Source organism: Cajanus cajan, chromosome 3 (genome assembly GCF_000230855.2).
Source record: "Cajanus cajan strain Asha chromosome 3, NIPB_CcT2T_4, whole genome shotgun sequence".
In the NCBI taxonomy this organism is placed as follows: domain Eukaryota; kingdom Viridiplantae; phylum Streptophyta; class Magnoliopsida; order Fabales; family Fabaceae; genus Cajanus; species Cajanus cajan.
Genome location: NC_138519.1, coordinates 68,193,649 through 68,265,737, shown reverse-complemented (window position 1 = coordinate 68,265,737; position 72,089 = coordinate 68,193,649). Strand labels below are relative to the sequence as shown.

The 72,089-nt window shown below is 33.5% G+C and overlaps 4 protein-coding genes across 9 annotated transcripts; all 4 read right to left on the bottom strand.

The window, feature by feature from the left end:
- Positions 1-21,475: 21,475 nt before the first annotated feature.
- IQD13 (IQ-domain 13) lies at positions 21,476-27,483 on the bottom strand. 4 transcript variants are annotated; one of them, XM_020350987.3, is made up of 7 exons: positions 27,235-27,482; positions 26,498-26,544; positions 26,094-26,182; positions 25,077-25,508; positions 24,111-24,338; positions 22,921-23,049; positions 21,476-22,384 (listed from the first exon to the last, which is right to left on the bottom strand). In XM_020350987.3, the coding sequence occupies exons 3-7, from the start codon at positions 26,157-26,159 to the stop codon at positions 21,647-21,649; spliced, it is 1,593 nt and encodes a 530-aa protein (XP_020206576.1). In that variant the 5' UTR covers positions 26,160-26,182; positions 26,498-26,544; positions 27,235-27,482; the 3' UTR covers positions 21,476-21,646. The 4 variants fall into 4 exon arrangements, with proteins under 4 accessions (XP_020206576.1, XP_020206578.1, XP_020206577.1 ...); XM_020350989.3 differs by having other exon boundaries at positions 25,077-25,505; positions 27,235-27,480; XM_020350988.3 differs by lacking the exon at positions 26,498-26,544 and having other exon boundaries at positions 27,235-27,483.
- A 17,744-nt stretch (positions 27,484-45,227) lies between these two features.
- On the bottom strand, positions 45,228-49,397 carry LOC145956430 (uncharacterized). Its single transcript, XM_083072028.1, has one exon. The coding sequence runs from the start codon at positions 49,395-49,397 to the stop codon at positions 45,228-45,230; it is 4,170 nt and encodes a 1,389-aa protein (XP_082928154.1).
- An 8,389-nt stretch (positions 49,398-57,786) lies between these two features.
- Positions 57,787-59,759, bottom strand: LOC109813092 (Serine/Threonine-kinase). 2 transcript variants are annotated; one of them, XM_029274322.2, is made up of 3 exons: positions 59,541-59,759; positions 59,217-59,451; positions 57,787-58,529 (listed from the first exon to the last, which is right to left on the bottom strand). In XM_029274322.2, exons 2-3 carry the CDS (start codon positions 59,441-59,443, stop codon positions 57,980-57,982), a joined length of 777 nt encoding a protein of 258 aa, XP_029130155.1. In that variant the 5' UTR covers positions 59,444-59,451; positions 59,541-59,759; the 3' UTR covers positions 57,787-57,979. The 2 variants fall into 2 exon arrangements, with proteins under 2 accessions (XP_029130155.1, XP_020232804.1); XM_020377215.3 differs by having other exon boundaries at positions 57,787-58,523; positions 59,217-59,759.
- Positions 59,760-64,141: 4,382 nt separating this feature from the next.
- LOC109813084 (elongation factor) lies at positions 64,142-68,852 on the bottom strand. 2 transcript variants are annotated; one of them, XR_003805443.2, is made up of 7 exons: positions 68,713-68,852; positions 67,190-67,632; positions 66,196-66,506; positions 66,029-66,082; positions 65,273-65,745; positions 64,344-64,826; positions 64,142-64,254 (listed from the first exon to the last, which is right to left on the bottom strand). XR_003805443.2 is itself a non-coding variant. In XM_020377204.3 (6 exons), exons 2-6 carry the CDS (start codon positions 67,480-67,482, stop codon positions 64,530-64,532), a joined length of 1,428 nt encoding a protein of 475 aa, XP_020232793.1. In that variant the 5' UTR covers positions 67,483-67,632; positions 68,713-68,852; the 3' UTR covers positions 64,142-64,529. The 2 variants fall into 2 exon arrangements, 1 of the variants encoding a protein (XP_020232793.1); XM_020377204.3 differs by having other exon boundaries at positions 64,142-64,826.
- Between the last annotated feature and the right edge of the window lie 3,237 nt (positions 68,853-72,089).

Here is a 72,089-nt window from a genome sequence, read left to right as displayed (position 1 = left end):
AACTCCACATGTGATTTGGTAATGCATGTCAAGATTGTGGTATGCCTATACCTACTTGTAGCACTCCTAACTATGGAATCAAAATTTCCTAGTATAAGTGATGAAACCCGAGAAACTAGATGAGGGATTGGTATCCCATTTTGCTATGATCGAGCCGATGCTTCGAGTGTGAAAACGTTGAGTTGACCCAGTAGGATGGAAATCACTTAGATTACTCATATTGTTAGGAGATTTTCGTAGATGAATGAATGACGATGCATTAGTTGAGGTGTTTGCATATGATGTATTTTATGGTGTGTTCATGTGCATTGTTGGATGTCTTGTGTGACATGACTTGGATGAGATACATGTTTGCTTGGAGTGTTGTAGCTTTCATGTATGGTTATGATGCAATGTTGTATATTGTAGGATTATTTTCTATATGCACATGTTTTCAAACTTTATCTTACCCTTTTTATTTCCATGGTGGTTTGGATTAGGATAACTGTATGAGAGCATATTAGGGTAGGCTGGAGGAGCTATTGCGAGCAGATGACGTGATCTTTTGTTGATAGCGATGTTGTTGCATGTGACTAGTGTAGATGTACTCGACTAACACTAAAACATATGATTATTTGGGATTTATATATATGTGTGTCATATTCCTTCCCTTAATCATGTATGTTCTAGCAATATGATTTTTTGCTATTAGGAGTAGTGATTCCATTAAGTGTAGCCGTCATAGCGAGTCATTACAATTGCATTAATATCAAAACATTTACTTTATAAAATGTTGGTTCCATTGCACTTTTAGTTCCTCTATAATATCAAATCTGTAATTTTGATTATTTTACTTTTAAATCTAGAATTTTTAGTCCCTCAAATTTATAAACTCCACAATTTTGGTCTCATCGTTGAATATTCATCCATTAATTGTTAAAATTGTAAGTTAGCAATGATTTGATATTAAGTGGATAACACAACAATTAATATTTAATAATGAAGCTAAATTTATTTTTATCTCAAAAAAGTGATAAAAATAAGTTGCAAATAAGATGAAAATGAGAACAAAAGTGTAATTTAACTTAAATGTTATTAAATATCAACTATTGTGTCATCTATATAATGTAACGATTAATAAATAAACATTTAAAAAGATGACCAAAATTGTAATTTTTATAAATTTGAGTGACTAAAATTATGAATTTAAAAATAAAAAGACCAAATAACATATTTAATATTATAGAGACTAAAAATATAATTTAAATTAAAATATTAAAAGAATTAATAACTTTACAGTTATATTAAACATGGAACTGTACCAAAAAAAAAAAATACCATTCTAACAATAAAGACATGGAAAAAATAGAGTCGAGGAACATGGAAACTAAAAAGCCTGTAGCTCTAGTGTTGTAAGTGTCATTTTCCATCACTTTATCAAAAGTACTAACTAGCGTCTTTAATGCACCGATTAAGAAATCAAGAATTAAAATATTGAAAAATGTATATCTACATTCTTTTGTATAATTTTATTTTAATTTTGAATGAAAAAATTTACAAAATATTCTTAAACCGATTTTCTTAGTTAACAAGACCCTAATTAATGTTCTTAGTTAAGAAGACCCTGATTTCATAGGTGTGAGACAAGGAGGATGGTTCTCAATCTAAAAACGAGTAGATATGTGATGGTTGGGAGAAATAGGCTCACAAACAGTCAACCCTAGCATTGATTAATTATTTGCTTTCGTTAATTTCAATGTTCTTCAAACTTCAAAATCATCACTCCTCCTATGAATGTAGAAGCACTTAGGAACTCTCCATTTAGCAATATATGCATATATGCATTGTGAAATATATGGACATCACATGTGCGGTGTAAAATTACTCTTTTCTTATTAATTACTCTTACGGTAATGATTAAAGAACCAGTAGATATAAATTCTTTTATTAAAACTTACCATAATTAATTATGTATTTATAATATAGGTTTAATTTAAATTATTCATAATATTTTTTACATGCTTGTTTAATCATAAACCGTAGTGGATAGTATATTATTAATTTTTATAATAACCATTTCAAAGTTATATGCATTAATTAATTCTTTATTAGAACTGTATAATTTTTATAAAATGGAGGAGAGAAAATAAATTTTTAAAATATCTTTCCTCTCTTTTGAATCAAATAAAAGAAAATTACATCCTCTCTATCGTATTCCATTAAAATTCTACCACTCCTTTCAACGAAACCGATCCTAAGTGTTATACATTTTAAATAGAAAGATTTTTAATTTCAAAATAAGGATGTGTCAATTGTTTATTGGCTTGGTTTATACAACATAAACTCGTTATAAAACATAATTGACGTGGTCGGCATTAAATTTGATGGAAGAAAAAGGTGTTATAAAATAGTAAGTTACGCGTGAAAAACATTATGCTGAATTAATACTTGACAGCAATTTCTTGTTTGTCTAATTACGTAAAATTAATAAACATGAGCTGCCCAGTCTCCTCAAAGTAGACTTCTATTCTATCACATGTCGTTTTAATTGGACGGTTACCGAATTTCTTCTACATTAAGTTTTAGAGTGAACATAGAGACACAAATACCAAGAAAATATAAACAACAACAAAAATCAAATGATATATATATATATAAGAGGGATCCGTTTACTACAGGAGTAAGTCTACCTAAATTTATTCCGTTCAATAATTCATGTTCTATATTAAATTTTAAAGATTTAACCGTTGAATTTAAAGTTATTAATATATAGATCAAGTCTGTAAATTTTTTTAAAATTTGAAAATTATTTGATACTTCATTTTATTAATTCAAATTGACGGATAACCATAAAATTATTTTATACATTGATTTGAATTAATGAAATGAAGAATCAAATAGTTTTCAATTTTTTTAAAAAAATTACAGATTTGATCTATGCATTAAGAACTTTAAATTTAACAGTTGAGTCATTGAAATTTGATGTAGAACAAGAGTTATTAAACGAAGTAAGTCTAGGTAGACTTCTAGAGTAAACGGATCCCTCCTCACACACACACACACACACACATATCTATATATGAGGAAGGATTCGTTTACTCCAAGAGTAAGTCTCGTCAATTTGAATTAATGAAATGAAGTATCAAATAATTTTCAAATTTTCTAAAAATTTGCAGATTTGATCTATGCATTAAGAATTTTAAATTCAATGATTGGATCGTTGAACAATTTGAATTAATGAAATGAAGTATTAAATAATTTTAAAATTTTCTAAAAATTTACATATTTGATCTATGCATTAAGAACTTTAAATTCAATTTTTGGATCGTTGAAACTTGATGTAGAACATGAGTTAAACAAAATAAGTCTAGATAAACTTATTTTTGAAGTAAACAGATCCCTCCTCACACACACACATATATAAATTTATATTTAAAGTAGGGGTGAGTGTAACGATGTGTGATTTTAAGTTTTATTAATTAATTTTGTGATATATGTTGTTTAATTATTTAATTGTTGTATTTATTGTTGTTTTAGAGTTTAATAGTCAAGGAATCATTGAGAATTAAGTTGTTGTTGACTAAATTTAGATAGAGAAATGTATATAAGGTTTTCTTAAGATGTGAATTTCAAAAGTTCATATATTAAGAAAACTTTGCAAGAGGGACACTGAAGCCAAAAAAGTTTTTTCTCCTTCTGATTCCACAATTCCTCCTAGACCATTCTTGTAGTTGAGTTAAGTTAAAAGATTGGTGATTCAAGACTCAGAGGTTGAGAATATCAAGTGGAGAAATTCGTACATTGACCCTAGAGACATTAAGTTTCCTCCTTTTTTCCTTGATTTCTAAGCGGTTCAAGGTAAGAGAAGTTTGTTAATTGAATATAGTTGAATGCGATTGTTGAATATTGTATGAATTCCTCATTTTGTTGTTGAAATTGATTAGGATTCATGAAATGAAGATGTTGGCTTTAAGTGTTGTTTGTGAATATTTTTCTTTGAAGAAGAAATTGATGATCCTTGTTTTCTAGTGGTTGCATGTTGATATATTTGTTGGAAATGATTTGTATATGTGTTATGATAGTTAAAAATTGGATTGCATGCCAATTTCTCTGAGTTGATTGTAAGTTTTGAGCCAAAAATGAGATTTTACCAAGTGCAAAAATCTTCATTGTGCTGGACATAACTCAAGTCAAGGGTTTTCTACCTTGACAATGTTGGGCACGAGACTGGTAATGTCAGACGTGGATCATTGAGGAATTCTCTAACTTGGTCACGCCAGGCATGGAATGAGAGGTATCAGGTTTGATTGCTAAAGGAGCTCTCTGACTTGATGATGTTGGGGCTAAGTTGAGAGGCACTAGGCATGACCAAGTCAATGGCTTTCTACCTAGATGAAGCTAAGCATAGGTTTGTCTACGTTGGGCATGATTAACACAAGGGCTCTCTGTCCTCATCCATGTTGAGCACAAGTGGTTTGATTCTAGGTGTGGGCGAGCTAAAGGCTTTTTGCCTTCATAATGTTGGGCGCTAGATTGATAGCATTGGACTTAGGTCATTGAGAAGTTCTCTAACTTGATCACGTCGAGGGCTCAAGTTAAAGGTTTTTTGCCTTGACAATGTTGGGCACAAGATTGGTAATGTCGAACGTGAGTCATTGACGAGTTCTTTAACTTGGTCATGTTGGGTATGGAATGGGAGGCATTAGGTTTGATTGCTCGAGGTGCTCTTTGACTTGATGATGTCGGGCCCAGGTTGAGAGGCACTAGGCATGATCAAGTCAGTGGTTTTTTTTCTTTGATGAAGGCAAACATAGGTTTATTTACACCAGACATTTTGTAGACTTGATCTATGCATTAAAAACTTTTAATTTAACAATCAGATCATTGAAATTTAATATAGAATGTGAGTTATTGTGTGGAGTAAGTCTAATTAGTCCTACTTTTGGAGTAAGTGAATCCCTCCTCTCTATATGTGTGTGTGTGTGGAACATATCCAATGAGAACATGTCTTAATATGAGAGATTAGAGGAGTGAATCATATCCTTTAGATAAAAGATAAAAAAAAATAATGGTTAAGATTAAAACTCAATTATACACACTTTCTTACAAGATTATTACTATTATCCCTTCCATAACTACTAGTATCACCACCTCAACTACCACCGCCACCATTGTTGTAACCATTGTCGTCATGGCAACGATGACAGTAGCAACAAAGACAACAGTAATGAAATTAGTGACATCACTGATAACACCCCCACTATAACCACCACAATTGTTGTTACTACCACTATCAATGTTGCCGCACCATTATTGTTGTTGTCGCATGCGATAACGACAATAATTGTGACAACAATGACAATGGTGATGGTAGTGGTGACATTGTCACCACCACCATCGTCACACCACTAGTGACAATGGTAGTAATGATGGTAACAACAATAGTGGTGGTAATGGTCGTGATAGTTGCGATGATGGGTGGTGGTGATTAGGGATGTCAATGGGGTGGGACGAGTATAGGTAGTAGCCCCCCGTTTCTCACCTAGCTAAAAAAATATTTGTCTCGTACCCATCCTCATATCTGCGCAAGTATTTGTTAATTGGGTACTCACATATTTTTAAAATATTTAGGAGTATTCATGGATATCTGTTGATATTTATTTTTAAAAATAAATAAATTTTAAAAATTATTTTAATAATAACTTTTATTTATTCTAATAATTTCTTTAAAAATAATAGTTTAAAAGTCAAAACTTATATTGTTCAAATATTATACATAATTTTATTAATCAATATCCTACAATTTAAAAACTAGATTTAATTCTTATAGTAATTTATTCTCATAAATTTTTAAAAAAATTAATAGGTAATTATTTAATTGAATTTTTACGAATACAATGATACTCGTTCTCGCCCCATTAACATGCGTGTATAAAAAATACTTGTACTTGTTACTCATAGATATCCATTTTCTATAGCAGATTTTATCCACAAATATTTGCACGTATGGATTTTGTTGACATCCTTAGTGCTGATGGTCTTAGTTGTGGAAGGTGTAATTGTTGATCAAACTCAAGATGAAGATATGATCTTAGTTGTGGAAGATATGAGCCTCTTAAAAGAAAAAATGCAAGTTGTATCTTGTTTGTGTGTTTAGAGCTTTGTTCCTTGTGTGTTTTGTGCTTGGTAAGTAACTTAGTCTTAAATCTCTATAAGATGATGATTGATTATGAAAATAAGTTTCAAAATTGATTTGTAAATAGAAATTCTATGAAAAATTAAGATATTAAGTTTTCACTTAAAATAATCAATCATCTTAAGTAATAATCAATTATTTGTACAATTTTTTTAGTAATTTAAGGAATAGTTGTTGTAATAATCAATTATTCAACAAAATAATTTATTATTTCAGAAATTAGTTTTTGAAATAATCAATTATTTCTCAAAATAATCAATCAAACTATTCTTGGTTGATTTCTAGATCTGCTAAGAATAAAATAATCGACTATCTATGTAAATAATCAATTATTTTTCTTAGAAAACTTATACATACATGCATAAATACATATATATATATATATATATATGTATATCTATATATATATATGTATATCATTTTTCACACTTAGAATAGAGAGACTAAAGTATTTGTGATATCTTTTTCGAAAATACTTTTTGAGAAACATTTTTTTTTTGTAAGAAGAGGTTTTGTAACCTTTGTAGTAACTTCAATAAAAATTTCAAGAATTAAATTGATCATCATATTCATGGAGTGAATTTAGACTTGCATTGAATTTGAACTTAGTATTCTATATACAATTAGAGATTAATATACTTCTTTGGAAAGATTTAGAAAAGTTTTTCAAAACCAAGAAATCTGTGCAAGACATTTTTAACCAACCAATTTATTCCCCCCCCCCAATTCTTGGTTAGGCCATCTTTGCTAATAGTAATGACCCACTAAATCACTACCTATTAAGGTTCAGTTACTTGCAATTGAAAAATAAATACAATTACCTAGATTTAACATGCAAATAGTTCTTGGATATATAAGTAATAATATATGTATAGGAGTAAAATCAACTAAAATCATAAAATGTTCTTCAATGAAATTACATCACACACACACACACACATAAAGTAATCCAAAAACTAAAATGTAAACCTGAGTTGTCGATTAATTAACACTACAACGACTAATTAGCTATATTAAGATAACTCAAAAAACTATCTACAATGCCATCTAGCATGGCTCACAAAACAATTCTACCTCTAGCCCTACTCCCAAATAAATATGATCATCGTAATCCAACCACAAGGAAACATCCAAGGGTGAGCTAGCAATTCAAAAGATAATCAATATATCAATTATACAAGTAAAAAAGCAACTATACTACACCACTAGTTCTCAACATACAACATTATTGTCTAGCATGCATAATTAATCAGTATAGCTTAACCTGAATCCTATATTGTGGTCACTTTATAGTCAATGTGACTTGATTTGGCCCCCATACCGTATCAACTAAGGTCCTAGAAGAGACTCAACTATCCATTTTAAGAGTCAACTTCTCAAGAAGAGTTTTTCAACAATTAGGCTTGTAAAGTACCACAACAATATCCTCACAATGGGATATCCAACATTTTAAAATAATCTCTCCTAAGTCAATGAACACTACAAAACTCAATGCCTTGAGCAATCTTAACAACATCGCCCTAACATTTCAACAATTTAATCATTAATATACATTATGTCAAATCAATGTAAAAAAGAACAAACACCATCTATCAACATATAATATGTAATGAATTCAACTAACATATGCATATTTAACTCTTATTCAAGACAACCAACATGTTTTGATAAGGAAACCCATGTTCGACGTAAATGAGACAAAGAGCCCCTAAGACAATAATGTATGACATGGCCAAACCCATGCTTGACCTTATTTAAGGTAGATAACCTTTACCTGACTCACACTTGGTGTCATTGAACTGCCGCCAAGTGTCGTCTAGGCAGAGAGTTTTTGTCTGTATCACACTTGGCACCTTTCCACCAAGGCCCAACATCAACAAGAAATGGATTTCTAACTTCCCTTATCTCAATTCACCAAGAAAAAGGAAGAAAGAAGAAAAAAAATCAAGCACTAAGATACCTTTGGGAAGCTCCTTACAACACTCTAACACTAATTCAAAACATTCAAAGCTAGAATCTCCACTTTAACAACACAAACTCACTTATGAAGGAAATTTGAATACTCAAGGAATTTATAGGAGAAGAAATGACTCTTAAGTTCCATAACGTTTCTCTATAGACTATCTCTCTAAGTTTCCTTAAGAATGAACTTATGAAGCTCAATTCTTAAAGGAAACCTTATATACCTTTCCTTATAGGTCAAACTTGGCCTCTGCTTAGAGTAACTCCTAACTGACTTAAGGGTTTGCAACACTATTTTAAGATGTTTGGTATGCTCTTCCCTAGTTTTAAAATATACAAGGATGTTATCTATCAAAACCACTACAAACCTACCAAGGTATAGGTGAAAAATCCTATTCATGTAATCCATGAATACTCCAAGCGCATTAGTCACACCAAAAGGCATAACTAAATACTTATAGTTCCCATAGCGAGTCCTAAAAGTAGTCTTTGGAATATCCTCAAACTTCACTTGAATATGGTCGTAACCTAATCTCAAAGCTATCTTGCTAAACACACAAGCCCTTACTAGTTGGTCCATAAGGTCATATATCCTAGACAAAAGATATATATTCTTAATGGTAACCTTGTTAAGCTAGCGATAGTCTACACACAATCTCATGCTCCCATCCTTTTTCTTCACTAGCAACATAGGTGCTCCCCAAGGTGACACACTCGGCCTAATGAAATGCTTCTCTTAAAGCTCTTGTATTTGATTCTTAAGTTCAACTAATTCCTTAAGGGACATCTTATAGGGTGCTACAAATCTGTTTAAAAGAATGTGATTGGAAGATTACCACTCTATTCCAAAAATGATATCTAGTTAAGTAAGAGGAAAACAGGTAAGGCCAACCTAAAATTTCTTTTCAAAAATAACAATAAGACACTTAAGACATATTAGAAGTAGTTATGAGACCATTAGTGGGACTCTCCACAACTAGATCAAAGTTCAATCAAGACACAAACAATTTCAATTTTTGAACACAAGCAAGAGAAATAAAAGAATGGGTTGCACCAGAATCAAATAGTACAACAAAAGGATTCTTAGTATAAAATAAATACCTTGTATTAGATTCTTAGATTGAGTAGCTTCAACATCACTAAGAGAAAATACTATTCCAATAGTCTTCGGATGCCTAGATTGAGAACTAGCTCCCGCTCTAATTAAGTGTGACCTTGGCGATTGCAAACACTGAATACTAATATGGCCCTTGCCATTATAGTTAAAACACATGATCTCCTTGTTAAGACAGTTATAGTGTTCATACCCACATTGCCCACACTTCTTGCATATATCAATAGGTGTAGAAACAAAGCCTCTTACACTAACAATACTATTCATGAAAAAGCCTCTACTAGTAGACTTGCTTCCACTATCTCTAGCACGATTCCCTTGAAACTTGGCAAAAGCAAGGTAAGGCTTACTCCTACTCTGGCCACCAAATCTCCCATCATAGATAAAACCATCTCCCTTATAGAAAGTAGCATGTGCACGATTATCATAATCATAGATCCTACACTTGTTAATGAGCATTGGATAATGATAGATCTCCTGATAGTTGATCACCATCTTAACCTCAGGAAGAAGGCCATTCACGAATTTAATGCACTTAACCCTTTCACCATCCTCACCATGGTAGTGAGAGCAATAATGGACAAGCTCACCAAACTTGGCAGTATATTCAACAACAGTATCGTCTCCTAGCTTCAACTTAAGGACTTCCACCTCTTTTTGACTCTTCACATCGTTAGGAAAATACTTCTCAAGGAAAATACTCTTGAAGTTATCCAAATTAATTAGCGTTGCTTCATCCATCATCTCTTGTAGAGCTCCTTCCCACCAGAACTAAGCGTTAGACATCAACATGAAGGTAACAACATTCACCTTTTGGGTAGCAGGACACTCCACCAGCTAGGAGCAACTCCAACACTATTAATCTCTATAGCTCTTTCTAACACTTGAAGAGCATCAACAATAGCGTGATCATTCCTACTATTCATAACTCTGATACATAAAAACAAATAAATTAACTAACACATTAAACATAACAAATATTGATGGAAACCTCAAGGAGGAACTTGATTGTTGTAGCTTTTCCTTCAAGTTTTTTCCTAGATATTTTCCTTCTTGACACTCCTCAAGCTTCTTCAAGGTCTCCAATGATGGAGGAAACCTCTGGACTCACCTTAAAGGGTGAAGAACTCTCTTCAAGTGGTGTCACTTCAAGGTAGAAGATAAATCACTTCAAATCTCACCGCACTCTTAAGAAGAGGATAAGAGAATTGGAAGCAAATTAAAGAGAGAATTTAGACTTTTGAGAGAGAAAATTATAGAGAAATCTCAGATAAAAATTTAAATATATCATCAAAAGTTCCTACAAAATGGACAAAATTACAATATAAAAAGTTTAGTTAGCTTATGATGCAAGCTAGACTAACCATGGTTAGTTATCTTATACTTAAGCTAACTAACTCTAGTTAAATGTTTATAAGTCTAGTTAGTTGTCTAGAAGCTTATGGTGCAAATTAGGCTAATCTTACTTTAAGAATAACCTAGGTTAGCTTAAGTTAACTTCAACTACCTAATCTAATCGTTACAACTACTAGAGTAATGACTACTTTTAACAAGTTTGTTGAGATGTCACTATCAAAGCCATGTGACTTAATTTGTAGCTTGGATGGCAAGCTTGGCATGGTTTGGAGTCCAAACCTATGGGTCATAAAAAAATTTTGGGTCCTCCAAGCCTAAATAAGTCTAACAAAACTTTAATAATTACACCTCCCCTAATCTATTAATTACATCTTCAAGTAATACAACAACAAAATTACCTACACTACTTAACCCAAAATACAAGGCCAAAAATATCCTAATACAATCACTACTAAATGAATTTACAAGTAAAAAATAATTGTATAACAACAATAACAGTCCTTTAAGGTAGGATAGGCCTTTTCAAGTAAGGCACCCTATAAAATAAGGGTAAGTGCCCTACAATTCCTCAAACCAACTTTATCATCATTCACCCTTCTTGATCTTATCTTTTCCAAAAGAATCCATAGGAATTAGGTTTCCATCAAATACACAATCAGAGAACACAGGAAAACATAGATGGACACACAACACACACATCTGGTTGAATCAACTTAGCTTTGATACCACTAAATGTGACACCTTTTACCTTACATGCCATAACACATAATATATAAAATAACTTAATAACCTTAAATATAATAAATAAACTCAAAATTCATACAGGTAAAAAGAATCATATTTTAACATAAACTCAACTTAGCAAAAATAACAAATTACAACGAAAATAAAAATTAAACTACTCAAATTAAATAACATGAATCGAGTCCTAACTAATTCCCTAGTGTCATGTGTCCTATCAAAGCAAAACCCAACATTGAGGTCTAGGCCTCATCACCAACATTCTCAGTACCATGTTGATGATCACCTATAACAACCACACAAAAAAATAACACAAAAGAAAAGGGAGTGAGAAACATCTCACTCTAACTCGCGATGCAAGAATGCAAATCGGCTAGCCACACACAAACAACACACATAATAAGATCTAACATATATAGTTACACATCATCATGTTTAATTCATTCATAGCATAATAAGCAACAATATACAAGATCATAATGAATATGCAATGGACTCGGACTATATGTTATCATGCATGTGGTGCTAGTAAATCATTACACTTATGCATTGTCGCTAGCAACACACTAGAGTAGTTTAGGAGTACATGTTGGGTCAAATCCTCTACGCACTCTTACTAGAAGGACATACTATCAAGGACTGGTCAGGATAGCTAAGTCACCCAAGATACATCCCATGCTCACGAGGGTAGGACTAAGACTTTCAAACTGAGCTATCCCCAAGGTTAGTTCCCAAGCTTTTATACATGGGACCTTCCTTGGCAGCGTATTCCATATCTTACCCTTTCAAAAAAAAATTATGCATATAATGTATGTCAATCAAACTCAATACATTACATTCACATGACCTCATAGTTTCACATTTAACATTTTCCTCATATCGCATTACTCCTCATACATAGTCATATGTTCATATATCAATATCAATTCATGTCACATTAATATCAAGAGTTACAACATAGGATAGACAGTAAAACAATATAAGAATTACAGGTAGGACAGTGCCCACGGGCAAACTCCCCCACTCGATGTGAGTCCTCTAGAGGACCCCACCGATCTCTATCTAAATTGTGCCCGACGTGATCGAGTCCATGCCAAACAAGAATACCATCGAGAGCTCTCTAAAGTGTTCATGTTGGCAAGAGTCAGCTTATGCTCGATGGAAGCATCATAGGGAACCCTTAGAGCTTTCGCACTCGGTGAGGGTTATCCACACCCGACATGAGAGACTCCAAGAGAAAACTTTGCTCTTCGCCTCGATGATGCCCGATGTGTCCCAAGTAGCATTTGACGACGTATCAGAAAACACAAAATTTTGAGTCACACTCCAAATCACCAAAATACAATTTAATCAATAAAAGAGTTATATATCATACAATTGACATTCTATAGCACGCAAGTTGCACATACAACCAATAACTTTTTTCAAAGTCACATCAAGTTCCCCTCGGGGTTTCCCATGGGAACCCATAAGGACCACCAATCATAATTATTAGCCAAAACATAAAATTAAGCATACATTCAAATAATTCATATTATCAATTATGAGTGAGAAGAACAAGGAGCAGAATACAAACATTAAGGGAAACCCCTCATACATAGGCACGCGACATACATAGGATTAAGGTCAATCCCATTACCCAGCATATAAATTCACACTCAGAGCAAGATTTCTCACTCTCCCTCCCCCATTACCTAGATAAGCTCAAGAGGACAGATTCATGGCTCCAAGATGATTTCCTTTCTATTCTTATTCTCCGACTTCTAAAGCACATACGTGAAAATAGAGACATAAGAGGGTTTGATAAAAAATATATTACATAATTAAAACAAATATTTAATAGTCCTTGTTAAGAAAATAAAAATACCAAAATTATCAATAAAATACTTATATTATTTTTTATGAAAATGGAATGTTATAGAATTAATGAAACAAAATATCAAATAATTTTTAATTTTTTTTTAAGAATTTGTATATTTGATATATGCATTAAAAACTTTTAATTTAACGGTTAATTAAATTGTTAAAATTTTATGTAGAATAGAAATTATTTAATAAAATAAGTCTACCAAAATTTACTATTGAAGTATATATATAAAGAGAAAGAGAGTCTATAGATTATTTATTATTATGCTCAAAGTATAAATAAATAAGTCATTTTCATTTTCCTCTATTACATTTATCAGAGAATAATTTGTATTTTTCTACATTTTTTAATTTATTATTATTATTATTATTATTAAATTTATATATGTCCTGCTTTTTTCTGCCTACCTGTTTAAATTTCAAATTTCAAATTTTAAATTGATTATATTTAATAGGAAGCTCCGTATATACGGTCTTAATGTAATATTGAGTAATTATTTATATATATTATTACGTTGAGTAATTATTTTTATATATTAAAATACATAGAAACAAAATGATGCCTCAATTAATTAGCTTGTAATAATATAAAATAATCTTGCCATGGATCTGTTCTACTTTTTTCCTGTTATGTATAATTTTTAAACTTCAAATTTTATATGTATTATATTTAATGGAGAGACTCGTAAATACGGTCTGGACGTCTGGCAATGTAATATTGTGTAATTATTTCAAATTTCACATGTTTTGTCATGTGATATTAATTTGGACAATTTCAATTTTAATCATGTATTTAATAAACCATCCCCACCTAAAACTTGAAAAGTAATTAGTACTTGTACCATTTTGCCGTGGAGGAAAAGCTAGGGTTCATAATAGGTAGAGTCTTATAGTATTTATTCCTATACTTACATTTAAAAATAATATCTGTACAAGTAGTAATTTTAATCTTCATCTTTATATCCATTGAATACTTGTATACATATCATACTTATACCCACTAAATTTTACCGATCTACACTTATGTTGTACTCATTTCTATATAAATGAGTATTTATTCATCTCACATGAAAATATTTTTGCAGATACCCATAAATTCCACGTTGATTTAATAATCATCCTAATAATAGCATTGCATGTTTGCAATTAATTGTTTTTGGATAGGTTATAGAATGTGTACAACTTTTTCATTTATGAAAATCCTTTTATGATAGGGTCTGAACTTGAAAATATAATTAGAAGGAAGTCAAGCATTAAGAAACTATCTTTTTCTTGGTCTCATGGTCTCTTGGTTCAAAGGATGAAAAAAGAAACTCATACTTAAGAGTGGGGCAGTTGCCCGCGCTAATTTTCTTATCATTTGTAAATTTGTAAATATAATATATTTATAATTGTAATTATAAATTATAAATAATTTGAAATATTATAAAACATAATTTATATAATAAATATTGTTCCAATAATTTATGTTTATTATTTATTTTTATTTTCTTAATTAGACATTCTTAATATTATTTCTCCTTTTCTAAATATATTTTACATATTATTTTTGTAATTAAAAAAATTACCTCAATTATATCAAATTATATATATTTTTTTATCTTTATGTGAATAAATAAAAATTTATTTATTCAACCTTTCAGTCTACTATATTTTATCTATATTTATTAATTTTTAAAAATAATTTTTAAAAATTATCAATAATTAAAAATAATTTTATCATAAAATTAAATCATTGATTATAAATTCAAATTTAGTTTATATATTTAAATATAATTATTTATTAAAAAATTTAGTTATAGTATAATTTAAACATGAAAATATTTGTTAATCTTAATTATATAAAATAATTTTTTTATCATATATAATGTATAACTAAAATACTATTTTATAAGTTAAAAAATCATAATAGCCTCGCTAAACGGGGCGGGTGATGCGGGTTACTACCTGCCCCGTCCTACTCCTCTAATTTCCCTACTTGTGCATAATATAAGATCCACATGTAATTGTGATTACTCCCATAGGATTGTTGGTTTTAAGGTGTGCAAGGGTAACTAACATTAATGTTATGAGTAAATCAAATAAATAAATAAAATCTATATTTAAGGGAGCATTTGGGAGAAGGCAAATTTTTTTATTTCCGAGAATCATGATCTCTAAGAATCATAAATTTCAAGAATTATGTTTTATAAAATGACTAATTTTGTTTAGTTGGTCATAAATATATTTTTGAGAAATTTATAAATATTATCTAAAAATCAAATATTTTTACTGTATTAACTAGACAAATTAAGATAATATAATATTTTTATCGTAGTAAAATATTTATTTTAACTCAAGAATGTTATATTCCCTCACCTACCTCATGGGAACAATTTGGTGAGAAACTTGTATAAAAAACATTCCCGAGAAACCGTGTTTATTAAGAATGTTAGTTTTTAGATGATAAACTAACTAAATGTGAAAAACTAACATTCCCAAACTTCATATTCCCAAGAAAATAAAAATATTTTACGTATCAAATGCCCCCTTATGATATAAATAACAAATAATTAAACATACTTGCTATAATAATGACTAAAAAATATAATTAAACACACCCGCTATAATAATGACTAATTAAACATACAACAATTCATATGACACTATGAAACTAACTTATATATCATTGTACAATAGACAAAATGATCAATAATATGACATCATAATGAAACTCGTAGAGACTAAAAAGTGAAGATTAGCAATTTGAATATGAAATTCCAAAAATGGAGTTTGGGTGATTAAAATGACATATCATAATGAAACTCACAGAGACTAAGAAGTGAAGATTTGCAATTTGAATATTCCAAAATTGGGGCTTGGGTGATTGCTCCTCCAACCTATGCTTAAGGCCACCATTAACATTAATTAAGACCCTCCACTTTCTTTGTAGTAAGTTGAGTGTTGATTTAGATATTGTTGATGACAAGCTCACGAAGGATGCTAACCTTCCCTATGAGGATGATATAGAGGAGTCGTCCGATGAGTGGGAAGATGTGTTCATGGCCTCAAGAGTTGATAAGGCTTTTATTGTGAGAGTCGTTGGGGTTTCAACTTTTGATGAGAAAAACATTGATGTTGTGGGCAAGACTTCTAGAGATGTTGATGGTTGAGATGATAAGAGAGGCATCTTGTGTATTTTGTTTTGTATTTGAAAGATGTTTTTCTTGTGTGATCATAATATTGATATGTTTGTTTTGGATTTTGTTAGTTGTCTTCCGTATGCGTGTCTTTGTTATGGGTGTGAAAGCTTGTGTGCTTAGAAATCACACGTGGACTCAGACACGAGAGCTCATTTGCTTAGAAATCATGTGTGAACTCAAACACGAGAGCTTGTTTACTCAAAAATTATGCATGAACTCATAAGTTTGTGTTATAGAGATGAGAGCTTGTTCGCTCAAGAATCACACATGAAGTTGGATGTTTGTGTTACGAGCATGAGAGATCATTCACTTAAAAATCACACATGAAGTTAGATGTTCATGTTATGGGCGTGATCGCTTATTCGCTCAAAAATCATGTGTTGGAAATTATATCACCTATAGGAGGGTTCGACGAGTTCAACTAGTATCATGGTGTCTGTGCCAAATGTCAAGCGGAAAAGGATCCTTGTTATGCTTATTTTGGAGGCGTTGTATGTTGAGCTCGATATAGTGATATCGTCGGTGAAGTGATGACTGCGATGTTTGTTGATGAGCTACCCCTAGGGAACTCGAGGAGGGGAATGGTTATCCTTGTCAGGTTGGAAGTTCTACGCGACACAAGTGTCTTGAGTCAATTTGGAGGTCGTGCACTCCCCTATTGTTGGGACGCTAGTTCCTGATCGAATGTCATTGTTCTCCTAGCATAGAGCCCTAGAGTTTCTGTTCATAATGTTCACGCTTGGCTTCGTGACGAGCTCAATTGGTCTCGCATTGTTGATTGAGGACTGTCGAGACTTTTTCATTATGTCTTGGCATGGCTTCCATCCCTTGTGATAATTTGGCATTGGATGGTGTAATAAGTGGGCTCGTGGTGGCAATAGTTGCCACGAGTTCCATGAATGGAGTTGTGGTGATGGAAGTTAGAGGTTGTTGCCTTGGGATTGAGCCAGGGTTGTCGATTGTTATGGAGGTTCTAGCTATGTTTCTGTTTATTTTGTTTTAGATGGAAACCATGTGTAGTTGGAGTATAGTTTCACCTCGACTCCACGGTGGGTACCAAATGTTTTTACAAAAATCCTATAAGTTCTCCAACAACCAAATGACGTCCTTGTTGCTTCAATATCCATGACAGTGGAGACACCTGCAAAAGCACTCTGACACTAAAGTTAGAGAAGAGTTCGGGTAGAATGATACCTAGTGTCCCATACATAGGTGATTGATCTTATTTCTAGGTTTAGATATGAAGTTGTATGATAACTTGGAGATATATTTTGGTGATTGCATGAAAATATTTTTATTAATTAACAAAGATATTGTTCCTAATAAGAGAAGATATTCCATTAGGTAAATATAATGTGCTTGATTACAATATTCAAAATGTTATTAATGTCAAGATATCTCATTAGCTGTTAAGAGTTAAAGCGCCTAAGGTTTCACTTTATTAAAGGCCTAGTGTGGACAAGTAAGTAAAGGCTAGCTATTAGATTGTATAATTTTATTTAATTAAACTATATTTTTATATTAAAAAAAAGGAAACATATAAAAAAAATTAAAAAAAAAACAAATTTAATAGAAACAAATAATTATAATTAATTAATTTTTGAAAAAAAATACTTATATTAATTTATTCATGTATTACATGTATGGTAAATATTGCACTTTACACTTTAATTATTGTATTAGAAGTGTACAAGGAATTTGGTAGAAGAAAAAAAAAGCATGCTCCATAATCCATATATCATTAACCACCTAAGTTAACAAGAACAAAATAAATAAATAAATAAGTTACCAAAAACAATATCATTAATTAGTTTGGATTAACGCGAGTGACGAGTTTACAAATGCAGAAAATCCAAGTGGTTATTTAATATTTATTATACTTTTGAGAGAGATTGTCCCTATTCAACCGGATATTTTATGAAGAAAAAAAATAATATAGCATTAAGTCATACATCTTATAAAGCAATTATAAAATATTTATGTTACTAGATGTATTAAAGCAAAACACTAAGCTATTAGTATTAGCCAGTTTTGATTTTTGATCCATCATCAATCATTAAGCTTTGGCTTGCCCGCTTCAAGCATATGTTGCAACATATTCCAATTTTCTTTGATACCATCTTTGGTGACGTTTCTTCTTCAAATCAAAACTTTTCTTACCACAGATTGATAGTATTATTAGTATCTTTCACTCCTCTTTCTGTTTGTCTATATATGTCTTATGAAACGCTCTTTGCCGTTCAGTTCACACAGAAAAAGACAACCAATTACGTTACCTTAGCCAAATTAAAACGGCACAAGGTCTGGTGACAATGGTAACTTGTATGCAACAACAACAACAGGAACATGTCATTCGTATGATTCAACTGAAAATAAATTCATATATTTTAATTTAAAGATTTTGGACTCAACCTTTATCAAAAAGTCAATGAATAGTACTTCGCATAGTGATGAAAAAAAGGTGAATTGACACTGTACAAAATATTCTTCCCCTTTGAAAATATTTTTAAAAATAAGATTGCATTAAGATGAAATGCACATTTCTTTCTTGGCCTTGCGCATTTTTCTATGCCTGTGACGTGGTATTTGTAAAATGATTAATTGGAGTAAAGATGGGAAAATTTATTAGAAGAAAATGGGGTGAAACGAGTACTAAAGTGGTTATGGAACATTATGTTATTTCTTCTTGTGCTTAACGAGCAAGTTACGTGGGAAAAATAATAAATCATTTAATTGGAATAAAGATCGGAGTTGTTGGAAACATTAATGGAACATGCATGGAAAAAAGAGATGGCTGATAACCAACAAGTTTATTTCATAATTGTCAGGTGTGCAAATCAAAATCGTACCATTGAAATATTTAGGTTGTTTAAAAAAAAGTTAAAAATTTAATTTGATTCTTTATAATATTTTTTTTAATTTAGTCTTATTTTAATTTTTAGTTTTAATTTGGTCCCCAATAATTTAAATTATTGTAATTTAAGATTTTCGTTCAAATGATCTAGACGGAATTACCTGTTGGTCACGTGGATGCCACGTAAATGCACATGTGGTTGCCAAATTTTTTAATGCATCTAGAGCCAGAACGGCCCGTTCTGAAATCAGAACAGGTCGTTCTGGTTCTAAAATGCCAAATACAAACTCGATAATTATAGTTGGATCCAGAAATTTTAGATCGTGGGAGCAATACTTATTTATATATTTGTAATATTAAAAATTTTACATATAATTTTTAAAAGTATAAATATATATTATAGTAGAGTACCAAGTTAATCTCGTACGTTCCAAGGGAAGTCTTAAAATCATTAGGTCAAGATGTTTAGTTAAATGATTACTTTTTGAGTTTAGGTGTACCCCTTTCATCGAACACAATTTTTTTTTAATTGAATAAAATTATTAATATAATCGAATATCCAACCTCAAATTTGAGTAATGCATGTTTAGGAGTGTATTTTAAATAATTGTAATTAAATTTTGTTAAAATAAGTAGGTTATAACGTGTACCTACTTGCTTTATAAGAAATATGTTAACAAACTATAATTCTTGGGTGCATCAATATTCTCACAGAGTAAATAAGATATTTTTTCATACAGGAGTTAAACATCCAATCCATAATCGCATGAAATAAAAAAGAGTAAGAAAAGATATTTTAGAAACTAAAAACAAGAACATTTGCTGGAAAACTAATAAAATAAAATTATAGGTAGCTCCTCTTATTATGGAAGCCAATTAGCCCTTCCTTTTTGGCAGAGTAAGAAGCTTGTGATTCGGCACTATATAGCCTTTCTTGATATCCAATCGGACTCCTTGTGCCAGCTTCAGCAAATTGGACAGTGATCCACATTTATTCCTCATTGTCTTTCTTTGCAATTGCAAAGATATGTGAACCACTCTATTCAAAAAAATATAATTTCTTAGCCCATGTGAACTCTGCCAATATACCTCCAAATGGCTTTGTAATTTGCATCTTTCTCTCTCTTTCTTACCTAATAAGATTTGGTTTGATGTTGATGTATATGTATTCTTCTAAGAGGTGGTTTTGGCCTCTACCAATCATGTTCCAACTTAATCTTTTCCATTAGTATTGTTCTCATTTCAAAGAATGGAAACATATTAATGCCTTTAAATAGGTTAACTTGCCTGCTTACATGTAAATGGGCTAACATGCTTAGAACTATGGGCCCGTCAAAGAACCCAAATCATTAAATATTACAAAAACAAATAACGATTTCACGAATGATGATAATAATAATCATAATAAAAATGACTTGTAAAGTTTAAAAAATACTTTTAAATCACTTAGGATAGACCGAGTCAATTCATAGCCTTTTGACAAGTCATGTGACCTATTTAGACCACAAATTAAAAACTTTTAGAATTCTTTTGTTTTTTTAGTGCTTTTTGATTGAAAAACATATTTAAAAAAACTATACGAATAATTATGAATTTTTAAATAAAAATCCACAAAAGATAATTTTTTTTAAGGTTTTTTAGATGAAAACAAATATCTTCCCAAAAGAATTTTTTGATAAGGATAAAAAAATATTACAAAATTGGTCACAATAAAAATTGAAACATGATCTTCCAAAAAATACTTAAAAGTATATGATAAAAATTTATTTTTCTTTCAAATGTTTATTCAAATTCCCCGTTAATTAGTATTATGTTGAACTCGGATGTAAGAAGAAGAAAAAAACTCGTGAATAATAAACTAATATATCATCAAATCTTAATTAATTTCACATATTTCTAATAATTTCCTCCAAAATACCCTTCATTTCAGTTGAAGTCCTATTTTTAGTTACCTTTTATTGTTGATATAAAGTTAACTAAATGAAATAAATAAATAAATATTTTATTTTTAAGTAAAATTAAACGATGTCAAGTGTTAACTATCTTCTTCAATTAACGCATGAATTAATTATTTCTCCTTATATTTAAAACTAGAGGGTACAAAACTTATATCTAAACTCTGGATTCTCCTCAGTATCTGTCTCTTCTGGCAATTGCTCTGAAGTTGTTTTTCATTAGGAGTTAATTATTTTCTTTGTAAAAAAAAAAAAAAACTCCAATCCAAATCCAATCAAAGTTACCAAACCATCATTTCCTATTATGTTTTTATTAGTTTACAACGGGTATACCTGTCATCAAACTATCACCAATACACTCAAATCATAATCATAACGTAACTGATAACACCACCAACATGGACAAAACAAAATGGTTAAAAAAGAATAAAACAACATAAATCACACAAATCTTGTAAAAGGCTTTCTTCCCACCCTTGCGGGCAAAGACACTGTCGAATCCACACTCACGTTTCCTATAGATTCAAGAGACTGAAACTTGTCTGGCACCCTTTGATCCTTACCTGAGAACCCTTTAGACCATTTGAAAGATCCAATTCCCTGTGACAAAGGGAATGAGAGCCTCCTCTTTGAGTCAGTACTTGTTGGAGTCCCCCCAAGCCTTTCTCTAGGATTGCTACTAGCACGTACTTTGGCCTGTGCAGAGAGTGTTGGAGCCATGTAGTTTGGCACTGAAAATGGTGGGCAGCTTGTGAGGCTCTCATCATCCTTCAGTGGAACATCAAAAGGTGAATTTGCTCCTACACCCCTTGGTCTTGCAAATTTAGAGCCTGAGCTATTTGCCTGTGGAGTTCTGAATGGAGGAGTTCGCGCCGGCTTTGAAGATGTCACTATGGTTGATTTTGTGGACTTTGGTGTGGGAGTGTCCATGTTGTCAAAGGCAAAATGAGGCTGCTGCTGCTGCTGCTGTCTTTGAGTGCTGGAGCCAGGTCTTGGACTAGTCTTCTGTTCTGAGTATGGTCTTGGAGGTGTGAGTTGGAAATTCTTCAAGACTTGTCTTTCTTGTGGAGTTGCTGCTGCAGGTGCTTGCCTTTCCAACCAGTTCCACCACCAAGGAAATCCACCAGATCGTGTGTCTGTCACTGGGGTGTGAGTTGATTTTGGAGTGGCTTTCCATAGCTGTTTGGCATAGTCAACAAAGTTATGACAAATAGAGATTTTGTTATTCCAATGGAGACAATGAAAATTTGAAATCAACTCACAAACATTTCTTTTAAAATGTTAGTTTCGAAAAATTAGACCCTGATTGATAAATTTTTCCATACACACTCGTAAGATAAGAAAATAAGTAGGTAAAATTCATTGAGCCTCTCTGTAAGCTGAAATCAACTTATGCACCTTAACTTTTGGAGAGTTAAATGAAAAATGTTTCTACAACAGTTAATTGCATAAGTTGGTTTCAACTTATGTGAGAACTTAATTCATTTTACCTTCTTGTATTTTTCCTCCTATAAGTGCATGAAGAAGTTAATCTGAACATAACTTTAGGAAAGTAATAGAATGAGAGATTCTATTTAAAATTGGACAAAGAAAATAATAAAAGGAATGCAGAAAGTGCCTTTTTCTTTTTGATGATGATTTAATACTCTCTTTTTACTTTCAAAGAAAGAAAAAGCAAACCATAAATGGAAAGTGTAGATTGTGTCGATGAGTACCTGATGTGAATATGCAAATGCCATTGCTCTTTCTCTTTTGATGATTGCTTCCACCTTTCTCTGCAACCTTGCCTCTATCTCCTCTTTTGTCAGTAAGCTATCATCCCACTCTTCATTACCTGCTTCAGACTACACCCAAATTCCAAATTATTAAAATCCCTTGGTTTGATTTACATAAAAATGAAGGAAAACGGAAATACAAACATGCACACATTTCGGAATATGGTAGACTATATTAGAATTCCACCATATATTTTCATGTTATAGTGACTAAAATCATACTAAGCTACTAACATCGTATCTAACATGATATGTCATGAGGAAGAGCATGCCCATCTATAGTTGAAAAGTTCAAGTTGTGACTTGTGATTGTACGCTCCTATGATTATGTATGCAAATAACTATAATATACCACCACGAACTTGAATTTTTCATTAAAATTTATTTTCCTGCTTTTAATAAAGCAAATTAGGCTAAACTGGTTCGGCTAGTCATTAAATTTGAAGGTGTCAGCTAGCTGGTAAAGTACATTGCCGTGAATGTAAGGACTTGGAACAAATCCCACATTCACTTGGGAAAGAGTAAAGGAAAAGAGAGAGAGCTACCTACCATTGTGTAACCCACATTAAAAGACAAAATGCAAACACACAACTTCTCCATTAAGGCAACACTACAAAGTGAAGGGAACATAGTGTGTGTTTGGAAACCAATTGAGTTCAAACTCAACCAAGGCTAAAAAAAATTATACTTACAAATTTTTGCTTTTTTTACATCGGAATGCATATTTTTTCGTTGAACTTGATTTTAAACCGGTATCCAAAAATTAAAAAAAAAAAACAAAAAACAAAAACAACAAACTTGTATTTGTAGTTGTCACAACTTTCAAGACATCTCAACTAAGAAGCTTGTATTTTGTTGCTTTCAGTCAAACTTAGGTTTGAGCATGTCAATTGCAAAGGCAAACACACTAATAGCCTTTTAATACTGAAGTGCCTAAATTAGTAAAAAGTAGTTGACATTTAATGTGAGTTGGCTATGCATAAGTTCTTGACACTTAAGCCATAGTTAGTTCCCGTTACTTAGCCACTAGCAGCTGAACCTTTTGTTTATCAACACAAACAAGTTAAATGCATTTATCCATTTTCCCATGTTTTCAACAAGTTTCCCATGTTAAGTTAGAAAAGGCTTACAGTGAGTTTGCCCAAGGTACTTGCTGCATCCTTATCGTTCTTGAACTCAGCTTGATATCGTGCCTGGTTTTCCAACATCTGGATCCTTCTAGACTGAATCTGAGATTGAACTCTCACTAACAGCTGCATGTGTTTCATGGCATTTACTGTCTGCCTCTTCACATTCTGTCCTCTTACCACTCCTTGAAGCCTAACCAGACCCTTTAGAGCTCTAAAACTCCTCCTGGCCTGCATTGCATTGCAACAAATACTATATATCACAAGGTTCATCTTTGTTTAATGAAAATCAGGTAAAATTATTGGATCAAGGAGCATTCTTCATGCAAACGCTGACTCAATTGTAACCCCTACATTTTCTTTAGATAATTTTCAAGTTTTACAAAAAAGACATGACTGAATTTGTTTTTGCCAGAAAATAAATAGCATAATGTGCTTTTATGTTTCATTTTCTGATTGTTGGACAGACTTAACTGTGAATTTATGCATTTAAATGAAGAACAATAAATTATATAGTCTAAAATACAAAATGAAGAGTGAGACTTACTAATTAGGAAGTAGGACCCATATCATTATTTGAGTTGCCATAAATTTCATTTATTAATAAGGAGTTTGATTGAAGAAGTGTGTTAGAAAGTGTTATTAGTATTTTTCATTTTGAAGATGTGAACCTAAACAAATTCTTTGTCTTTTGTATGCTTGTGCCCTTCTTGCATAGATGGGAAGCATGCATTTCCCTTTATTACATCATCCTTATTTCCCAAGGGACAAAGTATTAAATGCTCTGGAGATGCATAGAAAATCATGATGGGATGCATTAATAACAAGTTTTAATAAAACATTTCCATATTTTTATTTGTTAACATTTGTCTTTCTACTTTAATTCCTTAACATAGATCAAAGGGCACACATTAACAAATCCTAAATTCTATTTATGGCATTCACAAGAACACATGAAAGCCTACTCACCATATAACCTCTGTAAGCAGCCTGGATCTTAGTAGCTGAGGCTTGCTGTTGCCTCAAAGTTGGTTCTGGTCTGTAGCCAACCTCCTTGTGGTGATGAGCATTCCGGGAAGATGCCGCTTTGGGAGAGGTAACTCGCGGAGAAGAAGCCCTTGGAGAAGCAGGCCTTGGAGATGGAGGCCTTGGAGAAGGTGCCCTTGGAGAAGGAGGCCTAGGAGAAGGAGCTCTTGGAGGGACATAAGGTGGTGTTTTTGGTCTCTCAGGAGGAGTGGCAGGCCTAAGCCCCAGTAGTTGCTGCTCCCTTTCAAAGTCCCCAAAGATTTTCTCAATGCTACTTGGCTCTCTGAAGAGGGGGATGAATGAATTGTTCTCTCCATGCCTTATTTTTCCTACTCCTTTCTTCTTCTCTTTTGTGCCTTTGTTATCAGAATCCTGCTGTATTATGATTAGATATATACATACGCAGAATGGAAACAATTTTATATTGCTAACAAAACTTGCTGCAAACACTCACTGACTTCCAAATAAAATAACCATCATCAGGTACATGTTGCTTTCTGCTTCAAAGTTCAGACAAAAGGGAGTAACAACTTAAAATTAAAGCAATGTGATGTAAGAATGTTGGAATGAAAGGCAAGCAACCTCCTAGATCACTTTCCAATATTTCAAATTTTCTATGTGGTTATGGAGGAACCTAATTGACGTTTGACAGATTTCCTAAAATGTGAAATATCATTTATTTATACATCTAAAATGCCTAATTGACAAGAATTTCAGTACCCTAAAAACATTGTAGGTCCATAAGGATAAAATTTATTAAGATTACTATTGATCTGTCCCTTACGATTTAGTCTTACTTAATTTGCTACAAATTTTTCACCATAATTCCAGCCTTCAATGGTTAATCTTTTTGGCATCTAATAGGGGTGCCAAAAGAAAATCAAATATAACACCAAGAACAACATACAAAAATAAATCAAGCATTTCACACTTCTCTGTGAAAGGACTTATATTGCTTACCTTCCCCTTGGAGTGGTGTGTGAAGACCCTCTTGATTGCAGAAAACCAACTCCCCTTCTTTCCCATGTCAGTAGCATTACTGTTTCTTCCTGTATTAGAAAATGAAGAAAAAAGATCACGGCCTATGCATGCTGGTTCTATTTAAGAATTAATGATTTTTCATCTGGCTTCAAATATAAGATGAAATCAGCTCTTGTAACACACAGCAAAGATGTATGAGATGAAGATGGACTAGTATACAAAACCACAAAAACGTTCTTACACACACACACACACACACAACAATTCCTTACATGTAAAAATCTATATGAATGAACAATATGGCGTTTCTTTATTACATTTATGGTACATATTATGTTTCTTCTTTACCAACGGAAGAAATTGATGAAGAGAGTAAAGCTCACCAGAACGATCGCCAGCAAGGAGGCAGCATCTCTATTTTATTTTCAGGCTGTTGATGGCCAAAAAATAATTGAATAAATAAACAACAAATGAAATTAAATGAAAAATCTTCATTCAACCAAGGGAATAGACCCCTTTATGCAGAGGAGACAAGAAGAAGAAAGAGGTATAGTTTTTGTATTAACAAAGATACCTATCTAATGGTACACCACAGAATCAATTAAAGCTACATAGAAAGAGTATGGAGTATAACTTAAGGTGAGAACGAAATTTTCAACTGAAAAATGAAAACAAACGTATAAGAAAGCAGAATTGTCAAAACAAAACGCCAAAAAAGAAAAAGAGGAAATAAAAATTTTGTTCTAGAAACCAAGGAAAACTGAGACTGAGAAGAAAGAAAATCCTACATGATCTATGAAATGAAAGCCTAGTCAATTCCAATTGAGAAAAAAGAAGGACCAAGTTAGGAACACAACAGAGAAAGAGTGAATTGTTTGTTTTCCCCCAGTTTCCACAAAAACGAGAAAACATAATCTTCTGACAGGCTCAATAGTTAAGAGGATCCCGAGGTGAGGTCAGTTAATGCTATGTTGATTAAGAATCACAATTCAGACAAGTCCATGTCCATAATAAGATTGATAACCATAATAACTAACAAATTTAACACAGCCCCAAAAGCTAAATCTTGAAAACATATATTATTAACAAACACAAAACACTAGGATCATAGAAAAGATACCTTGTTGGTTGGAAGATGTTGCAAGAACAAGTCCTAAAAGTGCTGCAACAAACACAGAAGAGGGTACCCTCTCTCTAGCTAGCTCTTTTTCTAGCCTCCCTCTCCTTTCCAGCACCACATGATTCTCCTCCTTGGCTGGCTAAGCTTTCTAAAATTCTCTCTCTCTCTCTAGAGCTTAGAATCCAATTCCCTTAGGCTGTGTGAGGTTACTTTTCCTCAAGCCACCTTTCACCTTTTGAGGGATTTATAAATTTCTTTGTTTTGTGGGATATATAATTTTACTACTAGCTACTTTCTTTTGGTTCCATGATGATGATGATGAGAGAAAGAGAAAGAGTAGGCTGGTTGGCCACTTTCTCACTCAATGTGGACAACTTCAACCAACTTTACTTCAATGGGAAGACTATGTGGACACCTACAAAAGAATTACATGCCACTTATTATAAACGGTTGAGTTTGGTACCCTTCTCTTTATTTCTTCCTCCTTATTAATTCTATTCTAATTAACTTTCATTATTGCAACCTTACCAACATTTTCATCTGCACTGTTATTTTTATATCTGACAAAAATGCTGCTTTGCAAATTTAAAAAGCATGGACTTTTATTTATGGCACTGGCATGTAGGTGTTGTAGCTTTCTCATAATGCTCTCATCAACACGCTTCTTCAGAGACTGAAACACACGCGCGCACTCTTGGACACACGTGCGTACTTTGTGTTGTATGCTCTATATCTAATCTAATGGAAGAAATTGGAAAAAAGGGGTTTTTTGTGCTTTGCATTGCATCAACTCAGGTACTGAAAGGTTCAATCTTGTCGGATATTATTATTATTATTTGAGTAGTTGATTTGTAACATTTCCCATGAAATATGGCAACGTCATGAATAAGAAAAATGCAAATTATTTTTTGTAAATCTTGCATTCTAATTTATGTTCTTTTGTTCCTTCCATGATGTTACACTTGATTTAAATTATTATTATTTGAACTCGGATGTGATTCTAAACAAGAGTGATTACGTGTTGGTATTGACAAGGTTAAGGATTAAATGCCACGTTAATATTTTGACAAGTCTTGGTTTTGCCTAGAGTCAAAACCAGAGAAAAGGTGATATGTGATGCACGATGGAACACTTTCAAAATATTTATTAAAAAAAAAAAAAACTTCATATTTACAAATAATTTCAGAAGTTGAAATGTTGAACATTTGCTGTTCTCACCTTCAACTTTGGGAAGACAGGTACCGTTCAATATGGGCTTATATAGATAATAAATTGGTTCAAGATTTTTATAGAAAGAAAAACATTAAAAAAAGTTAGGCTTTATGTAATTCAATAATAAAATAAAATTGACCTATCATATTGGTCTATTTAAGTAAATATAACCATTACTTTTTTAATAATATTATTTATAATATTAATCATATATTTATTTAGTTATTTATTAAAGTATTAAGCATATTAACATACATAAAAAAGTCAAGTCCATAAGTTTATTAAAAGATAAACTTAATTTCATATTAGATTTTAAAAATAAATTCATATCATTAGACAAGTTATGTTCGACTCTTACAAAGTTTAACTACCTTTTATTATCATGTCCAACTCTTGAAAAATTAGTTTGTTAATCTATATAGGATACACCATACCTATATGAAAAATTTAATATTAAAACAAATCTTTAAGTAGGTTAACATGTTAAAGTTAGAATTTGGAAGAAAAAAAATTGTCTAATCTTAAAAAAGATGCGTAAAATGCGTAAACATTAAGTAATTTAAGTTAAATTTGAGTCTTCAATTTTTGTAAAATAGATTAGACCTCTTTAAGTAGTGACAGAAGGAAAGGGTAATCCGAGGGACCATGGTCCCTCCTAATTTTAATATATGTATAAATTACTATAAAAAGAATAAATTTATGGTCCCTTAAATTTATAAAAAAAAATATATTATAAATTGATATATGGAAACTATCATATATATGATTCTTTTTATATATATGAAATAATTAATTAATTCATCAAAATTAATAATAAAAAAATTTAATTTAGTTGAATTAATAATATCTTAAATTTAAAAGACGAAGATGGTATTGTTTTTGTTTATATATTTGTTTATTTATAAAAAAATGTGTTTATATATAATATTTTTATATTTCATGGGTAAAAATTTAATTTTTTTTTCATAAATCAAATTTTTAACTATTCCCTTGTGCTTAAGTAAAGTCTTATTAGACCTAACCTATTTTTATAACTAGGGTATATAAATCATATTGGGTCGTCCATTTAATTCATGATTATTGTAAGGTGTGAATTTCAAAATTATGTAATCCATTTAAATGTGAGCTTTTCAATCTAGTTTTTCCATCTTCCATTTCTTTCTGGTCTATTTTTTTTCATTTACAAGACTTAAATCAATACTAATTAAGGAGATCCACACTAATGATTTATTTTTGTGTGTTTAACAAATTTGATCTATGAATTAATAAACTGAGACGAAGAATTTTATTTTTTTATTTATTAACTAATTGATTTATATTTTATTAATATATTTATTTTATCATCAAATTTAATCAATTATTAATAATTAATAACTTAAACAATCACAATTTTTTTTTAAATAAATTTTACTTTTTTATTCTTAGTTTGTGGATAAGGATGAAAATAGACAAAGAAACCTATTAAGGACATACAACCTAGTCTATTTATTAAAAATCATAAACCCTAAACTCTTCATAAAGTATTTTTTTTAAGTAAAAGGATCAAGTTTTAGAATTTTAAAAAAAGTTTATTAGGCTTGGTAGACCAATCAAATTAAAATATTAAATATTGTATTTTATATATTATATATTAATTTATAAATATTTTTATTTAATATATATATATATATATATATTAATAATTATATATTTAATATTTTGGCCTACTAACCTATTTGAACCTACTTATGCATATTGGTTTATTAGTAGACCTCATATAAAATAAGGCACGTAAATAGATTTATAAGACATTAAACTTTTAAATAGATCAAATCATTCATTAAAAAAAACTTATAACAAGTAAATAGGCTAACACTCAAGCTTAATAATTTTTTTATAAACAAGGCTTAACTAGTGACTTGGCCTGTTTCTGTTCCTATTTGTAGATTAGTTTGTTTGATTGTGAATTACATGAGAACAACATAGCAAAAAAAATAGAACTTATTTTCAACTAGAATTGAATTAAAGCAACCCATTATAAACTTGTAAACAAATGTAAACTAAACCTAAATAAACTTAATTGACATGTATACTTACTTCTAATTAGTAACTGTATATGGATAGGAATTTTGTAATTACTCGACTGTAGCAAAGAGCATCATCCTTTCTTTCATTAAATAAGAATGGAAAAACAAGATATGACCCATGAGTCAGCTAAGTAAAAATTGGCAGGTCGAGCTAAACATTATAGCTAGTCCACCCTACCTAACCCACCAGCTCGTTAGGCTAAATGATGGGTCAAAACATGTTGATCTATCATCCTATCTACTTGTTTTCTTCTTCTATTTTTTATGTATATGGGAGACACTCCCTTTCTTGGGTTAGGAGACTAGTAAACACTTTTTTTTTTCACGATAAAGTTATTCTAAAACATTGGTTAGTGAAAAAAATATGCATGTTTGTGAAAATTAGGCCTTATTTTTGCCATAACTTTAGATTGTGTTTGGCAAATACGCAACAATTGGATTTTTAGACAAAGATGGGAGCAAACTCGAGTCACAAATTCTATAAATAGAGTCATGGTACAACAATTGATGTCTAGTTTAACTTTTGAAATCTCTTTGAATAAAAGAATGACTCCCACTTCACTTGTAGAGTTGTAATTAATCTCATTCTCATTTCAATTTTTTTATGTGGACTAACTCGTCAACTCAAACTTAAATAAATAGATCAAGGTGTCTAACTTGTTTATAGTTGGCGGATAAGTATGACCTGTTCTAATCCATTTTTGTAGGTTAATGACAGATGGAACCAAAATGAGTTTGATTAGTCCATTTTACCACTCTATCATTATTAGATAATCTAATGGTGAATCTAAACAATATAATATAAAATAAATTGTGCATGTCTTTCCACTAGAGCATTATTCAATAAAAGAGGTTGGGCTTACAATGATTCCTTAGGGATTATTTTGCAAAAATCCAACAATTCAGCTAATGTATGGAGACCAATTAGCACCATTAAAAACATTTGAAGTCTTTCATTATATTGACTATTCAATTAGTTGATTAGTTAAAAGTATATGTAACGGTAAACATTGATGGGTCCATGTTGGACCACTTTTAGAAGGGTCCATGGTATACGCAAGGGAGAAGGCAGGGTTAGTAAGAATCCAAAAGCACCGTGTGGAAAAATGTTCGCATGGGGCCACCCAATACTGTGTTGGCAACTAGGTTGGAAGTTGGAACCATGGAACGGTGCATCTTTATCACATATTATAAGAAGGATTATCAGTGCTATTGTTATGTGAATACTAATTTATCAATATTAAATAATAATGTATCGTTAACTAATAGAAAACAATGGTTAAACTAATACTATTATTCATAAGTAACGGTGATTGCAAATTATGGATTACTAATGATGAAAAATCTTTTCAATAAAATATATGAATATGATTAAGTTAAACAATATATCAGACATCAATTTGAAAGTTTCAAGTACGAGATTATAAAACTCGAGCTAACTTTCGATTTGCTTTAGTTTCACGCTTGACATATTGAAGAAAGTCGAAAAAACAATTCTGAAGAAAAAGGAAGTTATTTTGATTATTTTAAGAATGACACGTGTGTGACATACATCTTAAAATTAAGTTATATAGCTTAAAAGTAATATATATTAAATAGAAGAAAAAAAATAAGTTATACATAATAAATACAAAATAGTTTTATGTGGTTGTTCGATTACAAATTACAAATTATCATGATAAATATTTTATACATTTACTAATTTTTATCATAATTACGTTAAAAAGTTACTATATGAACTAAAATATTTTATTAATCAAATGTAAAAAATGAAACCACAAGCCACTGAGGCAATCCAACACCCCCTAGACCCAAATCCGACACATCGAAGATTAAAATCGGTCAAAATCGTCGAAGTTATTCATGTTACTGTTTGCGACGGTTTGGGAATTTTAGAACCAAAACCAATTGATGATCAATCCCACATTCCTACTTTAGCCTATAAAAAAAGTGACACTTTAAATATTAATTCAACATTATCCACCACCACCAAATAAATATATAATTGCATATTAATTTTTTTTTGTACAGAAATAAAAAAGAGTATTTTTATACGATAAACATTTAGGTGAATTGGATATTAAAAAAAAAAACAAAATAAGTTTCAAGACTCCATAAAAATTTATAAAAGTACTTACAAGTAAAATCCTCACATCAAATAATTATTGATATTTTTTTTTTGTAAATCTATTTATTATTGTATTTGATTTTTCTAGATAAAATAAATAAAGTAATTTTGTAAAATTATTTCATTCATTATGTTATTTATAACTTTTTCTTAACTCAAACATTACTAGCTTTCAAATGGAGGAAGAACGGTTTGTATTGTATAACAAATATGATGAGTTTAGAAATGATCAATTTATTAGGATAAAAGTAACTAAATATAGTTATTAAATCAAAACATATCTTTTAATTAACAAACAAAATGTAAATGTTTTAATTTTCCTATGATAAATTTTTGAATAACTTTCTCTTCAATGTTTTATATTTTCGGATTAAAAAATGTTTCTTATATAGATTGATTACTAATTCAGCCACGTTTTTATTGAACTAAATTCTTTAAGATTTTGTTGTGTATATTTACGAAGATACTTAAAAATATTGTAGTATTAATTAATCTTGTTTTTTCCTTCATCAAAAATGTTTTAATCTTGTTGTCTTATAGATAAATTTAAAAGGTGGACTTGAACTGATCAGTTATACCAATGAACTAGTTAGTTTGTTTGAGTTGTTCATTAAATTATGTACATGATTAAATTCACGTTACTTATTCACGTTTTCACGAATTTGATGCAAGAAATAAGAAATTATAATTTCTTAATTTTATGTTTTTTACATGAGTTAAGTTTTATAAATGTGAAATCAAACACGCACTAAATGTGTTATCAATAGTAAATTGAACCAGTTGACTCCTATTTAATTCTTTTTCTTCTAAGAGCCTATGTAACTCAATTGATTCAATTCTTATTGATTAGATTGACTCTTTTCCACTATTAGTTTTATATTATAAAATACAGCCATCAAGAATAATTTTTTACTGTTATGTTTGGAAAAGTTGTAAAAATTAGATTATTTTAATAATTAATTATATATATAATTAAATATGGTTGTAATTGATTATAATCAAATGATTTTTTTTGGATAAATTTAATAAAAATAATTTTTTGATATTTAATTTTATTTGAATGCAATAAAAAAATCAGATAAATATAGTATATTTTGGAATATTGAATTCTCCCATTTTGACTGTTTTTTTTAAGACAAAAAGTCATTTGTAAAAAGAAAATCATGTGCTTGAGACCACAACTTAAATTTGTAAACGATTTTTTTCTTGAAAAATAAGTTATTTTTATGAAGTTGGAAATTTGAAATATATAATTATTTTTTAACAGCGTTTTTCTTTAAAGTTGATTTATTATATAAAAATTAATTATTTTGTTGTATTTAAATGAAATTAAACATTTTAAAACTACTTATCAACAAATTTACTCAAACAAAATTTCATTTTAATTTTAATTGATTATTTCAATTATCAATTATTGAAATAATATCTGATTTTAGAGTGTGTTTAAAAAACTTGAAAATTAGATTATTTCTATACCAGATAATAGTATGAATATTAAGGAGAAGAATCTACAACTCCTCGCGATCACTGAAGGCTTCTCGTATAATTAATGGACCCCTTTTATGGGCCTACATATGGGCCTGGGCCCATTAAGGTTAGTATAAATAAGTGTGACTAGTGACAAAGAGAGGTACGATTTCATAATTACCAATATTGATTAGCACTGATATCTCTGAGACCGAGGACTAACTTAAGCATTGGAGTATCTTTTGCAGGTACCCCATTTTCCCCTAGGATACTTCATGGAAGACAAAGACCCAGCAGGAGTAGCAAAATTACAGGAGTACCCTCGTACAGGTACATTTTGGCGCCCACCGTGGGGCCCGTTTTGAAGGCCCGCATTGTTTATTTCTTTTGCAGGAAGAAGATTTTTGAAGAAGAAGATTTTTGAAGAAGAAGATTCTCGAAGAAGAAGATTCTCGAGAAAGAAGATTCGTGAGGAAGATGGTTAATACTAGGAAGAATAACCACTCGGTCCAGCAGGAACAGGATTCCGGGCCGATTGCCATGGAAGATCAAACCGATCTCTCAGATGCTGTGAATATGTTACGAGAAGAAATAGCAGTTGTCAAACAAGCTCGCGAAAAAGATGCACAAGAGCTAGAAGCACTCAGAAAAGAAAATGCTGAGTTGAGAAGTTTAAACAGAACTTGGAATCCTACGACTGAGCATCTCAACAATGAGGCATCCTCGCATCATGCACCGACAACCTCACGAACACATCCCCCTCCCATGCAGTTGTCAGCCATCCCCGGGCAACCTTCCCCTCGAGTAACAATAACACCTGGCTCATACAAGCATCCTTTCACTCAAAGCATTATGGAGGCAACCATATCTGATAGCTGGAGAAATCTTCCTCTCGAGAAGTACGATGGGTCCTCGAACCCCGATGACCATCTAAACGCATACCTCACCCAGGTTACTTTGTTGACAACAGAAGATGCTGCCTTGTGTCGCCTTTTCCCCATTGCACTAAAAGGACGAGCATTGAGTTGGTTCATTAAGCTTCCACCTGGCTCAATAAATTCATTTGAAGAATTGGCATCTTTATTTGCGGTGCAATTCGCCACAAGCAGACCTTACCAACTGACAGCACTGGCATTGGCTAATATCAGACAAGAAAAGAAAGAATCTTTAAGGTCGTTTATGGATCGTTTTAACAAAACTGCAATGGAGATAAAAAACCTGAACCCAGTTGTTGCAATGGATAGGTTGAATACAGCATTGAAACCTGGACCTTTCGTAAACAGTCTATGCAAAAAACCCCCGTTGGATATGAATGACTTGAGGAGAAGGGCGGAAAAATACATGAAAATGGAGGAATTAACTGAATCAAGAAATCAAGCTAGAGCCGAGGCTATGCCAATTGAGAAGCAAGAAAGAATCTAAGGGAAGGAAAGCTCTCGGCCAATTGAGATGGACCATACAGAATTAATCAAAACATGCGAGCATACAAGCTAGAAGAATTAAATAGAAAGTTAATGCCAAGAACATGGAATACAACACATTTGAAAGTGTATTACAGTTGAAAAACATTGTAATTCGGTGTACTCTTTTCCTTGCTTAGCTTTTTATCCCTAAAAGAACGTGAAAGAGCCGAGGAACATTGTTTAACGAGCTCCTAGACTCAAGACCTTGGCCGAGGACACACTCGGTCGAGGGTGAAAAATAACTCAAGACCTCGGCCGAGGACACACTCGGTCGAGGGTGAAAAACAACTCAAGACCTCGGCCGAGGACACACTTGGTCGAGGGTGAAAAACAACTCAAGACCTCGGCCGAGGACACACTTGGTCGAGCGTGAAAAATGAATCAAGACCTTGGCCGAGGACACACTCGGTCGAGCTTGAAAAACAACTCAAGACCTCGGCCGAGGACACACTCGGTCGAGCGTGAAAAAGGAATCAAGACCTTGGCCGAGGACACACTCGGTCGAGAGTGAAAAATAACTCAAGACCTCGGCCGAGGACACACTTGGTCGAGCGTAAAACGAATCAAGACCTCGGCCGAGGACACACTCGGTCGAGGGTGAAAAACAACTCAAGACCTCGGCCGAGGACACACTTGGTCAAGGGTGAAAAACAACTCAAGACCTCGGCCGAGGACACACTCGGTCGAGGGTGAAAAACAACTCAAGACCTCAGCCGAGGACACACTCGGTCGAGCGTGAAAAATGAATCAAGACCTTGGCCGAGGACACACTCGGTGGAGCGTGAAAAACGAATCTAAACCTTGATCGAGGACACACTCGGTCAAGTGCGTAAAACAAATCAAGGCCTCGGCCGACGACACACTCGGTCGAGCGTGAAAAACGAATCTAAACCTTGATCGAGGACACACTCGGTCAAGTGCGTAAAACGAATCAAGACCTCGGCCGACGACACACTCGGTCGAACGTGAAAAACGAATCTAAACCTTGGCCAAGGACACACTTGGTCGAGCGTGAAAAAGTAACTGAAGACCTCGGCTGAGGACACACTCGGTCGAGCAGGAAAAAGTAACTCAAGACCTCCGCTGAGGACACACTCGGTCGAGGGTGAAAAACAACTCAAGACCTCGGTCGAGGACACACTCGGTCGAGCGTGAAAAATGAATCAAGACCTTGGCCGAGGACACACTCGGTCGAGCGTGAAAAACGAATCTAAACCTTGATCGAGGACACACTCGGTCAAGTACGTAAAACGAATCAAGACCTCGACCGAGGACACACTCGGTCGAGTGTGAAAAACGAATCTAAACCTTGATCGAGGACACACTCTGTCAAGTGCGTAAAACGAATCAAGACCTCGGCTGAGGACACACTCGGTCGAGCGTGAAAAACGAATCTAAACCTTGATCGAGGACACACTCGGTCAAGTACGTAAAACGAATCAAGACCTCGACCGAGGACACACTCGGTCGAGTGTGAAAAACGAATCTAAACCTTGATCGAGGACACACTCGGTCAAGTACGTAAATCGAATCAAGACTTAGGCCGAGGACACACTCGGTCGAGCGTGAAAAACGAATTAAAAACTTGATCGAGGACACACTCGGTCAAGTACGTAAAATGAAGCAAGACCTCGACCGAGGACACACTCGATCGAGCGTGAAAAACGAATCTAAACCTTGACCGAGGACACACTCCGTCAAGTGCGTAAAACGAATCAAGACCTCGGCTGAGGACACACTCGGTCGAGCGTGAAAAACGAATCTAAACCTTGGCCAAGGATACACTTGGTCAAAGTACGTAAAATGAATCAAGACAAAAACGAATCTAAAAGGAATCAAAAATCACTTGATTTATGACTCTCGATCAAAGGAATTAAAAAGAATCTAAAATTAAGGAAACCGTATATATAGTCAAAGGAATCTAAAATTAAAACCGTCTTGTACCCTCGGTGAGAGTTTTATGTATCAAAAGGCCTTCGGCCAATTAACGAAACCATTGTGATCTTAGGCCAAATATTTAAAAGGTAAAAAGTTCACGTATTAAAGATTCCGCATTCAAAAAGCTTTAAAAAAAAAAAAAAAAAAAAAAAAAAAAAAAAAAGCCCTTGGTCAAATGATTGAAGCATAAAGTTGTACAATATTCCTCGGTCAAGAATATTCCTTGGTGAAAAAATTTTGAAAACCAAAAATTTTAAGCCAAGTATATTCCTCGGTCAAGTATATTCCTTGGTGAAAAAATTTTGAAAACCAAAAATTTTAGGCCAAGTATATTCCTTGGTCAAGTATATTCCTTGGTGAAAAAACTTTGAAAACCAAAAATTTTAAGCGAAGTATATTCCTCGGTCAAGTATATTCCTTGGTGAAAAAATTTTGAAAACCAAAAATTTTAAGCCAAGTATATTCCTCGGTCAAGTATATTCCTTGGTGAAAAAATTTTGAAAACAAAAAATTTTAGGCCAAGTATATTCCTTGGTGAAAAAATTTTGAAAACCAAAAATTTTAGGCCAAGTATATTCCTCGGTCAAGTATATTCCTTCAAAAAAAAAAAAAAAAAAAATTCGCAAACGTTTCTTTTTAGGATTTCTACATTTTTTAATATTTATTAAAAAGCCTTGAAACCCTGGGGGCATGTATACCAGATAATAGTATGAATATTAAGGAGAAGAATCTACAACTCCTCGCGATCACTGAAGGCTTCTCGTATAATTAATGGACCCCTTTTATGGGCCTACATATGGGCCTGGGCCCATTAAGGTTAGTATAAATAAGTGTGACTAGTGACAAAGAGAGGTACGATTTCATAATTACCAATATTGATTAGCACTGATATCTCTGAGACCGAGGACTAACTTAAGCATTGGAGTATCTTTTGCAGGTACCCCCTTTTCCCCTAGGATACTTCATGGAAGACAAAGACCCAGCAGGAGTAGCAAAATTACAGGAGTACCCTCGTACAGGTACAATTTCAATAATTGATTATGTGTATAATTTATCATTGTAATAATCATTTACATTTAAACTGAATTTTTTATTGAGTAAATTTGCTAAAAAGTGATTTTTAGACGTTTAATTTTGTTTGAATATGTACCTGTCTAGAGGATACACCAATAATCTTCTCGTAGATTGAGGGCCGAACGACTGCTCCGATCCGATGTGAGTGAGGGGTTGGTACCTGCAAAAGGCACTCCAACGCTCAAGTCAGGACAAACACAAATATCGAGAGTAATTAATGAACAGTGACGTTACCTTTTGACCTGAGCTATTTATACTAACATTTATGGGCCTTGAGCCTTATGGGCCCTATGGCGTATTTACCGTATTAGGTAGTATACCTTAATCAAGTAATTATCCCCTAAGCCTAGATTAAGTGTTAAGTGATGATGGGCTGATTCAGGTGGCCGATTGGTGTTCGGCTACCTGGTTCTTCCATTCGGTGGCCGATGTAGGGATGACCGAACGTCTCTACCTGTACACTGCCCCCCAGCCTTAGGGGAAGGTGAGACTTCCCTTAAGGGTAACAAAGAAACGATTGTTAGGGGAATGTGAACGGGTGCACCACTGTAACCGTTGGATCTGGAGGATCGAACGGTTATATGTAATTTGAAACTTCGAATTTTCCCGCTTCTTTTTGAGTTTATAAATAGGTAGTGTGGTAGGGCCATTCACACGCATTGCTCTCATCCGAATTGTGATAGCTAAAGATCTCATAAGCCGATCCAACGAACGATTGTGGTCTTTCGGATAACTGGTAAGTTTTTTGTTGCCATGGTTACTACTTCTGTAACTTCTTCGGCCAGCAGTTCTCGGTCGTCGTCATCCGGGGGGTCCTCGTCCAGTGATTCGAGTCATCCCACAGCATCTTCGTCTCCTGTGAGTGCCGAAAGGCCAGATCAGGGTGATTCTGCTTCGGGAGAGGCGTCTACCAGTGGGAATGAAAAGGTTGAGAAAAAACCAAAGCGGGCATCGAATCGTCAACGATACGGTCCATCCAAACTACCTGGATACGAATGGGTAAACGGGGAGGTAACTTCCTACTACTCTCGGTACCGAGACACAGACATGATCACGAGACTATTGGATTACACTAACTGTCTGAACTTCGATGCCACCGAGAATCCCTACCCAATTGGGGTTCGGTCATGCCGAAACAATGCGTCTCCAAATCTCGACATGGTCTGCCTTGATCAAAGTGGTGCTAGAATGGAGTCATTTTATATATATGACTGCCTTCTTCGGGATCTTAAAGTGAAACTGCCGTTTGATGAGTTTACCATGGGAGTACTAAAGATTTTAAATGTTGCACCCACGCAATTGCACCCGAACAGTTGGGCACAGTTACAAGGTTTCAAACACTTGTGTAAGTGTCTTGATATTAAGCTTTCTCCCCTCCTTTTTCCTGTATTTCTATTCGTCTCGGCCTACCATATTAGCGAAGTGGCACTCCTTAAGCCGAGTGAGTGACCGACTATTATTGGATAGCTTCACTTCTTCGTATAAAAATTTCAAGGCAGGATTTTTCCGAGTGACTATCCGGCCGAATGGGAGGCGGTTCTTCTTTGATAAGGACGAAAGGCCTTTATTTCCATTGTACTGGACGCGCACCCCTCGGCCTTATGACTTCGTACCAAAAAAAATGCTGACAGCCGAAGAGCGAACAGACCTCAAGTTACTGCTTCGTCTTCCTCGGCGTTTGCCGATCAGGTCTTTAATCAACGTGGTTGAATCCCCTCGTTGGTGGAATGACTTGATAGGTATGTTATCCGTCCTAATTCAACTGTAAACTTAATTCCTATTGATGTTTTACATAATCCTTTTTGCAGGAATCATGGTTACCAGTGGTGCTGACGAGCTAAATATTCGTAATCTGCTTGCTGCTCGGGTGAAGCAAGTTCGGCAATCCGGAGGGGTGGGAACTTCTACGTTGCACACTCCCCTCGACCGTCCAATGATGGCCGATTGCCTCCTCATCCGGAACGCAAGAAGAAGAAAGAAAAGAAAGGGAAAGATTCCGGTCGGGAGCATACAAAGAGAAAGAACTCCGAGGAACATCAAGACCAAGCTAAAAAGGCCAAATCAACGGCTATAGCTTCGCCTAACCGAACCGCGATTGTGGTGCCGCCACAGCTGATGTCTCGGGCCTTTCTGAGTGATGATGCTCCGGCCGAGACAGTGATTCGGCCTGACATGGTGTCTCCATTCGGGCAGGAATTTTTGGCTACTTTGGACACGAAGGCCAAATGGAGGCTTTTTTGCGAGGTACAAACTCGTTCATTGGCCTTAGCCCACCATCTAGCCATGGAGCCTGTCGGCGAGGTGGTATATTTGAAGCAAAGTTTGGAGGAAGCCGAGAAGATTGCAGCCGAGGCAATGGCAGCTAATGAACAAATATTAGCTAAAAATCGGGAGCTAGCAGCTGCGCTGGATGTTGCTCGGCGAGACAATGATACTCTTCGTCTAGACCTCCAAAAAGCAGCTAACGAGGAGCGTCGCCGAGTGGAGGAAGCTCAAGCTGCGTATGACAATCTTAAAGAGCAAGCAAAAGAAAAAATTGTTGCTCAACATGAAGCTGGTTTCAAACACGCCATTCGGCAGGCCAAGCACTTCGGCCAATTTCCTGAGGATTTTGAGTTCGACATGACTCAAGATTTTTACCAGGGATCTCTCGTGTCATTTGCTGATATACCCGAAGGGGCGAATCCTGACGACGAGGAGCCGAATGATGCCCCCAAGCGACAGATGTTCATACTTCATCTGGTGAGGAAGATGAAGAAATTGCCAATCCCCACCCCGAGGGGGAAACGGAGGCCCCTGCCCAGAATGATCCAGTAAGCAACACCGATGAGTAATGTTAGGATTCTACAACTTGTAGCAAGAGGGCCGATAGAGCCTCCATTTTTTTTTTTTTGAATGAAGTAATATTTTCACTTTTGAAACGTGTCATCTTGGATTGTTACTGATCTGCATGGATATTTAATTTTCTGAGCCGATAAATATTTTTATGTTACCGAAAGATTGAACCGATGCAATTGTAAAACTTAACTTGAGCAAAATTAAAAGAACACTTGTGAATTTATTTGCTTATCGTTCAAGACCGGGTGGATTCACTCGGAATTGCTTATTTTGTGAACAATACCGAATGGGTTCAATTGGAGTTACTTGTTTTTTTTAGCAAAACCGAATGGGTTCATTCGGAAATGCTTGCTTATTGAGCAATTCCGAAAGGGTTCATTCGGAATTGCTTGCTTTTTGAGCAATGCCGAACGGGTTCGTTCGGAATTGCTTGCTTTCTGAGCAATTCCGAACGGGTTCATTCGGAATTGCTTGCTTTTTGAGCAATGCCGAACGGGTTCATTCGGAATTGCTTGCTTTTTGAGCAATGCCGAACGGGTTCGTTCGGAATTGCTTGCTTTTTGAGCAATGCCGAACGGGTTCCTTCGGAATTGCTTGCTTTTTGAGCAATGCCGAACGGGTTCCTTCGGAATTCCTTGCTTTTTGAGCAATGCCGAACGGGTTCGTTCGGCATTGCTTGCTTTTTGAGCAATGCCGAACGGGTTCCTTCGGCATTGCTTGCTTTTTGAGCAATGCCGAACGGGTTCTTTCGGGATTGCTTGCTTTTTGAGCAATGCCGAACGGGTTCCTTCGGGATTGCTTGCTTTTTGAGCAGTGCCGAACGGGTTCATTCGGAATTGCTTGCTTTTTTGAGCAATGCTGAACGGGTTCGTTCGGGATTGCTTGCTTTTTTGAGCAATGCCGAACGGGTTCGTTCGGAATTGCTTGCTTTCTGAGCAATTCCAAATGGGTTCATTCGGAATTGCTTGCTTATTAAGGCACATCCTTAGCCGAGTTGAACAACTCGGGAGGGAAGCCTGTTTCGAGGTTTTTTAAGGCACGTCCTTAGCCGAGTTGAACAACTCGGGAGGGAAGCCTGTTTCGAGATTTTTTAAGGCACATCCTTAGCCGAGTTGAACAACTCGGGAGGGAAGCCTGTTGCGAGATTTGAACAGCTGTTAAGAATTGTCAAATATAATGGAAGAACTGAAGTAATTTCATTAATGGGTGCCTCGTTAAAAACCTTGTCGGCCAAAACCCCTTTTCACTTTTTTATAAGGGGAGAAAAGACCGATCAAGGAAAAGAGTACACCATCTGTTTACACAAGGTCCTTTTACAATATATACTAGCTATAATATGTCTTCAAATGAGAAGCGTTCCACGTTCTGGGAATGACCTTGCCCGAGAGTTCTTCCAACTTGTATGCGCCGTTTTCCAAATTATGTCGTACCCGAAATGGACCATCCCAGTTAGCAGCCAACTTGCCTTCTTTCGTATTACGTCTTGCCGATCCTTGCACTCTCCACACCAAGTCGCCCTCCTGGAAACTTCTTTTAATAAGGTTGGAATTAAACCTACGAGCCATCTTCTGCTTGCAAGCTTCAACTATAATCTCTGTTCTAATACGGACTTCATCGACCATGTCAACCTCAGCTCGGAGAGATACATCATTGGTATTTTCATCAAAATATTGTCGCCGAAAAGATGGTTCTCCTACCTCAACAGGTATCATTGCATCAGTGCCATATGTTAGCCGAAAGGGTGTTTCTTTGGTCGTGGACTGAGGCGTGCACCGATAAGCCCATAAAACCTCTAACAACTCCTCTGCCCAAGCTCCCTTGGCATCTCCCAATCTTTTCTTTAATTCACCAAGAATTACTTTATTTGCTGCTTCGACCTGCCCATTGGCTTGCGGGTGTTCTATCGATGTGAATCTGTGCTTGATGTCGAGATCCTGAATGAACCGATTAAGTTTTTGATCGGTGAATTGCAAACCATTATCGGTTACAAGTGCATATGGAATGCCGAAGCGAGTAATGATGTTTTTCCACAAAAACTTTTGAACATTAGCAGCTGTGATACTAGCAAGTGGCTCGGCCTCGACCCATTTCGTGAAATAGTCTACAGCAACTAGCAAAAATTTGCACTGACCCTTGGCAATTGGGAAGGGTCCAAGAATATCCATACCCCACATTGCGAACGGCCAAGGTGAATTAATACCATGAAGTTCTTCAGCTGAAGCATGAATAAGGTTACCATGCCGTTGGCATGATATACAGTGTTTTACGAACGTTACACAATCTTCCCTGAGAGTAGGCCAATAGTATCCTGCCCGAAGCACCTTAGTGGCTAAAGTTCGTCCTCCCGAATGAAAACCGCATATCCCTTCATGAATCTCTCTCAATATATAATTGGCTTGCTGTTAAGTCTCAATTTTACTTCTTTTTGGATGAGACTTATTGAACAAATTCCACTCATCCTTTGAACCATTGCAATATAATTGTTCTCTTTTTGGTTCATTTTGTGTGCAGATATAACTAACCCAAATTCATCTAACAATACCTTAATCCACCTCATTTTTTGTGCAGGTATTGAGGAAGAGTGAAAAGTTGAAGACTCTTAGGATTGGAAATCTAAGAAGCTAAGGAGCAGAGAAGAGGTTCTGCGCCGGGCGCAAGGTGATCCGCGCCAGGCGAGCAAAACAGAGTATCTCACCTCTGGGAGCCATTGCGCCGGGCGTAATGTGAATTGCGCCGGGCTTGTCCTAAGGCAGAGAGTATCTGGAAGGCCCCGCGCCGGGCGCGAAGACTTATGCGCCGGGCGCGAAACCCTAATCTGACTCCCCAAGCTCGTATTTGAAGCCATTTTCGGGGGAGAAACCCCCATTCACACATTGGGCGCGTTTTGGGAGCTGTGGAAGGGATTCCCGGAGCTTGGAGCCGTTCGTGTGTGGGTCTTTCCTTCGGTTCTTCATTTCTCCCTTCATCTCTATTTTGTATTTTACCCTCTTTGTTGAGTGGTTTCACCCATTTTTGTGGGGTTAGATGTAACCAACGAATTCTATTGTAATCCTTACGGTTTTTATGATATATATATACATGTTGTTTCATTCATTGTTGTTTATGTTTCTATTCTTAATGCTTGCTTTGGATTTAATCTCATTGCATGATATAGGTTCCATTGGGTATTGGAAAATAACCCTTGAAACTAGCTCTGAAACAAATGCCTAGTGGGAAATGTATCTAGGAATGGAGCTTAGCCCATTAGTAGTCTTAAACCCTAGCCCGTAATGCGGATGTAGATATTGGGTACTCAAGGGATTGATATTCAATATCCACATCTAGGCTCTTGCTCTAAGGGATTAGGTTTGAGTAAACTATTGGGTTGACTAAGCAATGAATTTAACAAGAGATTAAGGATTCATTAGTTTGACGTTTGGTGAAATCTGACCCCACAATCTCACAAAACCATAAAATCATTTCTACCTTTTCCACTCACAAACCAATATTTATTTACAGCTTTCATTCCAATAGTCTTAACCTTGAATTCACATGACAAATTATGAAATTGGAATTATTTTTTAGTCACGAATAGTCAATAAATGCTTATTTTACCTTCTAATCCCTGTGGATACGATATTTTTACTACTTGAACGGCCGGTATACTTGCCGTGTTTGAGACCGTTGATAGAATTAAACTAAATTTCAATTATAACAAAAGTACTTCAACGGAAATCTCAACACTTGCTCTTTATCAACGCATTTTAACAATGGAACCGAGAATCCTCTTCTATACAGCTCTCCTCCAACCACAATATATCTAGCAGCCTACGTTCGGAGCTTTTTAGCAGCCGTTGGATCCGATGGTAATTTACCATATTCAAGATGCTCCACTATCTCAGTGATCCATGTTCGAGCGGACTCCTGCACTGCCAAACATTCGGCAGCTACCACACTCGGTGCTTCAAGTTCCAAGTGAAGCGTGGTTCTCAGCTGTCTGGGTTTTCTGGTACTGCTTGCCAACCGAGCCAACTGATCCGCCCTCTCATTGTTTTCTCTTGGGGTGTGCTTTACATGAACTTCTTCAAACATATCACGCATTTTTTGAAACAAATGATAATATTTTAACAAGTTCGCATCTTTTACTTGAAAATTATCATTCACCTGCTCGGCTACAATTTTTGAATCGGTCCAGCACTCCAATCGGCTAACTCCGATCTCTCGTGCAAGCCTTAAACCTGCCAACAGTGCTTCATACTCAGCCTGGTTATTTGAAGCTTTAAACGAAAACCGTAATGATTGTTCTAGAATCAATCCTGTTGGTCCTTCCAAAATTATTCCAGCTTCACTACCTTGACTGTTTGAGGAACCGTCCACGTGTATCGTCCACAAACTATTCACAAAACAACCTTTCGACTGCAACTCATTGATAAAATCCACCAAGCACTGGGACCTGATCGGCCCTCTAGGCTGAAAACCAATGTCAAACTCCGATAACTCGATAAACCAAGCCATCATCCTTCCTGCCAATTCTGGTTTACGTAACACTTTAGCTATCGGGCAATCAGTTCGAACGACGATTTGGTGACTCTGGAAATATTGCCGGAGGCGCCGAGCGGTATGGACTAGCCCCAGTGCCACTTTTTCTAAGAGCTGGTACCTTGTCTCAGCCTCCTGTAGCATGCGACTGATGAAGTAAATGGGTTGTTGTCCCTCCCGTTCTTGAATTAGAGCTGTACTTATTGTATCACTTGATACACATAAATAGACCACAATTGGTAGCGTTGGATCAGGTTTAGAAAGTATAGGCGGCGAACCGAGACGTTCCTTTAGGGTCCGAAAGGCCTTTTCACATTCATCAGACCATTCAAATTTTTTCGCTTTTCTCAACAATCCCACCATGGGTTTTGTTATTTCGGCCAAACACGAGAGAAATCGTGACAACGCTGTAAGCCGACCTGCTAGTTGTTGAACTTGTTTAAGGTTCTGAGGGCTTATCATGTTGACGATTGCCATACACTTTTCAGGATTAGCTTCAATACCTCTCGCCGAAAGCATGAAGCCCAGGAATTTGCCTCCGGACACTCCAAATACGCACTTCTCCGGATTGAGCCGCATATCATACTTGCGCACCTGTTGGAATACTTCCGAAAGGTCCGTTACATGCCGATCGATGCTTCTAGATTTTACGACCATGTCATCCACGTACACTTCCATGTTCTTGCCTATTTGGTGTTGAAAAACTTTGTTCATCAACCTTTGGTATGTTGCTCCTGCATTTTTCAACCCAAACGGAATTACCTGATAGCAGTAATTGGCCGAATCGGTTATGAAGGCCGTCTTTTCCTCGTCACGGGTATGCATGGGAATTTGGTTATATCCCGAGTAAGCATCAAGAAAAGTCAACATTCCATGACCCGAGGCTCCATCAACTAATCGATCTATGTTTGGAAGTGGGTAAGCATCCTTAGGACATGCCTTGTTGAGACTTGTGTAATCAGTGCACATTCTCCACTTCCCATTTGACTTTTTTACCATTACTACATTTGCCAACCAGGTGGTGTAATGGACCTCCCGAATGAATCCGGCATCAAGCAACTTGGCAACCTCCATGTCAACCGCAAGTTTTCTTTCGTTCCCCATTTTTCTTTTCCGCTGCGCGATCAGTCTTGCCTCGGCACAAATTGATAACTTATGACACATAACCTTCGGGTCTACACCCGGCATGTCAGAAGGTGTCCAGGCAAAAAGATCTTTATTCTCCACTATAACCTTACATAGGGCCGAACGGTCGTCTTTGGACATATCGGCACCGATGTATGTAACCTGCTCAGGACGTGAACCTATCTGAAAATGTATTTTTGACTCAATCGGCTCCACACGCTCTTCATTATTCATTCTTGGATCAAGATCCCACATAGCCTCCTCTAGAAGTGCCGAAGCGTTCACAGCATGTATTCTGTTTGATTTAGATTTTCTTTCTTCCAACGGTAAAACTCGCAAACTAGCATAATAGCATTCTCTAGCAGCCTTCTGATCGGCGTGAATTGTGATTATTTTCCCTTTGTCGGATGGAAACTTCATCGCCAAATGTGGTGTTGAGACGATAGCCCCCAATGCATTCAAAGACGGTCTGCCGAGGAGGATATTATATGAAGTGCTAGCATCCACCACAATATATTTTACTTGAACTTCTCTGCTTTCTTGTTCGTCAAAACAAAAGTGTGTGAAGAGTTTAATGTAACCCCTGGTACTGACCCTCTCCCCTGCAAAACCAACTAACGGATCGTCATAAGGAAGCAATTCTTTTTCAGAAATGCCCAACTGCTTGAATGTGTTCCAATATATAATATCTGTCAAACTGCCCTGGTCGATCAATGTTTTCTTGACGATGCAATTGTGGATTTCTACACCGATAACCATCGGATCGTCTTGCTCCGGATCAATGCCTTTGAAGTCAGCATTAGTGAAGGTTATTGCTGGCAACCGCCGAGAAGACTGTCTATGCACAGTATTGACCGATCGGATAGCTCGGAGATGTCTCTTTTGGGCTGAAGAAGTGGTGCCTCCACCCGCAAATCCACCAGCAATAGTATTAATAACCCTCCTATGTGAAGGTGCCGAGTCATCTTTTCTTTCGCGCGACCTACTTCTTTCACGCCGAGCTCTATCGGAGGTTTTATCAGAACGATCTTGCCTGTGCCGATCTTGATATCTGGGTTGATATGAGCGAGTTTGGGACGAACCTGACCGGTCCACAAAATTATGCAATTTTCCTTGCTTAATCAAGTCTTCAATCTTGTCTTTAAGGGCCGCACATTCATCAGTTGAGTGTCCATGATTACGATGATACCGACAAGATTTGCTAATATCCGCGCGTGGTGGAGTGGACGCTCTCTTTGGAATTGTTAACACTTCGGAAGCCAAAGCCTGTTCGAGTACCGCCGCACGATTGGTATTAAGCGGAGTGTATTGAGTGTATTTCGGACCCCGAATAGGCCGCTCCCGAAGGGATATTTCTTTGCCTCGCCCCTTGTATGGTTGTTCTACCGATCTCTCGGGTTTAGCAGACTGCTCGGCTCGGGCTTGATTTCTAAATTCTGCCAACTCCTCCATCTGCATGTATTTATCAGCCCTCCTACGTAGATCATTCATGTCCGAAGTAGGCTTTTTACAAATGTTGTTGACAAATGGGCCTGGCTTCAATGCTGTTGTAAGATGATGTAGTGCCACAGCTGGGTTGAGATCTTTGATTTCCAAAGCAGCCTTGTTGAACCGGTCCATAAACGCCCGAAGAGACTCCTTTTTATCCTGTCTAAGACCAACCAGAGATAAAGACGTTAGACTATGAGGGCGACTTGTTGCGAATTGGATAGTGAACTGTGATGACAATGTATTGAAGGAATCGATTGAGTTGGGTGGGAGACGAGTGAACCAACTGAGAGCTCTGCCTTTGAGGGACGTGGGAAAAATCCGACACAACGCAGCGTCATCTTTCGTACTTAGAGTTACCTGTGTCAGAAAAACATCTAAATGTTCATCAGGATCGGTAGTACCATCATATTTGTCAATAGGCAAAGCCTTCCAATTATCCATTAAAGGGAGTTGCATAATAGAGGGAGTAAACGGATGTCGGTGTGATCCGACAGTGGTCATATCTGCAGGACGACCCACAGTAGGTAAAGCCGAAGGGAACTTCTCAGGGGCTACTGCCGAAGCATGAGGAGCTGATGTATGGATCGCGTGAGATTGATACGACCCTTGAGTTTGTGTGTTGGTGACATGAGTAGGCTTCCATGAAGTATCCTGACTTTTCAATGCTTCATTCTCAGCCCTCAAGGCCGAAAGCTCCCTTGCATCTTTCTCTCTTTGTTGTTTCATTAACTCCATTTCTTGTTTCAGCAATCGCACTGTTTCAGAGAGGTCAGTTTCATCCACAACCTCCACATGTTCTTCAGTAGGACGATCTTGTGTGTTTGTTCTCCTAGTTATCGGCATCGTTCTTCTCAGCAAACTTTCAACCAACTTCGTTCGGCCCCACGGTGGGCGCCAAATGTACCTGTCTAGAGGATACACCAATAATCTTCTCGTAGATTGAGGGCTGAACGACTGCTCCGATCCGATGTGAGTGAGGGGTTGGTACCTGCAAAAGGCACTCCAACGCTCAAGTCAGGACAAACACAAATATCGAGAGTAATTAATGAACAGTGACGTTACCTTTTGACCTGAGCTATTTATACTAACATTTATGGGCCTTGAGCCTTATGGGCCCTATGGCGTATTTACCGTATTAGGTAGTATACCTTAATCAAGTAATTATCCCCTAAGCCTAGATTAAGTGTTAAGTGATGATGGGCTGATTCAGGTGGCCGATTGGCGTTCGGCTACCTGGTTCTTCCATTCGGTGGCCGATGTAGGGATGACCGAACGTCTCTACCTGTACAGAATATAACAAAAAAAAACCAGCTCAATTGTAAGATAAAAAAATGTTAAAAAGTAATTATAATCTTCAAATTCTCATATTAAGGAAAATGACTTATTTTTCAAAAACAAAATTATTTACAAATTTAAGTTATTGTTTCAAACAATTAGCTTTTTTTAAAACAACTTTTTTCATTGAAAACAGTTGAAATGATGGGAGAAAAAAAATCTTTCTCAAACATGCTATTAGTTTCAAGAAAAGAAAATTGTTGAAAAATAATCATAAGCTTCAAAATTTTCAATTCATTGAAATAGCTTATTTCTTAGGGGGAGGGGGCGAAGCTCTTTACAAAAGTAAGTTGTTATCTCAAAAAATCAAATTATTTAACAAACAACCTTTTTTCTCAAAAAGAAACAGTTAAAAATAAAAAATAATCTTTCCTAAACACACTATTTGTATATAATTACAAGTGTTTTTAAATTTAGTATAAATTTTTTAATATTTTTGTATATTTTTTATTAAATATCCTTTTTTATTTATTTTACATGATATAACCAATACTTAAACCAATAGAAAATCACTTATAATTTGGTTAGTTCAAAGGTCCAGTCCTTTAAGTAAAGTCTCAAAAAACTAACTACCAATATATCATTTAGTTTGAGTAAAACTAACTAAGGTCTCAAATTCAGATTTTAAAAATGACATTTACATAATGTTATTTTTTTCTCCATCACGTCATTTGTTATATTTATTCTTCCACTATGGTGTAGGGTCAACTAATAGGTGCATTTCTCCATTCTCTGTCTTTTCATTTGTTTACCATTTTTTTTCTTGACTTAACACTTTATTTCCTTCGTTTTGCTCTCCATTGGTCTGAGAGAAAGAGAATATTGTTTAACATATTTAATTAACTTACAACAATGACACTTTTTGTGCAAATAAATAAAATAGTTCTTATAACAATGCATCATCAATATGTGAAAACATGAAAGTGGAATTAAACGCAATTTTTATTAATTATAATAATGTAGTGAATTACTTTATTTGCCCTTTAATCTAATGCTCACTTAATGTTGGACTTTTGATAAATTTATAAAATTGTGTGTAGTATTTTTGAAATAACATCATCTCCCAAAGGAACTTATATAATATATTATAATTATAACTCAATATACTATATTATAATTCAAAAGAATAAAATTTTAGTTTGCTAAAATTGAATTTTGCATAAATGAACTTAAACAGGATAAAAAGATGCAATTAAATGTAAAGTTGATTTTGGAAATTTTATTGAACACATGTCAACAAGATATTAAGAGAATCAAATGGTGAAGACCATTGAGATTGGGTTTCATTAGTTCACCATCATGTATTAGTTTAACAAAGGATTTTCATCAATATTTTACACTATTACTCAACATTATTACTTAAAATCTTCAAACCATAATCTCTTAGTGGCCTAAAACCATGTATTTCACCCAAATCATCAATTCCTAAACTAAAGTGACTGAAATACAAACATTAGTTAGAAACATGGATAGATACAAAATGTCCATTGAACTCATGTTTATCCCTAAACAAATATTCAGTGGATGTTTTTGCTCATACATAACTCAAGAAACATTTCTCAATGACTACTTAAGTAAAATTATTAACTCAAGATAACAATAATCAAGAGAGTATTAAGAGAAGAGAAAAATACTAAATGATGGAATAAAACATCGATTAATGAAGCAAAGTTAATATATGAGGTTCATCTAGTTACACCCAATTCCATTGAAGGAAAAATTAGCTACTCATAGTCATTGTAAGCACAAAGATTTAGAAGAAATGACAAAGATAAACAAATGGAACTCTAGGGTTCTTCCAATCGTTAGAAGTCTATCAATAATGTATTCAGTAATACTACTCAAATCCCCAAGTCTACCCTAATAGAGAACATTCTTTTTACCTCAGATGTCCAAGTGTTCACTAATTTTCGCTCAACGAGCCATTGTGGTTGCTGAGCGAGAAAATGTCTTTATTGCTTCCAGGGGTCTCTTGCTCGATGCCTAGGTCTCACTCAACAAGAGAAAGCTTCTGTGACCTAGTGTTGTTGAGTTAAAGCAGGCTTGCTAAGCTAGAACATAGCTTTGTGACTTAGTATTATTTCATCCACCTCTCAGCGACTAGATTGGCATTAACCAAAAATTCGAGTGAGTCACTCCTTTGCTCCGAATTGATCCTTAAATGTTGGAGTTCTCTACTTTCTTCATCCTCATTTTTCTATATAAAAAAAAAAAAGTTTCACTATGAGATTTGGTCCAAAAATTCTAAAAGGAATCACAAGAATTGCAAAACTAACCAACTCATGCTAAAAAGAGGCTAACATTACTAAAAATAAGGAAAAAGAAAGATAATTATTATGATTTACACACTTAAGATTGAGTAAATCACTCAATTATCAAATAAAAATTGATTAGATATATCACCTTATGTGTATCTTTTAATATTTCTTCTTAGGTCTTTATAGATATTACCTCTATGCATTTTTCTCTCTTTTCGTTTTTCATTTTATTATTATGTTAGTTTATGTTTTTGAGCACTATTGTTCAAGGTTTTTTTTTAAAATTTTTTTTATTTATGTGCTTATATTTTTCCCTTTTACAAATATTTTAAAAATAATTTATATACTTTGAGTCTTTTTCTTTTTCAGTGACAAAAATCAATAATTGGACTTTTACTTTATCACTTTAACTTACTGCATTTTTTTTTAATATTTAATAGGACATAAACAAGGCTTATTATTTTTACAAATTTTACGTCTTATTTATTAATTTTTTGCCTTTATTATATTTTATATAATTTACTCAATACAATTTAATAAATTTCAATGCAATTAAATTATTTTATCAAATTCATAATTTTTTATAAATTAAATTTAAAAATTATGATAATTTATTATATAGACTCAAATTAATATTTAATTTACTTTTATAAATTAAAATGTAATAAAATATCATATAATTTTTAAAGAAGAGGGTTCAAACCGGTGTAACTTTTAATAAATGTTTCACTCAAATAATAATAAATTGATTATTTATCAATTTACCATACATTCAAATATATATTACCTTTTTTATCACATAATTTAATAAAGCTTACATTCTTGGAAATAGCCAAATATTGTCATATATATATATAAAGAAAGAAATAAAATAAATTATTCTATAAAGGTTAAAAAATAATAAAAATAATATTAAAAAAATCACATACTAGAACATCTAAAGAAATATCTAACTCATTCAAATTTTTGAACAACTTGTAAAAATATTTGGAAGAATGTGAAATTTCTATTTATTTTCTTACTTGTTTCTCTTCACACAAAGACAAAGAATGGTTTCCAAGTTAAAACCTTTTTTTTTCAAATAATCATCTAATCTATCTTTGACAACCATAACAAAAGTATTTATATATATATATATATAAACCAACTATTTGATGATAAAGTTGATGAATTCTAAATGAAGATAACATTTATTTATCGAAGGCAGAACATAAGATAGATTGAATTAGTGAGGAAGTTGGTCTCACCAATTACATGGGAAGAGGAAGTTACATAAGTGGCATAGGCAGTGGAAGAGCGTGGTTTTCACACGATGGAAATAGCAGTGCCAGTGTGAGTGGTAGCAGCAGCAGCATACATACGTACCCCACATGCAGAGCAGAGGTAGAAGCTCTGTAGAGATAATGTTGGGATGGCAAACAAAGCCCCATCAACACGCTGCCTCGAGGTTCACTCATACTTGTTTACAATTTAGATCTTCATTTTATGTTAAAAGAAGAATATCTATATCGTATATATTTATGATGTTGGACAAAAATTCATATTTTTAATAGTGAATGTTTCGATGTCATAGTTAAAAAAATAAATAAATAACAATTGGATCGCATCTATTCTAGTATTCTTCTCCACTCTTCTGCCTGTCTTCGCACGTGAACCATCATCCAACCAAAGAACAAACAATCATTAATTGTATATTGTAGCTTAGTACCCTTTCTTTAATCAAAACTATTTAGTAATCCCAAGCATGTGGTTTAACGGTAGGGGTTGATCTACATTTAAGTAAGGTTAGGGGTTTGAATCCTGCCTTATGTATGTAGCCGCGTTAAATCTTGGGGTCAACTATCCCACCCTTTGAGGTGTCTCCAACGTAACGAGGAGATTAGTCACTACTATCGGCGGTGGATACTCCAGGGACGAAAAAAAAAGTTCAAAACTATTTAGTACCACACAAATATCTTATGAATTCATCAGCTGGAATGGATCAGGTTTATGTATATTGAATTGAATCTTGTTGTGGGATGTTGGTAGGTATGGTCTGGTCTAGGTTGTCTAAATGTCTAATTTTAAATATAAAAAAACATATTTTGGTTCTTTTAAAAATTTATTATTTATGTTTTTAAATTTTTTAAATATTATTTAAATTTTAAGATATTATCAATTTGTTTCAATTATTTTAAGATAGTTTTCTATCAAGTATTTTAAGATTTGTTTTCTTTCTTATGAATGAGATGTTATCATTCTTTTTAATGTGTGTAAACACTTTAAAATTTGAAATTAATCGTACAAAGAGAAAATGTATGAACCAAATTTAAAGAGTTGGATACAAGTAATTAAGGTGTTAAATTCAAGGTCAAAAAATTTGGTCTTTAGCGAAATAATTTTTAACAAGATTTTACTTATCTATTAACTAAATCAAATTAGTTCAAGATAAATCTTAGAACACTGATGCTGAAAAAAAAATTATATAAACCACACATGTTAGTATTTGCATGGGTCAAATTTGAAATATGGAAAAAGTAAGCTAACGGTAATTTGCTGAACTTGCAAAATTGACCCTATGAATGGTAGGTTCAATAATTGCCAACGACCTTTTGTTCATTGGCTGTGTAACATGTCCCATTGAGGCAATACCATCCTCCAATAAACATTTGAAAGCACAAAATCATGTGTAACATGGGTTGTATTAATTTTTTGCTAGTAACGTTCCATAGTAAAAAAACAACATGTACGGTACTACCCAAAAAGAGTGGTCACTCCCCATGCGAATGAAATTAGAATTTGGTTGTTTTCAGGGTCATCCGTAGGATCCAATCAATCGATATTTGAAATAAATAAATAAAAATAGTATGAAAATGACCTAGGAACAGATAACATAAAAAGTATGGCTGACATTTAGGAATCTCCATCAACTTCAGAGTTATCGATGATAGATTCCTAGATATACCATATGAAACCCAACTATATATATTTGGGCTGTTTATGTAGGGAAATTGAAAGATTCCTTCAACTAAGCACTTTTTCATAACAAACAAAAACCATACAAGAACGTAGAAGGCACTTCACTTCCAAATAACTAATGAATTAAGAAAGTCCCATTTAGAAGTAAATCTCTAATTAAGATTTAAATTCTCTCATTTTCTTAAAAACATAAATTGGTATTTTATTATATAAAATAGAAGTTTTCTAATGAACTTGCCATTTTTTGTGTGTGAAGGGATGTGTTAGTTTTACACCATTTTTGTTTCACTTTTTCTTAACTTGGAAATACCATGTTATCAAGAAAAATGGTGGATTTTAAACTCACGAAATCTTGGAGGGGTATTAATTATGGTTCGTTTAATCAAGATAGGGTTGTCTTTATTATTTCACCGGATAGAGAACGAAACAGTTTCTCTTGTAATAATTTATAAAGCGTGTCTTGTTTGGTACCCATAATATTGTCCTTCTATTACATCATGATGCTATGATGTCTGTAATTAATGTTGAGTCGAAACACAAATGTCATCTCACAAATTAAAGATGCTAAATGGTAGTGAAAATAATGCATGTAAATGGACAAATGCAACAATTTTTACTTTACATAAGATTGAGTGAAATTTAAAATATATTAAAATATATTTTATTAATTATTGTTAGTTTAAATGGATTATCCGTTCTTGATGTTACTGCAAATATTTAATATCGTAAATTTTACACTCAAAAAATGTTTTATTTCACAAAAAATAAATATTAAAAATCTTATATTAATTAATAATAAGATTAATAATAAGATTAACATAATACATGTAAGTAATCATGACAACGGGATGAGACGGTACAAGTTTTATAATACTCATCTCCATACCCGTAGTTCAAACTCGTATCCATCCCTGCTCCCATTCTCATCTTCGATACCTGACAGGTAAGTAATGTCTCATCTCCATCCCTGTCGAGTATTAGGTATATCCGTACCTATACCAAAAATAAATTAATTAATTTGTTTTTGCAAAAAAAATACATAATATTTTTAACTTATCTTTTTGTTATATTACAATGGTAATTAGGTTATTTTTTTATCTCATATTTTAATCAAGAAACTTTGGAGACACTAATTCTTAAATATTAAAATTCTTTAAAACAATCAAATTAGGAACATGTATTAAATCGGCGACGGGATGAGGACGAGACAAGTAAGTATATACTTGTTCTTGTTCCCATCCCCGATTTAATATTTCATATTTTACCCGTACCTGTACTCATATTCGATCAAAGCAAATATTTTCTATTAAAGTTAGGGTGAGTTTGAATATCACCTATCAGTACGAGTTTATTTATCATCCTATGTATAAGTTGTGAAACTATTACTTGTGGTATGAATTAAGCTCAAACGTCAATGTCAATCCTACATTTTTTTTAATTCATGGTCACGGTGAATCCTACATTGTTGTGACTTTGCAATTTGTTCACGTGAGAAAAAATAATAAAACCACCCTACAACTTGTTCATTAATAGAACAAAATGAAGTTCATTAATTTTGTTGCTTTATTAAGTCTCGTATCCTGTTGTTCTTCCAGGTGTCCTTTATACCAACTAGCAACAGAGTAATACCAATTAATTTAAAAGCATAATATGGACAAAATCATCTTTTGTGAGTGCTACCTCCATTATATTTTACATTTATAATAATTCCCATTAATACCAACCCAAAACCGCAATTCATAGCTATTTAGATCGACATTTTCACCAACAACGAATATTAATAAACCAAAAAGATTTGGTTGGTAATGGATTGATTCTAGCTCATTATATAAATATTCTGGAGTAAGCTACCAACTACCAACACTCTTCAACTTCTAATCTAACAAAATAACGATTGTAACTAGTAACTAGTGTAAAACTAAAAGAATAAAAGTTTTATAAATTTCTTGAAAATTCAACATCTACCAGTTTTCTTTGTTACTAAAATAATTTTAGAAAAGCTAAAACACAAGGTTGATTCCATAGAAGATTCTCATAATTTAATTGGAGCATATCACATAAATGAACTCAATCCTTTATCTGCTCTAGTTTTTTTCACAGTGCTATTAGTGTTGGCTTTATTTTCTAGTATAGAATTTGAAACATTGTAAACTACGTAAAGAAGCTTAATGTTTGTGTGTATTTCCACTGGGGTGATACATTTTATGGTGGTGGAAGAACCATTTGTCATCAAGCAGAAAATCACAAAAAAGGAAAAAGAGGGTAGTTGATGAGTTAAATGTGAAGCATGCGTGGGTATCAGAGTCACATTAGTAGTCACAAAACAACCTAACTTGGCCTTTCAGATACAAATTAGATAACCACTATCCTTGGTCTACAAGTTTTATTCATCAATTATGTTTTTAGAGTGTCTTATAAGCAAATTAAGAAGTCTACACATAGCAGTTAGTTGGCTGCGTTTGTTGATTTGACAAGTTAAGATATTTATTTTTCTTTTAAAAACTTCTCTTATGAAGCTTTTGATTTGAAAGTTTTCAATTTCATCCCAAGATAAATCAATTCAAACACAAACTTTGATTCTGAAAAGGACTTTTTCTACCTAAATCATAGAAATGAAATTAACATTGTGATTATGAGCTATACATAGAAGAAAAAAAAAATCAAACCCACTTAAATTTGGGTCATGTAAAATTAAAATGTTGCCATTAGAAGATAACCCCAGTAGTAGAAACTTGCCACACGTGGTTAAAAAGTTCATTGAATGAAATTAAGGCCCAAAAAAAAAGAGAAAAATGATAGGTAAGGCACTGATGGAGAATCAAAATTCACCAATTGGACTGGACTAGACACTACAGAAGAAGTTGGACCAATGAATTAAAATTGTCCAATATCATTTGCCATAACCATTCTACTTAGAGGACTAGGCCCAAGCTTCTTTCTCCTATTGACACTCCTCCTCCTAATAACTTCCATTTGATTTCTTCTTCTAATTTGCATCATTGCCTCTTCCTCAATCACAAACCTCCTCATTAGAACATCATCAGTTAATGATTTACCCCTGAATACCCTCCTTCCCTCTGTGCTAAGCCTAGCACTAGGAGTTCTTTCATGTGTAGTTTGCAATGGCTTTGATCTTGGATAACTGTTACTTCTTCTAGGTGGCACCTCAGCTCTCAAAATCTCATTATAGGAATAGATAGGTGCACAAAGACATACCCTTGTGAAGGATGTGGCAACCTTTAGAGAGGCACATTTTCTTAGCTTGGTCTTGTTGTGACTTGGTGTAGGGACTTGAGGAGATTTTGGCATTGATGATGTTGTCCTCCAAAAAGTGGAATTAGAAGTGTGAATTTCTGTGGATTTTGACACACTTTTCCATAGGTTAGTCACCTCCTTTGCTCTTTGATACCAGGGCTTCCTGCAACTTGAAATGAAGTGAATTTCATGCGTGAGTTCATGAGATGATGATGCAGCAGCGGCTGGATTCATAACGTTCACTGCATTCATTTTTCCAAAATGGAAGAAGCAATTGTGCAAGTGGAACACAAAATTGAAATTTATTCACCTTTTCATCACAATCTTAAGAAACCATTATTTGGATGTTTTTCATGTTTAGGCCTTGTAACAAAATTTTAATCCAAACTTGCCTATTCCAATTTCCAAATTTAGGCTCACAGTTAATAAAGCTAAAAAGCAGGTCAGCCAGGGAATTGACTTTCCCACCGTTGCATGATGAATGTTTTGGGGTTGGTCAATTTCATAACATCATTAAGGTTGAACCACTATATTTTGCAGAGGTTAAACTTGGTATAAACAAAGTTGAACCAATCAAAAAATACTAACCCAGATAAGATTTAAGTCTAGTTTTAGGCCTTGGAGGAATAATGCAAGCATTTTCTCCAAAACTAACTAACAAAAAAAATATGATGCAATATAACCTCCGAGCTTATAGATGATCACACATTTTATAGAAAACATTTATTAGTAAGCAAAAAGGAACATAGTAATTAATGTATATGATGACAGAAAGCTAAGTAAGTACAAAAGATAAGATAATTGAATTCTCAACATGGGTGTGTGTTCAAGTGTGAAGGAGAGGAACATAACATACCTTGTGTTTGAATCGTTCTTTGGATCTTGCATGAACAAAGAGAACTGAAAGTATGATAGAGTTGGAGGAAGAGAGCAAAGTACTTTCATTTGTGTAGGAAGTGAAGAAGAAGAAGAAGAGGGTTTTGCTGCAGTTTGTGAGTCTAAGATGGGGTTGGCAACGTGCTTCTTTCCTTTTCTCCCATTCTTTATTCTAACACAACCCCTTTCTTTTGCTTTGGCTGCCATGATGCTTTCTGATTTTGAGTGATAGAAAGAGATTTGAAATTTTAAAGCAAAGTAAAAAAAAATTAAAAAAAAATGTTACTACTTTTAATGTAATTACCAAGGTGGCCCCTATCTCTTCAAAAAGGAAACAATACCCTTATTAAATTCATTACTTTCTGGAGCCTTAATCATATTTTGCCCCTAATCTTATATCATTGCTAGGAAGAGGAGATCACACAGGCAATTAATTGGTGTAAGACATGCTTGGCCTGCCTTTATCACAGAAAAATTATTGGCTGCTAAACCACAACTGTGTTCACTTGCCAACAATAACAAACTCTCAACTCATTCTTCATATAATATAATTAAGGTAACAATAAGCTAAGTTAGGTTGAGTAAAATTTAATAACTTCCCGTTAAATAAGATCTTAGATTTGAGTGTTTTGAATGAAAAAATATGGTTGAAATTCGAGAAGGAAGACTTTAATAAATTATTTAACCAAATTTTTTGACAAAAATTAATTATGGAAAAAATGTTATGTTGATCTTAATTGCACACGGTTGAGAGATAATTTAATTGTAGAGAATGTGTTGTATGGGTTTCACGTATTATCTCCCTCGCTGGCATCACTCATTATTCTAACATGTTGAGATTATACCAGGCATTATAACATGGATCTCTTTTTGCAAATTGGTTCATAAATTTAGTCAACCTCTGCTATCGATTCGGATTGTTCTGTCTAGCACTTTTTTTTTTTCTGGGGAGGAGAGATTAAAAAAAAGAAACTTCAAGAAAGTTATCATTGTTACAAAAAAAAAAAAAAGTTAGTGTTTTTTTTATTAAAAAAAAAAGAGAATAGTATTTTTATATACGATTTACTCTTGTATTATAAATTTGATTTTTCATTTTACATACATTTAATATTTCATTTTTCTTTACAACAATTGTCTTCACCATTATTTAATACTTATATATACATAAACTATTATTTGTTTTTAATTTTTCCTTTCATGTCAAGATTTCTATGTTTTTACCCTTTCAATGTTAACTCAAATTGCTTTAAAAAAAAATTTATTAACTTTTTTCATCTTAAATTTCAACTACTTATATACACACAAAAAACTCTAAGCCATTTGTACACTTAAGTTACATTTTATTCTTAAAATTTCTTTTGCCCTTAAATTTAAAGCTATTTACATTTTCTCACTTATTTAATGAAATTGATTATGCATATACCTCTTATAATTTAAATAATTTATTCTGATTTGTATGTTTTAAAAACTTACTTAAATTATCAGTACATGGAATAGATACTAGTTTATCAATGAATATATAAATTAGCTCTTTGCTAATAAAATCAAGTTTTAAAAGGACACAAATCAGTAAAATTACCGATAAAAATAAAAGATACTACATAGATATGAAGGTTGCAATTTTTCTATAATAATAATAAATTCCTTTTCCATTCCAAATATCTTACAAACCCAAATTGCTCATGTTACCAAATTCTATCAATTTGAGATGATTTATGTTTAATATGTGAGTAACCTAGAAGAAGATTATAGTTGTTTTAATTAGTATAGGCATGTTAAAGGTTTGTATTAAAAAAATTTAGCCAAATCAAAATAATTCATTTTTTTTTATCTGAACTATTTTTTATAAAATGGATTGGTTCAATTTTTTTTATTAAAAATGAATTGAATTGAATGGAATCATTTTTCAAATTAAAAAATAAGATTGATTAATTGAACCTTTTTACAAATTAGACTGATTCATTTTTCTTAAAGTGGTTTGATTTTGATTCAGCAGTTTGAATATCTTTTGCAAATTTTGTATTTGCGTTGGAACATGTAGAAGGTGAATCCACAATGAGATAAAAGTTTCCATTCATGCTTTTTTGAAAATTGAGATTTACTTAAAACAAACACACACAATATCAATTTCATTCCTGATTCAAAGTCTCATCCCAAATCAAAATCACATTTCCCCCATGAGTCTCTTTACTCCTTTGGTGAAGCGCCAACATCAATTAATTAATTCCATAAAATGATACAGGATTTAGAGCTGCATGTATTTGCAATTAATTCCTTGCCTCAACAATTTTATCCTACTCGTATCATGCTATCACTATCACATTTCTTTCCCATTCAAAGTATACCTAGAAAAGGAGCCATAATTTCCTTTCATGTGGACATCACCATTTGAAAATGCTTCGTGTCATGCATATACAAATGGCCTGTTTAATTCTAATAACTCTGAACTTGTGCTGTGCAATTATTACACAAGCTCCTGCACCCTTTTCTGTTTATGATCATAATGGGGACGTTCCAAGAAAGGAATTATTTTCTTTGCTTGCCCAAAAATCCGTCTTATTAATTCTTCACTCATACTACAATGAATACCCTTTCACACATGATTTCAAGATACAAAGTAATAGTATGATAGTACTTGCACAACCAAACCCTACACTAGACACTCATGCAAGCCATTTAATGATTGATGATTAGTGTTGTTTAACTATTATTACTCTTCCAAGTTTGCCAAATGGTTTCTCAAATAAGAGTAATCATAGTGAAGCCGTGTACAATTAATACATATAATGGAGTTATCTGTGTCATGTTTAAAAATACTAAAACCTAATATGCTTACAATTATGTTGCCACTTGATGAATTAAAATAATGTTAGAATTGGTTAAAGGTGTTGTGGTGGTGTTGCTGCGTATTTCTATCCCCAAACTCCAAAAGGCTGCAACAAAGAGGAAAAAGACACTATGATTGGAGATGTTGGTTGGCATCTTGGCAATTGCCATTCAACAAAGATTGATAATAATGTCATAAGGTAAATCATAAACATGCAATTTCTCATGAAAGTTGTCATATTTTGCAGCTTAAGTGCATATAATGAGAAATTAAAACCAGTCTCAATCCATGTATTTTTGGAAATTAATCAATTGAGTTAAATTCAATTAGAGTTTAAAAAAAAAAAAGAAAGTCACACCTACAATTTTTTTTTTTTGCACTAAAACGTCTATTTTTTTAATTGAACATAGTTTTAAACTGATGTTTAAATACACACTAAAAATTTCGTATCAAGTTATAATAACAACAAAGCATTTAATTAGCCTATATAAGCATTAGTTTTATTATTTTTATTTATTGAGAAACTAGGAGGGGTCAAAAAGAAGAAGAGGTTTCAGACTTTGAGTCATATATCTTTTGCTTTTTGTACATTGTAGACCATGGAAATCATTTTGTTCACTTTGGATTGGAACGAAGACCTTCCAATTAAAAGCACAAAGTGATGCTGCTTCTGCGGTATGGCGTCTACACCACCTTTGGGTCCTTTGCGAACTTTACGGAATTTAAGCTCTAGTGAATAATATATCAAACTACTTTCAATTAATAATAAATAAAGAGAGAAACGTGAGAAAATTTTCCCAGTTTAATTGTGTGTGAAAGACTAACATAAATCCTTTAATTTTTTTTTTATTATTGTCTTTCTTGTTTTCATTAGCGTTTCATTATTCTCTTATTTTTGTACTTTTCTTTATTTTCTTCTCATTTACATTACTTTACAAGTTTTGATCTTGTGATTAGTTCTAATGAAGATACACGCTACACACATTCACAATAATGAAGAATCTTTTGAGGAACAAATTCTCTTCCCAAAGTAATAATAAGAAATGTTCTTTATCTCTTGGTGAAAATTTTGTCCTTTTGTCGAAGTGGTCATAAAATTTGTTCAGTGAAAACAGGGTCTGAGAGATATTGCAACCGGAGAGAGACATAAAATGTGGCTAAACTAGTAAATTCTCTCTCTCTCTCTCTCTCTCTGTCTCTCCTTTTGTTTTTTGTGTGAAGAAATTTGTTTCATTGAGTTTGTTTTGTACAATTCGAAATAGGAATGAGTTGAACTTCCATTGCCATATTTAAATTGAGCCTAGCCAAAAACAAAGCATTCATCAATGTAGTGTGTGATATGGGAGAGTATTATAGAAACCGACAACTTGATCATGCAAAAGTAAATTCAAATGGATTAGTTGGCGAGCACTGCAAAGATATCATGATGTGCATGGCATTTCACGTGCAATTTCTGGATTGTTTATTTAGAGGTCATTATCTATTATTCTCATTCATTCTCACCAATCCTTTAGTTAGCCCCACGCTCACTTCAGGAATATCCAAGTCCTCAAGGACAAGGACATTTAAAGCCAATCATCTCTAGATTTATCTTTTGAAAAGAATATACATAGTTCCCCCACAAAATTAGAGGCACTCTAAGCACAATACTTATTAAAATAGGAAAACACTGAGAACATATATGTGGTTTTTATATGACTATCATTTTCGGTTTAAAATCAAATTTTTGGAAATATAGGAATTAAATAAAGAATAATTGCCACGTAAGTCATTAAATGTGATATTCATTTTCGATTTGTTCCCCACACTTGTCAGTGTTATAATCCAAGACATTATTATAACAGCAGCAAATAATACTGAGAACAAATTAAAAACAAGTACAAAAAAGACTAGTGCTACAAAGCTCCCACCATGAGAGTGTAGGAAAGGGTTAATCTAATTGAGAAATGCTAATAATACGCTTTTTACATAATCTTTTAAACACACGCTCTGCTGTTAATTAAAATTTATTGAAAATTAATAATTTAATAAATTTTAACCAATAATAAGAAATGTTAAAGAATATATTGCTATCACTCTTCGAGGAGACCATTGCAGGTACCTTGCATTTATTTGCAAGAAGCTGATTCCACAGCTCAAAAATGTGAGTTCCTAGTTACACAACAACTCTGATCCTTGCACCAAGGCTCCACTTCAATCAAATAAAAACAAATGTATATGTAAGAATTGAATTGAATTTTCTTTTCATATATTGATCAAATTGAAAAGGAGTATTCTCACCCCAAACCCATATTGAAAAAGGGTGTCGAGTATAAAATCTGAAAAGTCAGAATGAAGCTAGTTCCTGCAGAAACGACTCTATAATACTCATTATCTATGATCACCAAAGTCTAAACATCAATCTCCTAATGAGGGGGAAACAATGAACTACAAATTATGTAGTCACTTCAGATTGAGAAGTCATGCTCACTGGTTCTCAGATTCCCCTGAGCATTTCTTGCTCCAACCACCTGAACACGCTTTGCGCTCCCCACGTTTTCTTTTGTTCTTTGGAAAGTTCACATCTCTATACATGCAGGACTTCAAAGTAGATTCCTCTTGAGGCACTGCAGTGTTTGTTGCTGTATTAATATCTGACATGGGGATAGAAACAGGATTCAGGTTTTCTTCCCCTTCGCCTTTCTCCATGGGATGGTGAGTTGCACTTTTAAAGGTGTGCTCATCTGTTTCAGCTACCTCATGTATCAAAACATTGTCCACCATCTGCAACCATACAAGTCAAAAGGTGAATATTTTCTGATAAGTACAACAATAGCATTATATCAAGCAACACCTTCTATAGGTATGGTGTTTGAAACAGATTCATCGGCAAAATGTAATCAGAATATAACAATATTTCAAAGGCATTTTATATGTTGGATGGCATACTCTATATATATATAAATCATGAGAAATAAATTACAGAAAATAGTTTAGAACAATGAAAAATACAGAATTGTGGACACAAAAAAGATGAAAATGAAGTTTGTCTTCAATGACTTTTATATAACACTTATCTCACGTTTTACCTAACAGTATAAATATCAAAACAAGTTATATTTCATTGCATAAAACACTTTTCTAGTCGTCATATGAAAAGGAATTGGCAGAAATTATAGGAAGAACTAAAACTAGGTAATCCATAGTTTGAGAAAAGTCAGAAAACATACATCTTCACACGAGTCCCCAACCAAGGCCGAATGGAGGGTGACATCAGCGGCAGACAATAAGCCCACAGTGCTCTCAATTATATCAGGAACCATAGGAACTTCTCCATAACTTGAAATGGCACTATCATGCATGACAAAATCTCCTAAATCAAAGTCAGCTCCATGATGAGTTGAATGATAAATAACCCCAACAGATGCTGTGTCTCCATTCCCTGCAGAGATTGTAGGGCTTTGGGCAGAGCTAGTCTGCACGTCACCATGAGGAAGAAGGCTTAAATTCTCTGATGAAGAAAACCTTGAAGCATTTTTGGACATTACTGCATCAATGTCGCCTTTCAGCTTGTGGACCCTAGAACGTAGATTGTCTATTGACCAAAGGAGCTGCTCTAAGGAAGCATCAGTTTCACAGAAATCCAAGAAAGGTTGATCTTCCCCAATTCTGTCAGATGAATCAGCATTCGTCTCTGTGATCACTATACCAAAACAGAGGATAAAAACATTAGTCAAGAATCAGATACAAGTCAAAATGTGATTATGAAGCAAAATAAAAGGCAGATTGGAACTGCAAAAGGTGGATACAATGAAAGATAACTCAACACACACAAACCACTAACATAATGCTAATGCAGCTGAATAAGACAGTTTTATATCCTTTTCTCTTGAGGGAAAAGAATACAGGAGATGCTAATGGCACAGCTGATTTTACATTAGGCAGCAGCAAGACATTAGGTGTCATTACAAAGCAAATTTTCTAACCTGGATTACTAGAATCATCAGCCAAACAGCCATCAGGATCAGACTTCTTATTCTCTGCAATATAAGTAAAGTAAAGAGTCACACACACTTCTCTAAAGCAGGGACAACTGGTATGTAAACAATGAAGAAATATGAGCAAATCAGGTAACAAGATAAGTGAGTGGTACCAAGATAGGAGAAAATATAATGATGAGATGTATATGATCCAATTTCAGTTGTGTCTTCAACTTTCTTCCTTTTTCTTCTAGTTTTGGCTTTACTTCTTCGCTGTTCACTCAAAAATGGCAATGACCTTGAACCACACTCTTCTAAGGTAAATTGATCAAGTCCTGTATGTTCTCCCTTGCCGCATTCTGCAAGCTGTTTACTATATTTTAATGCTTGTGAGTCAATTTCCTTAATTTTTAGTTCTGTCCATTTGCAACGCCACATTAGAGGTCGTATAAAATTCCTCCAATGATCGGTCAACTTCCTCTTCCTACAGTTGCACAAGAAATTAATATGAATCAATAACAGTATAATGTAACAAAGAAAAAAATGTTCAAGAACATTGCTTCACCATTAAACATCAACTAACTAGGTATAGTGTATACAGCTTCCAATTAATAATTAGCTTTTGGAAGCACAGATTAATCAATCATTAATGGTCTCTGAAGACATTAATGATGACATACCACACAAACAATGGTGATATATTTTCCAATACCAATCTTTACTGGGTGCAGAGCCAAGATTCTTTCAAGAGTTACTTCTAGAACTAAAGTTGACGAACAATTATATGGATTTAATAATATAAATTGAAGTGCATGGAATATCCAAGGAGTTGCATAGTGGCAAAAGTGGGAAAACAATTTATTCTCTTACTTAAACATCAAACCAAGACACTAACCCACCATACACAACAGGAGATTGTCTACTTCAAATGCCATACCTTTTAACCTCTTTTAACAATTATTACAAAAGTATTATGCAGATGTGTTAAGATTTTTAATTGTTAAACATACTATATAATTTGAACATTTGAGTTCATAACATGGATTTTGTTTGTAACTTTAATCACTTGTCAACAATTTCATAAGACCTGGGTTAATTTAGATATTTATAGCTAACCTATATCCAAGCAAAAGAATTTAAAATTTACTGACTTGGAATAAAAATCACCTCATTGGAAATGCAGAACCATCAAAAGTGTCTGCCAAGCCATTATCTCCCAAGAACTCTGACTCCACTTCAGCATCACTCAATCTAGAACCATTTTCAGCATCAGACGTAGTGTCAGCAAACGAACTTGAATAGTCAGTTGCATCAGGGTCCTCATTTTTGTTGGACGCAAAATCACCCTTGTTTGTCCAGCTCACTATATCAACTTCTGTGTCCTCAAAGATTTTTGTAGTGCTAATTTGTTCATCCAGAAAGGGCTCCACCTTAATGATGGGCTTCTCACATTGACCCATGTTACTCAAACCTTTCTATTGCAGCTTCTCCTTCCTTGATGCAACTTCTACAGTGAATTTTGGTTTATCTCTTTATAATTATGTAGGAATGGGTGGGTACGAACATCAGGTTGCCTTTCACATATTTAGCTAGCTCCCTTTAAAGTTTTCCTGGCCAAATTTAGAATATTCAAGTTCATGAGTGAATTCTACGTATACAAAATCAACTTATTTGATACACTGTTGATATTAAATCAATTGTAAATAGCGCAAAAGTAAACTTGCGACTTCTACTACACAAAAAAGTGTGCATAATCCAATATTTCAAAGAATTTATCAAATATTAGGAAGTTACAGGGCTCCTCTAGCATATAGCTCTAGTCAAGAGAAGTGAATATCAAACAAATTTCATTCCACAAGAATAGCTTACGACAGAGATTTATAAAGTATCATTTCAAGTTCAGAATGAATCTTTGTGTATATAAAACCATATCGCAAAAAAATATAACAAATGAAAGGGGGAAACGAATTGTTAAATAGTGGTATCCAAACATACTGCGAAAAGTCAAAAACAAAGTCATTGGTGCCAAAACATTTATGTTTTATATATTATAATTAACAAAAAAAAATCAAATTCAATTTAAATTTCATATTCAAAATATTAGATTTACTTTAAATGATAAAACATATACAATCTTTCTGAACAAAAATAAGTTAATTACTCCCACATTTCAAATCATAAATTCTCCTAAAATACCTTATATTCAAATAAAAAAGAAAAACACCATTACGTCAATTTCAAATTCCATTTGAAACTCGAAATTTATCGACTCCGCAAAAAAAACTATTCGTAGTTACTTACATGTTACAACAAAAACATTGCAAAACGATCACGGATATAAAGTATTCCAAACTCCAATGGCACAAACAATACACCACAAATTTCAGCATTCCATGCCAACACCTAAACCTCAAACATCATTCATCGCACACAGCCGCATAATCAACTCAATGCAAACGAATTAGAAGAAACCAAAGAAAGCCTAGCGAACTGCAACATACAAAGACTCACAAAAACGCAAACACCAACACAGAATAAACACGTTGAGTGGCAGCACAAGTAGAGCACCGCAACAGCAAAATGAAGCGAAGAAAACTAGGAAGGTGTGAAATGTGCGGTGAAGTGGTGAAGTTGACGTGCATGTGTTGGCAGAGAGTGTGAAGAGTGGAAGAGAGGGAGAGAGAGAGTACCGAGAGAGTGAAATGAGATTGGGATGGTGGCGGAGTTGGCGGCGTGGAGCAGCAACAGAGTGAGTAGCAGCAGTTAACGTTATAAACCTAGGAGCAGTGTGAACGAAGGCGCAGGTTGCCGCTATATATATTGCTTCTTGATGTTACCTTCTCGTGACACGTGTCCGTCACTACTACCCTAACATTGCACACTTATTACTGTACCTCCGAATTGTTTCGGTTATACCTCTCCAAAAAAAAATTTAACTTTTCTAGGATCGTAGGAATAATTAATTTCACAAATCTTTCACCCTCTGTTATATTTATTTATAATTAATGTTGGATATGTATTATACTTCTACGTTGCAAAGTTAATGAAATTAATTTAGATTTTTTTTAGAGTATCTAATCACAACATATACTTTAGGATAAAAAAATATTTTATATTTTAACCTCGTTCCTCTTTCATTTGGTTATTAAATATTAATATTTTAATATGTAAGTTACAAAATAAATGGGTATCATATTTAACTAGTATATTAATATGTGTAATGTAGATGTTGTAACATTGATTTTTGTGATTTATTGTTTTTTATATTAAATTATATGTTGTTGTGATTTTATATTTTAATTGTTTAGAAACATTAGGAATTTAAAAAAATTTATGAGTTTTAGTCGTTTAGGAATTTCTCTGAACAAAGTTCAAGTTTGATCTATTAAGAGAAGGTACATAAGGTATTTTTTTAGAGAGAAATTTCATAAGTTCATTTTTTTAGGAAGTTTAGAAAGAAGTTAAAGAGAAGAGTTATAGATTCTGAGTGAATTTCATCTTCTCTAAGTTTATTAGAGAATTTTAAAAACCTTCCCAAAGTGAGTTTGCATACCTGAGTAGTGATTTAAGGCTTGCGAAGATGAGAATCTGAGTTCGTGGTGTCGTGGTGTGGAGTTTCCATGAAGGATCTTCTTCTTCCCTTTTATTATCTTTTAGTTGATTCGAAGGTAAAGAAAACTAAAACTTGAATTCTTCATGAATTATTGTTGTGTATTGCTTGACTCTTGCCAAAAGTTGTGGTTGTGTGGATAATTGAGGTGGAATTCTTATTTTTTGAGTTATGATGTTCTTAATGCATGTTGATTTTTTTGATGAAAATGAGTTGTTTGAAGTGAATGAATGTGTTGTTTTACATTGCATATTGGAAATCTTTTGAGTTTTAGATGGATTGGACAAATTTGTGATTCAGCCAAGTGTTGAAATCATTGTCACATTGGGCACAACTTCAAGGTGCCAGGCGGGATGCAAGTTAGAGGCTCTCTATCTCACTGGTTTCGGGCACAGGATTTAAGGCTTCAGGCATGAGTTGGAAGAAGGTTCTCTGACATGGTCATGTTGAGTGTAGGTTGGATAGCGTCAAGTGTGGATGCCCTTAGAGCTCTCTAACTTAATGGTGTCGAACCCTAGTTAAGCGATGTCGAGTTATATTAATTAACTTAGAATTAAAGGAGAGATTATTTTAAAAGTGGAATATCTCATTGTGAGAATATGGCATTGTGGTGTTCTACAAGCCGGTTATTGAAAATCCTTCTTGAGAAGTTAATTTTCAAAGTAAAGTGTTCAATCTCCTCTAAGACCTTAGTTAATGTGGTATGGAGTTAGGTCAAGTCACACTATCTATAAGTGGCCAAAATGTTGATCTATATGGGCACATCAAGTCAAGCACAAGTGTATAAAGTGACCAATATAAATTCATATGGGGCAATGTCGAGTCAAATGTGTCAAAAGTGACCAAAATAGAGTAAGGTACAAGTTTGAGAGCCAAAATTTCTAACTAATTACTGGAAGGGGCGTAGTATTTTGAGGATAGTCGATGGGCTAATCTTAGTTATGCATGTTAAGGCTGTAGTAGACTCGCATCCAAGTTGTTCTACCCTGATATGAATACTAGACTTTCCTAGTTTAAGTGATAAAATCTCAAAAACCATGTTGTGTTGTGGATTTTTATCTAAATTAGCCGTTAATCTAGCTAACCTAAAAAGATTGCATTGTTAGTTGGTTCGACAAAGTCAAGACACTTAAACTATTCACCTATGTTGTAAAAGATCTTTTAGTTAAATGTGTGACAATACATATAGTTGTTGTGTTGTACATATGATTTGTTGATTGTGTTATGTTGATCAAATGCTATGTTGTTATGATGTTGAGTTGCAAAGTTGATATGTGTTGTTAAGTTGTTGCTTTAACAAAGGTTGTTGAATGCTAAGTTGAGATGTGGTTATGCTGAATAGTTGAGTTGTTGGAGTCACAATATTTTGCTTATTCTTCTATACTTTTGATTATTTTGAATACTAGTTTATCCTTACATGTTTCTTTGTGGTTGAACTATGATAATCATATTTATATGGGAGCAGAGCAGGAATAGGCGAGATGATGCATCAATTTAAAGCCATGCTTATTGATGGTGTTATTGATCTTTTAAGCTACTCTAATGTTGCTAGATTGTAAATGTCACCTGACTGACAACTAGGATTTTTTTGTACTTTCAGTTTTAGGATTATTGTATTATGTATATATGTACAAGATATATATTATAGTTCCATTGAGGAACATTTACGTTTTGGAGTTGATTAGTCTTTTACATACATACATAGATGTTAATCGACCGATGACAAACATTTTTTTATGCTTTCAAATTTGGGATTATTATATTATGTATTTATGTATAGGATCTATGTTATAATTCCATTGAGGAACATTTATGTTTTGAAATTGATTAGCCTCTCATATATATATATATATATATATATATATATATATATATATATATATATATATATATATATATATATGTGTGTGTGTGTGTGTATAATGTTGTATGCATATTCAAGAACTGTTTATGTGACAGATTCTTAGTTTATGTTTTTCGTTATTAGTAGTTGAGTTATAAAGTGTAAGGACAAGTCGAATTGTTACACAAGTTAGATATTTATTATATATAACTAAAATTTAAAATAAATCATATATATATATATATTATATTTGAATTATAAATTATGTTTAAAGTTTGAATAAATAAATATTATTAAATATATAAATTTTATTTTATGTTTATGATAAATAATTTATATTATAGTACAAGATTATTTTTAGTTTTTAAAATTTAGTTTAAAATTTTAAATTTTAATTAATAAATAATTATGATAAATAAAAATCAAATTAGACAAGAAGTTAAAAGAAAATCTATAAATACTCTCATCAAATAAAAATTTCTGAAAGTACTTTTACACAAGATGGTCATTCATGTTTTATATAAAAGAGTTGATTAATATATATATATATATATATATATATATATATATATTATATTATATAAAATTTATATAAATAAATATTTTTAATATAT

Bases quoted from the DNA above. Each gene is read 5' to 3' on its own strand.
- IQD13 (XM_020350988.3), bottom strand. From the start codon at position 26,159: ATGGGAAAGAAGGGGAGTTGGTTTTCTGCAATCAAGAGGGTCTTCACA. The intron at 24,339-25,076 runs GTGAGTAGGCTT...AATGCAATGCAG, and splicing joins CTGCTTACAGAGGTTATATG to GCCAGGAGGAGTTTTAGAGC. The intron at 22,385-22,920 runs GTACTCATCGAC...TATGCCAAACAG, and splicing joins CATTTGCATATTCACATCAG to CTATGGAAAGCCACTCCAAA.
- LOC145956430 (XM_083072028.1), bottom strand. From the start codon at position 49,397: ATGCCGATAACTAGGAGAACAAACACACAAGATCGTCCTACTGAAGAA.
- LOC109813092 (XM_029274322.2), bottom strand. From the start codon at position 59,443: ATGGCAGCCAAAGCAAAAGAAAGGGGTTGTGTTAGAATAAAGAATGGG. The intron at 58,530-59,216 runs GTATGTTATGTT...CTTCATTTCAAG, and splicing joins AAGAACGATTCAAACACAAG to TTGCAGGAAGCCCTGGTATC.
- LOC109813084 (XM_020377204.3), bottom strand. From the start codon at position 67,482: ATGGGTCAATGTGAGAAGCCCATCATTAAGGTGGAGCCCTTTCTGGAT. The intron at 66,507-67,189 runs GTGATTTTTATT...GTGCAACTGTAG, and splicing joins GGTTCTGCATTTCCAATGAG to GAAGAGGAAGTTGACCGATC. The intron at 65,746-66,028 runs GTTAGAAAATTT...GTTTTGGTATAG, and splicing joins TGATGATTCTAGTAATCCAG to TGATCACAGAGACGAATGCT.